Source organism: Crassostrea angulata, chromosome 9 (assembly GCF_025612915.1).
Source record: "Crassostrea angulata isolate pt1a10 chromosome 9, ASM2561291v2, whole genome shotgun sequence".
In the NCBI taxonomy this organism is placed as follows: Eukaryota; Metazoa; Mollusca; class Bivalvia; order Ostreida; family Ostreidae; genus Magallana; species Magallana angulata.
The window spans coordinates 26,545,564-26,617,652 of record NC_069119.1 but is presented as its reverse complement, the minus strand read 5'-3'; the positions used below and the strand labels follow the sequence as shown (position 1 = coordinate 26,617,652).

The following is a 72,089-nucleotide window of genomic DNA, read 5'->3' as shown; positions in this document are numbered from 1 at the left end:
TGCAAAACAGACACCCATTATTTTTTCAAAAACATGGTATTGCTCACCACAAGCATCAAACATGGCTATGATTTAATTAAGCAACCCAATGTTTATATTTTCAACCACTCTACACGTGGTTGAACACGAACGATAACTCTGTTCTGAATATTATTGTTTAATATAAATAACCGCTAGATGGTGAATTAAGACATACATCTTAAAAGATTTTCATGTTTTAACATAAATCAAAGTAGGATTTGATATGAAAAACGACCAGTACTTGCGTATTTTTAGAATATTATCGAACATTTATACTTCCGCTCGAAATTTCACAGGAATTGAACAAATCTCGGTGAAGTCTCGTGAACTTTCATTCGAGCACCTCTGGATTTATTACATACTGAGCAACGATAAAGAAAACATTCCGAACACATTCGCAGGGGTGTATTATACATTACTGCGTTCGATCAGCAATGCGCTCTCATAAACATCAACAATTTGAAAAATAAAGAACTGGGTACAGTTTCAGTCATATTTTGCCCTGTTTTAAAGTAATTATTAAAAATGTCACAAGAAATTGAAATGTAACATTTATTTACACAAGAATACCCATAAACCAAGAATATATAAAGAGTTGCCTGGTTAACCTTTCACGAGGGTAATTGTGACGTCATAAACAGTGCATTTTCCCGTATATTTTATAAAATTGAGCAGTGGACACCAATTCCTCTGTGGTTTTTTGAATAGAAATCTATGTCCGCAGCTGTCACCCACGATGATACTTACATTATTACTTATCGTGTGATATCACATAAAATAATTTTATATCATGGTGGGCGACAGCTGCAGACATATTCTCCTCTAGAAAAAAACTATGAGAAAATGTACCAAATTTCCATAATTTTTTACTAGATCTTAAAAAATGCTTAAATATTGAAGTCATAATTATTTTTTCGAAACAAGATAAAAGTGTATAACCTGGTACATTATATACACTCGAATTCAACATGGTTTATGTGTATTCTCATTAGATTTAAACAACTTTTGAATTTTAGGGCAAATATTGAAAGAAAGTGTACCTTCTTTTTTAAATTAAATATCAACTATGACAAATATAGTATAATAGCCAGTCACTTCGAACACGCTTGATTTCATATCACATTCTTGCAAGTACATACAAGTACCATGATAAAATGGCAATAACAAACCGTCAACCATCTTAAAAATCTATAAAACGAAATACAAATCTAAAGCAGAGCAACACGGACCTCTAAAAAGATAGAGGTAGGATCAGGTGCCTATGGGGAGTATGCATCTTCTGCTGACCGGTCACACCCGCCGTGTGCTCTTTCTCGTAATCTGAAAAAAAAACCGGAAAAGTCTGTAGAAAATTAGGTGATGGTCTAACCATTAGTAAGAAAAACGTCAGTCAGCATGCGACCCAGTGAAAGATTGTATTTGCTGACAAGGTCATTGTATCGACCATAGAACTTACGAAAAGATGACTTCAAACGAGACTGTTGATTGTCCTGTTTTATCAACTTGTTTGTCAGTAGCTTGCCTCGCATTCGAAACTGTTCATACGAAGAGCATGCCTTTGCGTATCAAATTAACTGAGCGACAAAAACACCATATGCAGTTGATGAAGGTATATTGCTACATAAGTAAGGAATTAACGAGGGATTAAGTGAGTTCACATCAGGAAAACATCAAGCTAATTGCAGTTTTGCAGCTTTTAAAAAAAATATTTTTTAAGATCTCCACCTGTTATTTTATCTGGAAAAAATTAGCAATCTGTCCTATATCCATGTCGCAGCTGTACATGCCAGAATCTTACCCTTCTATAGTTTACTATGTCACATCCACTTATATGCTTTATGTTAGCTACAAACTTTATTTTTCAATTTCAACAAAATATACGTATTTTACCTTCATAAGAACCTTTGTTTCAAGGTCAAGAAATACATGTGTAAAACAATCACGAATCCATACCATCATGTATCAGGATATTTATATTGATAATAATGAAGCTAAAAAAAAATGGTTTCCATTAGGTTTTATCTGTTCAGTCTATTTAAAACCGTTTGATTGCTTTGGTTTTTGTTCATATCAATAATACTTCATTTCATAGGTGATAGTACCTTTTTACTGCAGTTCAACACCCTTTTAACACTGGAGCTGCGTCCTCGCGGGGATCCTGACGTATCTTTAAGAAAAGGTTCAATGCCAAAGTACACGCAGAACGCCGCAACAACACAACAGCATCTTTTTTGTCTTCTTGGCAACTTCGGAAGCAGTAAAGCTCGCTTTGGATAAAAATTCTTAACGCGTTTGTGTTCAATGAAATTCAGTTGAATATTGGTACCTACATATGTAGTTGTCTCTATTGTGCTTAAAAAAATCATCGGTTCAGTTTACTTCTCTCTGGAAACAACATGTATCGAAAATTGAGAAAAAAATAGTCGTATTATTGCAAAAAAATGGACGATCGGACATCTTACATCGTGATTTTATTCTCATGAAATATAAGATATTGACTCTGTCACAAACCAAAACCGAAACAAGAGAAATCACGAGATGAATTAGGAATTATTTTGTGTCAGTCATGTTTGACGTGAACCTTCGAAAAAAAATGCTAAGAGATATACAATAGACTATTTTGCTCACCCTAACTATGTCGTTTATTTTTGCATTTCACAATGATATATGGGTGAAAGGTGGACCACAATTTTCCCTATCTTTGAAATATGCATCAAACGGATACTAAGGCGGTGTAGAGGACTTACAGGATATAACTTCCCGGTCTCGAATTTGGGCTGTAGGGGTTTGTGTAATTAAAGTCAAGAGAGACGTAAACCCCTATATTGAGCTCCAACCCTTGGGAACCACTACATTCCACATTAGAGACCGGGAAATAATAATTTTCCTATAGGATGTTTGGAGCTTCCTACCGGAATAAAAGAAATTTCTATAGGAATTTAAATTTCGGTGAGATTAGAACTAAACTCTGAAAGGATTTTAAAATCCGAAAGAAATCTTAATTTCCTATAGGAAAACTACATTTTTAAATCAAATTCCTACAGGAAATACTTGCTTCTATAGGAAATGTGTTACCAATAGGATTTTCAGACAATCCTTTAGGATTTTTAATATTTTTCGTAGGAAAATCATTTTCCTATGGGAATTATTATTTTCCTATGAGGTATTTAATTTTAAAGGTAAATATCTCACCTGTCGGGTGAGACACACTAAAAACAAAAGTGGCTATATACTCTCTAGGCAGTGGTCTATGATTTGGTATATATGAATTTTTCCGATACTGCATCTTAAGCGGATGCATAAATGCCACGTTGTTACTGGCAACATTATTTGACAAAGCGTTGAAAGCTCCTGTTAAAATGGTTCCAATACGACTTACGTCAAAGGAAAGGTGGAAAGTCCACGTTATTTGTGTCATTTGGATTTGTGATTTATCAGACAGTGATCAATGATGATTATTTTCATAAAATATTGAACTTTAATATTAAAATTAACTGCTAGGACTATTAGTGATATACAATGGCATTTGATATACGCATCTAACACGATGTACACGTATAACTTTATGAATAATAAGCAAAACTCCTACATATGCATGTAGTTATCGATCGGAACAGTAGATATGTTTTGCTTCCTGACCAAGGTAGGTTGATTTTCATTTCTTAACAATGTTTTTTATGATTTTCAAGATAATCCTGTGATAAATGATTCATACAATATATATTACTACATGTATCATGTAATTGATAGAACTTGTGATAATTTTTTTTACTAATTCTAAATACCTTTTTTGTTATTTATTGTGTATTCTGCAAGAACAATTATCGGATTTTGCTTAAGATTTATTTGAAAGTTTAAATGCTTGTTAGGGAAATTTATTTTTTAACAAAACAAGTACGTTTTTCTTAATAAAGGAGGCCGGGGGGGGGGGGGGGGTACGGAAGCGTATCGGGGCCTACACTTGTTTTCTTTCAACTTATAAACTGGCCTTCTTTTTACTGTATTGTCAACATATAAAGTGTTGTGACCTTTTATTCATGCATATGTATTGAATCGTATCTTGTGATTTCTATAAAATTAAACCACCTTATTGAATTTTACCAGTGTTATTGCTATCTACGATATCGACTTCATAAGATAAGGAGTTTGAAATGTAGATTTAAGAATGTGTTTTAATTATATTTTTGAAATTTATACAAAGAAAAATTAAATAAATGATTTATAGTCACGTCGATATCAATATGCTTTCATTTCTGGGGAACATTTTTCGAAATTTTTGTTATCGAATGAAGTCACCTTACTGCTTACCTCACTCTGAAACTAGTTCGAGACGGCACACATAAACTGACATTGACCGTTTGATATAAATTAAAACAACCCAGAGAACAGTACTTACTTTACAAGTATATTAATTGCAATTCATATCAGTATTTGATGGAGTAGCCAGAGACTTGCTGTATGATCTATATAAAAGTAGTTCGTTCTGATATTCTATGTTTGATGGATGATAGAATCAACTAAATCCATAAAAACTGAGCATAAACTGAGCATGATTCCACAAATGTCAGTCTGCATGTGTATCCTACAGCTAGATTCAGAGTGAGGTGACGTACCATCAGGCAGAACCCCCGCACCTGCAAAGGTCATTCGATAACAGTATTTTTGCAATTTGTTACAAAGAAATTAAAATATATTTATATCGATATTCCTGTAATGTGTACTCTTTCAACATTTCTTTCTTGATATGACTAAAACTCATTCTCAATATAATTTATATGATTTAAACTCCATATTTTGATACATTGTAGGTTGATATTGCAAGTAACAAGAAAACCGATCAATCATAATAAGGTGATTTAACTTATGTAAACTCACATCAATACAATGCATCATAATTTCATAAATAAAAGGGCATGATAGTGTATATGTTGATAAGACGATAAAAAGTATGACAATGTATAAGTTATAATACAACAAGTGTAGGCTCTGATACACTTCCGTGGGGAGGGGGTGGGGGTGTAAAAACTACAATAGCAATACTCTTTTTTTACCACGTGTGAAATACACCAACAGGAGTTATAAAAAATAAGACAATTTTGCTGTATATTTGAAATATTTAGAATATTAACCCTATGGACAGCATAGTTCTGAGTGTCAAATTTCCAAGGTCTACACAATGGCGGCAACGTTCGCCTTCCAAACAACGGAAAAAGCGTTTAAAAAAATAAAACTATCGTTAAAGAATCTAAGACTAAATATTTTATTTGTATTTTCTTTATTGTGTGTAATTTTATTTTAAAATGGCATTGAATCAATTTCGTAATTATAAGGTGAATAACCATTGTATTTTATTAGATTTAGCAAAAACATGGGCAACGATCACCAAAGTCGCCCACCTTAAGATAGAAAGTGATATTTTTAGGCTAATTATGGTAGAGTTTTTCACATCTTTTCCCACTTTCAGCACCATTAACAGGGAATGACAGTGAAAATGTCTACTTGCAAACGCAGGTCATTGATATCAATTAGATGATGTTTCTTTTTACATTTCTTAATGAAATTTGTTTCCAAATGGTATGACATACAATCCAAAGATGTAAAGCATATCTTTAGTTGCCTACGGAAGCCCATCAAATTCAAAAATATTTTTCTTTAACAATGTATCGTTCTAACGAACTGTAGTAAATCTCAGACAGAAAAGGTTAACTTCTTCTTACACAGTTTCATTATCGGATATTCACAGCAACTCATTCATACCTAGATTGCTGTATTCTTGATGTTTTTCGTATTACAAATCCAACAATGAATGACTAAGTATTAATGCGATTAGTGAGATTTCCTTCACAAAATTGCAAAGAAGCCACTCGAAAAAGACAAGAATTTTGAATGATAATTGGTTTTTTTAGCATTTCTATATATATTTATTAAAATAAATGAAGCTTTATATATGTGAGTTCTTGTCTGTACGAGACTGAATGTATGTTGTTTGAGTTTCGGACGATGATGGCGTCATATCTATATTATAACGTCATTAAAAAAAATTTTTTGCATTATATTCTAAATAAATTTTAATTATTGCTGTCTATATTTTCAAATTAAAGCTCTTTTTACAGCTTTATTTTGGGAGAGAAAAATGCCAAAAAAAAAAACACCAAAAAAAGTGAGTGACATTTAAAAATATTTGGTCCTAATTTTCTCTATCTATGTTTTGTAACTATATCCGTTGTTGATTCATTTTAACAAGATATTGAATTATTGAATTATCAAAAAAAAAAAAAAAAACCCAAAAACACACACACAAAAATTAATAGCCCTTATGTACTTCTATTGACCTTATTCTATATCTGCCTTATTATGAAGTCAATAATTAAAAAAAAATTTAGACATGTCTATCAATGTTTTAAAGCATTTTTTTTATACTTTAGTATTTTTTGTATGTTGTGTCAAATGATCAATTCAAAGAATAAGTGATAACAAAACCATGCAACATAAAAAAAGCAAACCATCTGTTCCATCATTGTGTAAATATTACAGTGGCATCTTAGATTTGGCACAGCAAGACTTAAGGATGGTTAAGAACTGCAGAGAAAAGTTCTAAAATCAATTATGACGTCAAATAAGATCTATTTACAAAAAGACACTCTAACGTCATTTATTTATTTGATATCTGCCTTATAATCAAGCTCAATCCGATATATATGTATAGAGGATGTTTTGAAGGATTAAGGAATCATTCTTTGAGTATTATGAGGTGAATTTTTCGGTCGGTGTGATCAAATCTAATAATGCCCAACGGGCTTTATGATAAATTTAATTACGCTCCACCGAAATTATTGCCTCATAATATTCTTAGAATGATTCTTAATTACTTGTATTCAAATAATTTTCAGTAGTTTTACCATTAAATATTTGAATATTGATTATACAAACCCATCTTTTGCCCCAAGAATTCGTAATTTGAATTCATCGGACTGTTTTTTTTTTTGTAGTGTTATCACAGACAAAGACACTGAGAAATGTATTTTTATACGTGAAAGTACTATATTCCATTTTTTAAATATGCATACAAAAAAGAACCCTAAAAATGTGTGTCTTTCATTTTTCTCTTCTTGTATGTTGTTGATAACTCGATATAGTGAGAGAATTATTATCGTAGTTTCGCTGTGCTAGCATACACTAAGACTGTATATATTTTATTCGCTTCTTTCTTTTATATATGTTTTGTATATCTATTCATTCCTATCAATCCATATTTAGAACAGTTGGAAGACACTCGTTTGACTACTGGACTGTTAAAACTCATCTATCTGCGCTCTGCTGGAAAGAATACCTATAGAAACTTTTCTGAGAAACATTACGGTGCAAATGAAGATGGCTTTCAACACTTCGTCGTCATCAAACAGAACAGTCGTTGAAGAAGATAAAATACAACTCGTCACTCCTCTCCTCGTCTGCGTTGTCGTCATCGGCTTCCTGTCCCAAATCCTGAATGGAGGCGTGTTTATCCTCGTCATCAGACAGAAAACAATACGACGTAACCCTTACCACTTTCTGGTGCTAATGTTATCCGTTAGCGACTATTTAATTGGGTTGTCGAATGTTTGCATTGGTCCGGGAATTATATTTCCATATCTACATAAATGTGGGATATTGGTTGTTATACAAATCTTCCTCTTGACAAATGGTCTTTATCTATCGCTATTGCAAATCTTCCTCATCAGTTTGCAAAGATATCTCGTTATATGTAAAGAGAAATGGAACACGTTCTTCTTTTCTAAAAAACGGAAGTACATTGTTTGCATCTCGAGCTGGGCATTGGTGACCGCAACAAACCTTTCTCTCCTGTCGCCTCCCGAAAGAGAGTTTCGCTTTTCTGAAGAGAGATTTGTGGCATTTGTTTACGGTGGTCTCTATCCTGCCTTCACCTTCTACAATAGATTCCTAACATTAACATTTTTATCGACGACAATAATATTATACCTTATCACCTTACGACACGTTTTGAAAAATTTCGGCAGAGTAAAACCTCTGCCAGAAAGATCCATTCAAACACAAGGAGGAAATCCAATACAAATACACGTAATAGCTTTTGAAAAACCTGACAATAGGATATCTCATCCTTCTCAAAACGAGGCTGCTTTAAGAACCAATCAAAATACTTGTCATTCTTATTTTGTCAAAAATCGACGACGAAAGGTGAATGAGACAATGTTTCTGGTTGGATTGTTAATTTTGGTTCTGTTAGTCTTGACAGGACCCCTCATCGTCGCCATTTTGATGGACCATTCGTCGCGGTTTCTTCGATTCTCATATTGTATATGTACGATTAATTCTCTTGTTAATCCATTTATATATCTTAGGAAGCTTGGAAATGTACGGAACTGTCTTAAATCCACATTTACCTGTACAATTTATACGTTCAAAAATAGATAAATGTGTATAAAGTAGACAGTTGCCTTCGTGAACTTCTCTAATAGAACCCTTTTATATTTTTACACTGGTAAAAAGTGTTGATATTACAGCCGGCCGGCGCGAGGTTACGCGTTGTTATGAATCCAATATACATTGATCTGAAATGTTTCTTTTCACTGCAGCCTTCTAAAGTAATCATTTTTGTAAAACAGGTTACCAAATATTATTACAAAGACGTAGAAAATCAAAGCTAAGATTTAAATAGCTTTAAATTTAGATGACTGTTAAATATTGATGTATGAAGATGTTAACATATATGTTGGTAACGTTTAGATTTATTTATATCCATCTCTCTAAAATGAAAAGCATTAGGCATTGCTTGTAATAATTTGCAAAACGATTTGTATTTCTGGCCCTTTTAGGGAACTGGATGGTCACGACTATTTTTTTTAGGCTATATCAATCTTCTTAAGTTGAAGATCTCTGTATAAAGATATAGAAAAATGTTTAAATTTTCAACTTGAGATATTTGGTGTTTTCTTCACTAAAATAACTAGTACTTTAGGGCAAAAAGCTATTTTATTCAAATGTAATTAGTTGACCACCCAGCCTCCTTTGCAATGGCATAAAGAAATTGCTTGTTTTTATGTGCAATTAGAATTTGTATTTTAGCTTTGTGTGTTAACTTTATGTAAGTATAGCGTTTGTTGTCAAACAAATAGTTAGAAAACATGATGAAAAAAAACTGTTTTCATAATTTGACTTTATCCCAATATGGCGCCCCATATTATACAAATTTTTATTTGGGTTGATTTTCAGCTATAGAAGCACATTTTTTTTGAAGATTTGAAATCAAACAAATTGTATCAAAATTACCACGATTAAGCTTATAAATGTTAATGTTTAAAAAAAATTGACACGTTAATATTTCTCAGACTGGCTACTATTTTAATTATTGACTGGTCGTCCATTTGTTTTTTAAGTGGGAACTTATTAATGTGTACTACATATATGTATGTGTAAATTGTGTTGCCTTGATAACTGGCAATTCTGTGAACTTATGATTTTTATTGTTTGATGTAACTAATGTTGTTAATTGTATATTTTCGTTTTTGGTTTTATTTTCGTTTTTAGATTATTTTGTGAGCATTGAGCCAACAAATAAAATTTTGTCGACCAAAGTTTTCCACATAATCAAATCTACCAAGCAACAAAGAGGTTTTAAGATATGAATTTATGAACTTTTATAATTTGTTACCCAATGCCTGTAATTATATATTCCAATGAGTCATATTAATTTTCAAAGATAAATTAAACAGAAGATTGTGTTAAAGTTCATTTAATATCAGATGGACCCCATTTGTATTGTTTACAATTAAAACAATAAAGAAAAAAATAATAATAAAAGTAACAAAGAGACATTACAATGGCCCATGCATTTAAAGTATTTAATTACAAAAAGGACAAGTAACATTTTACCAAATAATCGACAACTTATAGCACTTTTATTAAACTCTTCATCTCTGAATTTGAATTGGTGTAGAGTGTGTTTGAAGTTAGTTTTGTAATAATAACTTGTTCAAAATAACATCAGGAATATAAGATTATACTGTTTAATCAAACAAATATATATATATATATATATATATATATATATATATATATATATATATATATATATATATATATATATATATATATATATATATATTAGGTTCCTCATGATGATGAAAGGTAGTCAGCGAGCAATGCCCAATGTAACTTGATAATTAATGTCACCGAAAGCTTTTACAACAATCATTTTCTGAACAACGATTGTCAATACAAATGACTTTTTATGATAGATAATAAGAATGTATTGTTTTGTTGACGTGATACTAATACCAGGTATTGAATTTGTTGGATGAGTTGAACAGGTATTATTGTAGGCAGACCAACCATTAAAACGTCTGTATCGCAAATCATGATTTCCTTGAATCAACAAGCTTAGAAGTGAAATATCATTTTACATCGTTAAAGACTTTTTTTGTTCCAAATTAATCATTTTGTTTACATTGGAGGATAGGTATTTGCTTTCAAAACATTAAACAGGCAGGCAAAAGTTCAAAAACTTATAAGCTAAACTTATTATATAAGGTCTTCAGTTTCCAATGGAAGACCTTATAGTGATTGTAGTGTTTTTTCTTTCTTACTTTCTTTCTTATTTTTTTTTTCTCCTTTTTTGTCGGCAGAATTTCTCAGAGATGGCTGAATAGATTTTCCTGAAATTTTCAGGGTAACAGAAAATGATAATATCACAAGGCATTTTTTTTTAAATTTTTTTTTTTTAAATTCATTTCTGGTCGTCCGTTTCCTGTCCCGCAACGAAAAGCTTGTGGCATCGAAATCTCAGAAACGATTAGGACTTGTACATCCAAGCTTTGTGGGATGATAGACTTATTGTTGTAAATGTGTTTAAACTATTTTGTTTTGTTCGACGCAACTTCCGGTCGTCACTGGCAGCTCTTCCAAAATTAATTTATTTACGTATTTTATTTATTTTACATAGAATGAATATGATAGTATAAATTCTTACATGTGTCATCTATGCGATGTTAAATTAACAAAAACATTGTACTTCCGGTGAGATATCTCAATTATCTCAGGTAGCTTTTTTAAAACAAATTTTGTTCCGACGAGATCTCAAAAACTATCAGTGATAAAGACAAAACACTTTCATGGATGATAGACATTTGAATGAAGATGTGTTTAACAGCTTTCATGTTGTCCACCGTCACTTCCGGTCTACATCGGAAGAGTTCAAGCAAATCATGTTGTTTATTGATTTAACTGTTTTTCTTTGACAATTTTAAATAAATTGATAGGCAATAAAGTCTAATGTTTAATAAATGCTAACTTTTATTTTCATTGAGCACTTCCGTTTGTCCGTTTCCTGTCCCGAGACAAAATACTTTGACTCCTCGAGGTCTCAAAAAAGTTTCTGACTTTAACAATCAAACTTTGTGAGATTATAGATCTATGTATGTAGATGAGTTTACACTTTTTCGTTTTGCTCGGCGTAACTTCCGGTCGTCACTGGAAGCACTTCAAAATATATGTTTTTCTGTATTTAATATATTTTCCGTAGAATAAAGACATTAGTATAAATCTTAACATATGTCATCTATGCGAAGATAAATAACAAAAAAAACTACTGCCGGTGAGATATCTCGATTATCTCAGAAAGCTTTTTTAAAACATGTTTTGGTTCCCGCAAGATCTCTGAAACTGTAAGTGATCAAGACACGAAACTTTCACTGATTATAGACATTTGATTGAAGATGTGTTTAAACAGTTTTATTTTGTCTTCTGTCACTTACGGTCCACACCGGAAGAGTTCAAACAAATCAAGCTGTTTATCCGTTTAACTGTTTTTATTTGATAGTTTTATTTACTTCGATGAATAATAATATAAGATAGGCAAGTAAACAAGAAATAATCTATTTAATTTTCATTGGGCACTTCCGTTTGTCTGTTTCCTGTTCCGAGACAAAAAACTTTATTTCAACGAGATCTCAAAAACAGTTACGACTTTAACAACTAAACTTTGTGGGATGATAACCCTATGTTTGTACATGTGTATACACTTTTTTGTTTTATCCGGCGTAACTTCCGGTCGTCAAAGGAAGTTCACCAAAATTTGAGTTATTAAAAATATTTTTATTATTTAGCATGGAAGTAACCTTTTAGCAATAGAAATACAAATGGTCATCTACTCATGGTAAAATAAACGAAAAAATTCTACTCCGGGTGAGACATCTCAAACTTCTCAGGTAGCTTTCTTTATAAACATTTTGTACCCGCGAGATCTCAAAAATTGTAAGAGATAAAGATACATACATTTCATTAAACATGTGTTTAACGGGTTTTTTATTTGGTCGTATCCGTCACTTCCGGTTCTCACTCGAAGCGTTCAAGCAAAATAACTTTTTTTTAAAGTTTATATTTTTTTTAACATTTTACTCAGTGTGATGAACAGTAACGTACCGTAAGTAAATGTACAAAAATATCTACTATTAATTTCTTTATTCACTTTCGTTTGTCCATTTCCGGTCCCGAGACAAAACCTTTTCTTTACGACATCTCATAACTAACAAAAACTTGATAATCCTAACTTTGAGGAAAGAGAGAAGAATGTATGAAAATATGTTTACTATTTTCATAGTTAACATTTCTTACTGCCCTGCAAACATAGTTTAATTATGGAGATTTGAAAAGGATGGGTATTTACAACATTTTCTTCACATACATCTTTTATCATAATAAACCCATTTATCGGTCTTTTGACTCGAAACTCGTATTTTGAAAAAGAGATACTAAGCCTTAATAGATTCTTTATTTGATACACTGTGGTTTCAATTTTCGTGAAAATCAATTCTTATGGAATTCGTCAGAAATGACATGTGGTGATAACGAACAGTGTTTAAAGTCAAAACTCCAAAGGAAAGAACAAGACGGAAGAAGAGAAAACACTGACCTCTATAAAGATGAGTGGTAGGATCAGGTGTTATGGAGGAGTGACCATCTTTTGCCGATCGGTGGTGTACAGCATCCCCCCCCCCATTGTAACTCCCCTCCCCCGGGGGAAGCTACTGTATAGTAGTTTTTTCCCCATAGTAAGTTTTTTTTCTCTCAACATTTTTGGTTCATATTTTATGATAATTGTTAATGGAAACCAAGAAAGGATTAAATAAATATAAATGTTTGTATACCCTCCAGGCTGCATGTATATTTGCATTACTCTGTATAGGTTGAGTTTTGTTTTGCCGATTATTAATTTTTTCATTGACAATGTTGAAAATGAAACATATGTATCATGGAATACATAAAACTTAATTACGTAAATATTTGATAAATTACCTGGTTTGACAAGATATACACTCAGTATGCATAACTCTTATGTTCTGAATTTGTAAATGAAAAATGTTTGAGAATTTTTTGATCAACCTAAAAGTTCGTTTATCTGTTTGTGCGATTGTGTCCAATAAGGGATCTATATAATGATGTTATATTGATACGAGCCTACTAGCATTTGGTTTGAAAGGTGATTTAAAAACTGTTCATAAACTGGGATACAAAAGTGCTACGGATGTAAACAATGATCATGGATTTCCCCCGACAAGGTCATTAACATTGGATAGTAATCCATTCATGACGTCACCATTTTGTCGTCAGGTATCACTATGATAAAATAAATCGAAACTAACTTGAATTCTTTTGAATGAATCATAAAAATCGAATAAAAGATTGAAAGAAAATTAAATTATTATGCATATCTATTCCTTTAGCTTATAAGAGCAAAGGAAGTTAACGTTACTATGATTAAAAATTTAGTTCAATAAAACAACTATGATAGTACAAGAGGTAATTTTAAATTCGTTTAAATTTCGTTTGGACATGTTCCCCTCTGCTGAAAAGTCCGCAGTCCGAAGTCCGTTGTCTGTTGTCTGAGATTCCGAAAATGTGCAACGGTGTGTTAAGACCTTAACCAATTTTCATCGAGGCAAAATGCAAAATGATTTATATCATTCTAAAGCATATATCACTTATAAGTAGATAAAAAAAATTGACATTTATAAAATGGTTTTAATCAGAGTGGGCAAGAAAATTTCTTTGTTCATAAACTAAGATGTGATAAAAATTATTCATTTAATAATACAAATATTACAAATGTAATTATGTGCAAAATTTAAAATCAAATAAATCGTCATTTCATTTTAACTCTTGTTTCGTATGATCACGAATTCACCTCCGCGTTGGGTTTTTCTGCAATGATCGCTACCTTCACAGCCCGCTTGAATCATCGAAAAAAACCTTTTTATTAACATGTACATCCTGTTTTAACAAATTAATCAAATTTAATTGATTATAAAAAAGAAGTAAAATTCACTAAATTACTGTTGATGTACATCAGTAGGTTAGCAAAAAGAAACAGCCAAGTCGGAATCAGAATAAAAGGTGCAAGGTCTTCCAAAAAGGTGCAACGAAGGGTGAAACAAAGGGTGACGTTACAAGAATGTGATGAAGGTGCTTGTCTTTGCTCATATCAAGGGTGAAAAAAACATGCATTTTGTACTATGTATTAATAATAAATGCATTTATTACCCTCTATCATGAGTAATCATTATCATCTCAGATATTGCAAATTATTGCCACGAATGGTCCGCCATAAACATGACCGGAACTTAAGAAAAGGGGGGAAATCTACTATACAGCAGGTTTTTTTCCGTGGGGGTAATCTTGCTATAAAATAGGGGGAATCCCACATTATATAGTCAGCTTTCCGTGGGAGAAAACTGCTTTATAGCCATTACTGCTGTATAGCCATTTTCCCGTGGAGAAAGGTAGCTGGGGGAAAAAAGCACTCTATAACACCGGTCACACCCGCCGTGTGCTCTTTGTTGTATTAATCGGGGAAAACGGGAAAATCTTCAGACAGAACAATAAACAATTAAAATAACGCTTTCAAGGATATGTATTAAAATGTACAATGATATTAACAACTAACATTCCATTTCGATGAACATTTGTTAATCGTAAGGCTTGTTCATTTGAACAACGAAATCCCCCAGAAATTGATATTCAGCAAACACTGATGAAATCACAGAACTGTTGCGTTGAGAGCCACCGTATACATAAAAGTATTTATTGGTAGTTCATGGGGGTATGAAGACACTACCGGGAATAGATCAAAATATCCCGCGTCAGCAGAAAGCTGCCGTCAAATTAATTTTCCTTATGGGACAATGAAACCTCGTTAAAACAAATTAATTTCCGGTGTGTATGACACTTCCGTTTAGAAATACGTGTTGAATTCATTGGAATTTCAGGAGTTGATATATCGATTGACAGATTAATAAGTAAAACAGCAGTGGTTTATATCCAATAAGTACACTTTGTAATGTAAAAAATTGTATAAAAAAAACGCATTAAGACATGATCACCCCCATTATGAGGCCCTTCGAACGTTGAGGACTCTGTCAACCGTAAGTGTTAAAGAAGTGATAAATTCACACGGAAAAGCTGAGGTCTTTGATATTCTTTCTAATTCGCTCATAAAATGTTTTATTCCAATTACTTTTTAGGTCTTATAATCATAAACGGATAATTAAGCTTTAAAATGGTATAAAATCCTAAACTAAATTAAACATTTTTATGAGCGAATTTGAAGAAAAATTAAAGACCTTGGCTTTTCCGTGTCAACTAAACACTTCTCCGCGATCTGCAGTGTCTCCAGCGTTTGGAAGAGCAGTGTGATGGGAGATGATAAAACGTCCGTTACTATGAGGGGCGTTTTAATACTCTTTGCGATGGTGACGAACTGATTAGAAAACTTATCGTCCTTGTATGAAAAAAAATTCTAATGATAGATCATTGTGAACCGTAGATCATGAGTTCGAATACGCTTGGGACTTTAGTTCAAATTGACTAATTTTTGAAAAGATAATTTTTTTATTTAAATTTTCACCTTTTTTTCACCTATTTGACTTATACTTATCTTTCCAACCATGCTCTCTATCATTATTTAGTAATTTCTGCGGATTACAGAAACTTTTTATAAGGTGTAGGTGACACCTTAAACATATTGTGAACATGGTGGATATAACGCATTACGTTTTTACCAAAGCAAAATCGTGCGTCCCTGGCACTTATTTTGCGAATTATTTGGGTTTTTTTTTACAGGCTTTAAGGATAAAATAACGATGAATAAAATTGCATAACAAAAATTTTATTCAGTTTCTATATAACATTAAATAAATACTTCTATGCACATGTTAATAATGTGTAAAATGATGTCATTGCTTCTTCAATCGATCGATCAATGTTATCACAAAAAAGACATCTAAATGAAGAGGTGCCTAAAATTACACATGTTAAGAATGTGTAAAATTTTATGCCATTGCTTTTTCAATTGATCGATCAATCACTGTTATCACAAAAATAGACATCTAAATGTACATGTACATAAAATTAATAGATTCAATATCAATACAAACAAATTAGCATTTCTGATACAAATATTTAAAATAGACTTATTGTTGTCATATTCCATCACATGACAACCAAAATGAAGAAGACGTAAAATGTTTCGCAACTTTGTTTTCAGGTTACCATTTAAACAGGCTACCGCCACCATCTGCACCATCCCAACTAGACATTGCACGGAGACAATTCAGTAGCACGAGAGAGTGTACAAATTCTGCCTTATCAGCGGTGACTTCCCCGAGCAGTGCTTCTAAAAGTTTCGGTTCCTCTAGTCCGTACATTTGAATAACTTTTTTGGACGGAGTGGCGTTTAATGTGCCATACTTCTCAACCATTTTCTTTACAAACTCTTCATGCACCATTGTGTTATATCCATGATCTTTTAGGATATAGAGCAACTTCTCATGGCGCTTGCGATAAAAAGATTCTTTTTGCAAATTTCTTGTTCCATCGCCTCGCAAGGTTTCCTTTGTTATCAGAGCGCCGATGTTCTGGGAGGTGTAACCATAGACTCGATTTTTGATCAATTCATCATTTGAAGCCGACGCGCGTCGTCGAAACACTGTTTCCAAGATTCTTCTGTCCAGCTGGAATGCGATTTCTCCAATTACCCTTGTGCCCAAAATCTTCAGAGCTGCCGACAACTTTTGATCAAATGCGATCCCAGAATCGCTGTCCATAGCGTCACTGCTCGACTGGCTTCGGTTCGGAACAACTGTCAATATATATACATGTACATGTATATATATAATAATAATTTCAACATTCATTGGTATTTAAATTTGAGAATTCAGATATTATTCAATATAATTTTTTTCTATAAAAGAACAATATTTTGACACATAACTTTTGCCTTTTTGCATCAATCATCGTTTTATGATTTGAGTTGTGTGTAAAAAATATAAAGCATTGCAGAAAATGTTATAAAGCTTACCTCTCACCTCTGTATAAGCTATTGTAAAGACTTAAAACACATTCAACATTTTGAAATTAATAACACAATGTTAATATTTAATCAAACCCAATCTGAACATAAAAATTCTAAACCTCTTTAGATCAAAGTTAAAACCAGCAGTATATTATATAAAACAAGACACTGTTTGATTCAATTTTTTTTTCAAGATCATATAATTTCCTCGGTATATGAATTGATGATTATTCTAATACAAATTCAGTCTTACCTTGATTAAGGGCATGCTCTTCGAAAGCTTTAGGTGTTGACGTAGCAATAGGCTCCATCATAAACCTCCTGTTCCTAGGAGTGGAAGTCGCAACCGGGTCTCCAATTACTCCTCGCCCTAAACTGGAAGAATCTGATCCCTGATAAATATCAGCCTCGTCCACCCGTACTAGATATTTTCCATCTCCATCATTCTTCAATCCAGCATCTAGGCTTTCGGATTCCATTTCCATTTTAGGAGAATGCAATTCTTGAGCATGGACACTCTCTTCTTTTGCAATCCAAATACTCGATTGACCTATGTGCCGATCGGTGTCGTTGATCCTTTTCGAAAATTCTGGATTTTTGTAGGGCACCTGGTGGAACGTATCCTCATTGAGCGGTTGTTCTTCGGATACCAGCTCATTTCGAATTTGTTCGGGAAGGACTTGATCGGATTGGTCCATCCTAGCTGGTTCAGGCTGTGCGTTACGTTCATCAGGAAACTGGCCATGCACACCATGACTGTCTACCACATCTTGGGGACCATTTTTAGTTGATCTTAGGTACACGAAACCGCTTGGATCAGCATGACTGGTGTCTCTGTCGGTGCGTCCCGGCCCATCTGAGCTACTTGTTGTGGAAGTTTTCCCCTGAAACTTTGGTAAACTTGAAGAAACATCTTCAGACTTGCCTACACTCAGTGACAGTTGGGTACCCTCTCTGCCAGTATCAATTCCAATCTTCCTGGTTTCAACTGATGGCGACGCATTTTCTTGGTTCGTGGGAGATGAGTTCTGTGGTGGTACGTCGTCGTTCTCGAGTTGATTGTTTTGGAACACTACTTCATGTTCGTCTGGGACGTTATAATTGGTAGGCTCCTGTGCGTGCAATGAGGCTTCATTAACATTTTGAGAGTGCAACTCAAGAGAAGATGCAAATTTTGGACGCTGTTGACTGACTCCTAAATTTTCCACGTTTTCTTGTTTTAATTGTTGAATTTGTGCGCATCTTCTTTGTTCCCCATTGCAGTTCGGTTCAGTGATGCTTGAATTATCTTCACCTTTGAAACTGTTCTCTGGTTTCTGCATTTTACCGGTAGTTGGATCGATTTTTGCGCCACGTTGATAACCAGCTTTTTCCTCTTTTAGAAGTTTCTCAAATATATAGTTAACTTCTTTATCCGAGTAATATCTCTCCCTTTGAAGGAGGTTATTGCGAAAAGTCATCGGAAGGGAATAGAAAACTGGTTCACTGTCCTGGTTTGTACCTTTTGGAGAACCAGGTTTGCCTGAGTTGAATTGTCCTTCATGCTTATAGGATCCTTCCATGTTGCATGAAAGACTCCTTTCTCTGTCAAAAAGAAGTTCTTGGTTAAGATCCCTTTGTACAAGATTTTCAGCGCTGGAAGCATCAGGACAAACATCATTGGTTCTGTTTGGGGGTATTTCTTGACCTGACGTATCCTTAATCCCCCTATGGGTGGAATCTTCCATGATTTGTTTTGTTTCAGGTGGCTTATAACGTGCAATTTTCCGAGGCATCTTGGCAAACTTGGTATTTACAATCTCTTCAATGGTCTCTTGCTCGCCCCTGACTCTTTCCTTGTTTACAACAGTTTTGGACGAAGGCATGGAAACTGATGGACTAGGGACGTCTTGATTACGGGCACGAATGGGGTTTTGGGCAGGTTTCGGACTGTATTTGTTTATTTCTTCAGCATTCGCATTCGATCGCTCATCTGTTGGTTTGTCTTTCATGGCATCATGTTGAGCACGTCTTTTTTGATACAGAGGTATCTTGGAGCGAAACTCCTTGGTCTTGCCTTCCATTAGTGATTTTTGACCAGCCGTTTGTCCGTAATCGTTTTGAGTTGTGGGGGACAGATTTCCTTGTACGCTTTTTACGGTAATATCCATTCTTACCTCTGTCGACGGTGACAGATTTCTTTGAATAAGCATGGATGAATTTTGCTCGGTTTCTTTAAAATCGTCTCCAATTTGCTGATCTTTGGGGGCGATTTCTGGATAATCGTGGTGGATTTCTACATACAATAATTAATATATTTATTACATTATTAGATCAATCAACACACACTCTTTATCATATACTAGTATATAAATAAAAAGGTTCACTCTAGGCGGAAAAATAATGTTAAAGAATTTTTTACACAAAATATTTTTAATTCAAGCAAGATGGCTTGGTGGTCGTGGCTGTTTTAAGACTGTATTTATCTCTTGTTCTGTGTGATCTTGAAAAATGTTCATATTACAAAGCTAACAGGTATGATTTTTTTTCCCTTATATACTGAATGATAGTTTATAGCTAAACAAATCATATCTAAAAATAGATTAAGGTAGATCTGTCCTTCAACAAGAAGTATGGCCAACGCGAATGTCTTGTGTATGTTGTATTTTTGACTATCTTATCACTATCATGTATCGTATTTGTTGTTATTAATATCATGTTATGTTCGTCCGTCCGTCCGTCGTCCGTCCGTCCGTCCGTCCGTCTGTCCATCCATCTGCACGTTCTCTTAGTTTTACTGTTCTTACATTTTACGAATTAGAATATAATTTGGGGGTGTTAAATTAATTTCGTAATTAGGCTTTAGAAGAAGATGGGGAAATAAGATGGCGCAACTGCCCATTTGGTTAAGTCGTAAAATACAATTTCAAATAGTTTTTTCAATTAGTTTTGGTTATATCGAACCCACAACATAAAAACCCAAGTTCTATACAGTTACCTAATGTCTGGTGCTCTAACCACTGAGCCATTTCATTCACAACAAAATGCGTTGTTATGATTTTTCTTTTATGTTCAATTCTTGGGCTACAAAATGAAATTTTTAAAGTATAGTGGGTCATCTTTCCACATTTTTGTTGATTAAATTCGGTTTCAATTCCATTAAACCGCATTCAGACTATGACAAAAATATGGAGCTCAGACCCACTATATAAAAGAAAAGGCATCGAAGTTATACAAATGACACTATTTGGAGGTTTTGACACGCAACGCAAGTTTAAATCAACCTTTACTGCAAGTATTCAAAATATTTAATGGTTCCAAACCGATGTTACTTTAAATATACATTGTTTTTAATTATTTTCTTTTTTTTAAAGTATCAGATTTAATGATATTTTAATTTTGCAGTAATCATTCCTCATAAGGGCATTTTACACGCCTTCGCCTTATTCTTCTTTTATTTAAATTATGGAGGCCAATTAGTAGTTAAAAAATGACGGGTTTTGTGGGGTTTTGTTGTTGTTTTTTGTTTTTGCTTTTTTCTTCTTTTTTTGGTTTTTTTGTTTGTTTTTTTTTTTGGGGGGGGGGGGGGGGGGGTTATAACAAAAACCATTCTCCTAAGAACCTCTAGTACCATTTACGTCGCATCCAAATCCAAATTGGAATATGATTGGGGTGCATGTCTTGTCGTTTCAAAAATTTAATTTCCATCATTAAATAGATACGGAAAATGACATGGTATTATTTTGATGGGGGCGCAAAAGACGTGGTTTGTATCAAGGGGTCAATTTTCCATGAAGAAATGGGAGGGGTCCAGATCCCCACCCCCTCTCTAAATCTGTGCACACGATTATGTTGACATGATGTTGATTCAAAACAAAATAGTCAAAATGAACGCACCTGCGACTGTCGCGATCGGGGGCATAATTTAATATAAATTTGTTTAATAATTATCAGGGCCATTCTTTCTATCTTCTTGACCTTGAAATGATAAGATTATTGATAGATCTAAATTTATTGATATGCAAACAGTTTAACAGTTCAACCCCAAATTGACATAACTGGCCGCTCATATGTGTATTAAGGGATCTCATTTTTTAAATAGCAACGTAAATGCATGTGGCCCTGTCTTTGATCAAAACATTTACAAGGCAGTGTTATTTTTAGGCGCAAACACTTGGTGCAAGTATTATACTGTCTTATAACATCGTCTAGTAAAAATCTTGTATCTGGACTCGTACACCGTCAAGATATTTTATATATTTAAAACGTAGTAATTTGTTTGTGTGTGTTGTGGTGTACATTTTGAATTTACTGAGAGGGTGTAAATACTAAAAAAAGTTACATGACAACTTACAAGTGGACCATCTATATATATAAAAGTCTTTGACAGACAGTACAAAGGCAGAGTACAAAGTCTTGCTGTATGCGCGGGTACAGAAAATTTTCAGCGGGTGGGGTGGGGGGTGTCAAAGTGCATTATTATATTGTGTTTGCTCTGGAGGAGAGAGGGGTTCGAAGCAATTTTCGGTAATTATACAATGTAAATTTAATAAGTTTAAATTTTCAGAAGGAAAGGAAAGCCTCCCCCCCCCCCCCCCCCCGGACCCCTTTCTTGATCCGCACACGTGACTGGGTTGGTTATAAGATGGAAGTGTGTTAATAATTTTCTACCTCAATGAATTGTAAATATTTACCTAAATTAATAATTGACTTACCTGATTCAGAAATCAGTTCAGTCTGAGTATGAGTATGAGTCTGAGCGCGGGGCTTTATCGGACTCAGCAATTTTCGCAGAATTTCAAACTCTGTTTTTATATCCTGCCGAGCATGTTCCGAGACGTGCACGGCGTCTTTTAGCTTCTTATTCTGTTCCACGACTTCCATGAGAATTTTGCGCAAATCTCGTATATCTTCCTCCCTTTTTTCGATCTGTTGTTTTAATGATATGGAGGAAAAGTGGGTCTGCATTTTTTCCATTTTTTGATTCATCAGGATCAATGAATTCATCAGGGCTCGTTTCTCTTCAGCGAGTCTGTTATTTTCTTCCAGGAGCCTACGATGCTCGTCTGCTATGAGGCAGGAATTTTTTACATCTTCCATCGGAGGAGCTAAATCCCCAGCATAAAGCGTGGGTATATCTTCCTCCGATGACATGGCCATATACTTACATTTACAGTCAACTATTACTATACGAATATTATTATTGAACAATAAAACCAGATAATTTAGTTCAGGTATACAAGAACTAAAAAATGCGAATCCCTCAATAAAAATTGAGGAATTGATCTACAGAAATCACAAAACTTTACACAGTTCTATGCGAAAATTTCTTCTGAAATGAACGAAGAAAACAGTGACGGCTTCCACTATGGCGGGGAATTTGCGGTCTGATTTGTTGTGACGTCACAATCAATATATCACAGAGAATTGTGACGTCATGGTGATTGGAAGTCACGTGACCACTGGATGAACACTGGGTAAACAAGGAACCAAACACCATTTCGAAAATTACTTCTTCAGATAAATTGCTATCTGAAAACACAAAACTGCAATGCTGCATGGAAAAACGGCACTGTAATTAAATAAACGGAATGTGTTAACGGTATGATGCAAGCCTATTATAGACACATGTTCTACGATATGATAGATACCCCTAGTCCGAAATATCTGACCTTTTTTTCTGGCCTTTTTAACAACTGATATTTTCCAGGCAAATAAATACCATGATAAATTGCTTAAAAGCTAGGAAAACGTCAGATATTTGGGACTAATACCCTGTGCGTGGATCTAGTGGGGGTCAAACCCTTTGGAAAAATCTAAATCTAATTCATTAATTTAACATTGTAAACTTCTATTAAGACAGGTGTCCTATCACCACCACTAGCTCCACCCCGAAAATAAAATATCACCTCTCGGACCCCCCCCCCCCCCCCCGGAAAGTTTTTTTTTCAGAATTTGCACAGGCCGTCTCCCCTTAAAAATGAGAAAATGAAATCAAATTTACAAAGAATGCACCATAGAAATAGACACGTCGCCCCATTTTGCCATTCTTTTATTTTCATTAATTTTTTTTGGTTATGATATAATGAATGTTGTAAACAATTACTAGTATACCACTTTTAATTTTTATTTTATCGCAGTCCCATTGAATACATTGAAAGCATATATTTTAATTTGTAGCGCACAGGCCGCACGCTGCAAGGAAACGGTGCTCTGTATAAGTCTAGTGGTTTGTGGTGGTGGGGGGGGGGGGGGATAAAAGATGTGCATGTGCCGGAATGAAAAACACATAAAAGTATATATACATGCATATATTCCTAAGATTTACAATGTACCCTCGGTCAGCTCTTCTATACAAATGGATCGAATGTTTCGCAAACGTTTTATCCTCAACGGCATTATCAAATTCAAAGCAATTTATATTACCTGAAACATACATGTAGAATTTAATTGTAGCATTTAACAGATTTTATTTACATTCTACAGTGTTTTTCCATTAAATTCTGTGATCTTCAAATGCCTCTAAATGCAACAAGTAGTCTTCTTCTTCTTCTTCCTGTATAGTTCAGACCACCATCTGGTGTAATTTCGAACTGTCAAAGGTCAAATTGACGAGTTTTATTATGACGTCACAAACGTTGAACGCTGTAAACTGCAACGTCACAAGCAAAAATCAAAGTTCACGCTTGTTGCTGTTGTCACGGTGTGAAATTCAATCTTTCGGACTATTTTTTAATTATTGTGTAAATTATGTTTTTCGGACTTTGTGTTAATTGTTACAAAAACTTTTCATCTATTTCGACAACTGTTTTATAAACGTTATAAATTTCGCGCAGCATTAATCCCACCTGAGGCACAATCAGTGATGGACAGCTAATCTTTTAATTTTTATTGACACTTAAGCTTCTTTCATCTTAGTAATCCTTTTATGTACATGTAGCTAAAATGTCCCGAGTTACTCAATAGCTGTTTGATAATTGATTTACTTACATCTGTACCTCTTCAGTATGTTAATCCTTCATTGTGTTGTTCCATTGTTCATAATAAATTATTTTGAATTGTAAATTATAGTCAGTTGGAATCAGACCTTCGGTTCTGATGCATACCAAACTCATGTAAAAGTATATTTCGTGTCAAGTCTATATAAAAGTCTGAAAACTAAAACGCGTGTTGGCTTGTTGGGGGTTTGATGAGGCTGGGTCCAACAACAAGAGAATAAGCTCACGGTTGGCCCAGTGTTAGTCCTGTACGGGAGAGAGCGCCCCGTAATACTGTTACTGTGGCTCTTCCATTAATATTAACTTACCCTTAGGATAAGAAAGGAATTTAAAGGTATGAATCACATTTGCAGACAAGGCAAGAAGTTAACTAAGGCGCGTTATGAAAATTTGTATGCACACACCGCTGCAGTTATGAGAGTGTATACTTAAAAAAAAATCATGATTCAATGCATGCTATAATAATAAATTGAAAGGAAAAAAACTGGATGACAATGGTAATTGAATAGAACCAATTCATTATTTTTATAATACAAATATTAAATTACTTCAACTCAATTCGTGATTTTTAGGTATAGCGTGCTGACATCATACGCATCGTTAGCTTTCTTATATATATGTCATGCGTTTTTTTGTTTTTTATTTAAAGAGGGCTCCTAATATTGCCTTCACCTGTTAATTAAATGTATAAAATAACGTTGCTACGGGTTTTAAAATTAAAAAAATATTATAATTCATGGTTGCCCTTTAAGTTTTATATATTTTAGAGTTATATGCATGCATGGGATTGAAACCCCTAACGGGATGACAGCATGAACACACTTAAAACTACAATTATTCTGGTATATATCAAGAAGCTTTTTTGAAACTTTTGGCTTTTCTGGTTCAGTGGTTCTTTTAAAAGAGATTTTTATGGCACACATCCTTAAACTATTTTCTCTCTTAAATTATTAAAACACAAATTGTCTGGATATATCATTTGAGGAGGGCATGGCTTTTCATTTGTATAAATACTCGAAAGTTTCGACCAAAACTTTTAAAAAAAATTTTCTTTGTTTCAAATTCAAAATTATGAATATGTCCAGTGATTCATGAAAACAAAATTGAATGTTTGGCTTTTTAAATGTCAACTTTAATTCAAGTAGCAATAATGATTTAATTTTACATTGTTATTTGACGTCTTCTTTATGCTATTGCTGCGTAATTCGTGCGGATTAGATCTCTTTAATCAAGTTAATTAATCGAACGTAACTAAGGCTACATCGTGCGCACTTGCACTCAATGACCTCAGACTTCCACGTAGACTACAGTTACCAAGGCAACCTTTACATATTTGGAAAAGAACAATTTACATACTTTTGTTAACATTTATGGATACTGGTAATTGATTAAATGGTTCAAAAGAAGATGTAAAAGTAAATATATACAATAAAATGCATTCGTGGGTGCTTCCATTCATTCGGACTATGAATAAAGCTAGCATCGCAGATTTTTTTTTTTTTTTACATAATCCGCTAACTCTTTAAAATTAGTTAAGAAAATAAATGTATGTTAGTGAATCCTTATTTGGAAACCTAAGGATTTATCCCATTGCAAATTTATAAAAAGTAAATAGAAAAAAATGTGCCTTATTTTGAGGGTGGGGAAAAATGTTTTAACAATGTCTTAAATACACGAAATATCTACATATTTGAAACCCAAGCAAGAATTGAAAAGAATATGACATTTTAAAGGATTTTTCAATAAAATATTTCCAATTAAATTTACTGTCGATTCTCACCTAGCCGTGCCGATGCGATTTGAATAGCTCATTTGCAATGACTTGAAAAAATACCCTCTGCGATAAAAGTATTTTTCGTTGATTCAAACAATTATATACCGTTTCCCAACCATGTTTCTTATAAGCTTTGGGACACCTAGCTTTTCAGACATTGCTGCGTGGCATAGACATTGACGGCTGAGTGGATGGTCTACACCTCGATCATCATTGCTTCAACATAAAATTTAACATTCTCATTATTTCTTTCTTGGAGTGACTGAAATGTATAGTTTATTCCAAAAGAATAATTTAATCATTATTTATACAAGTATACAAAAAAAATCATAAACGAAGTTGGTGAGCCATCGTGAATCATATTTCCCAGGTATAATGGCTGGACCATTCTTAGTTCATGCAGGAGGATATTCATGCGGCAGGAGTACGGTATCGGGTTCGTTCGCCCTATCCACCTGTTCGCCTTAGTCCGTTCGCTCTAATTATCGTTCGCCCAAATTATCGTTCGCCCTAAACCTCGTTCGCCCCTTTATTTTTATTAATAAACCACATCATAAGTTATTTCATTTACCTTAATAACTGAAAACTTTTATCAATTATTCGTATATTCTATGTTTTTCCTTCATCAAAAAAGACGTACCTGGTATAATTGTAAGATTTTATTGCCGTAAATTGTCGATAACCGTCTTGTTTTTATAATGATCCGCTTGGTGTTTTTTTTAATCAATTAAAGAAATTGAGACCTTGCTTGGCTCATTGAGAAGCTTAGCAGATGATTATCACCTATTCTACTATTTACGTAACGCAAAATAAATACATAAGAAAATTAGATTTAGTAACATTAAAAAAATAAAATAAATCAATTCACAAGTTTTCGTAACGATATAATAATGCCACCGTAAGTCAAATGGTCATTATTTATAGAAGTGGTATTATTTTCATTAATTTATATATATCTTCATAATGTTTAAATTGATCAGAATACACAACAAATATATAAATTAATCCTATATAAAAATAAGGCGAACGGACGCAGTGCGAACGGCGTCAAGAGCGAACGGACCTAGGGCGAACGGAAACTGGAGCGAACGGCGTCAAGGGCGAGCGCGTTTTAGGGCGAACGAACAGCCAATCCAGGAGTACTATATACTAGACATGGCATTTAATATGAATGACAAACCGTTACATTTACAATGTATGATTATACATTTCAAACCAGCAACTGTCATTAAGACAGATATACGTAATTGAAAGGCGTCAAATTTCTTATTGTAAAATATAAAAAACAAACAAACAAAGAAAAAAAAAAAAACAAAAGAAAAAAAACCCAAACAAACAAAGAGAAAAAAAACACTATTTTTTTTTTTTACCTCCCCAAATTAAAAGTTTTTGGTCTGGACCAAAAACGCTTGGCTGGCGAGGATGCTATACATGTATTTTTGTGTTATTACATTGATTTATTTCGTAAAATACCTTGTGGATAGTGCTCATCAATATTTCATACGACTCAACATTTTTTTCTCTGTCCACGCAATCTTATTACAAAATAACCCATGTTTTTTTAATCGCGTGCATGGCTTCAAAGTTTTAAAGAACGGGAAAATGCAATTTTGATTAGAAAGCTCAACTGGGATAAAACCCGGCTATCTTTTGCTTACTAATTTTACCTACGCCGCGATAATGGAACGACTAAAGACCCTAAATGAACCAAAATATGGTTTTGTTGATCCCTTATTGTTTTGATATTATTTATCATATATATCTAATATATGACAACCTTTAATGACATTAAATGTAATTGACGTGAAATGTTATAGATTTTCATGAATTAAATTTTCATAAGTATATTTCAGTTGTTTTTAAAAAAAGGGAAAAAAAATTCTCCAATTAGTAAGATCTTTTGCAGCCGAAGCGACGCAGTGATGGCTCTTTCCTTCATCAACTTTTATTATGGTAAGAAAGGTAAATATGTTTTATTTGCATGAAACATTGCAACATGATTAAGTAACATTAATCAATTCACTAATGAATTATTCGTCCTCTCACCCCCCCCCCCCCCCATATCCCCACCCCCGACAAACACACAAATGAAAAATACATTCAAACGCATAGCGATTTATTCAAATTATTGTTGAGCACCAGTCTGACTAAAGCCCGTCCCTGCTAATATTTTCGCTTATTTGACATATGTACAGTTTATTTATCATTATATCTTTCATAATCAAATGATTTAATGTTGTATGAGTTACATTTTCTAGGTGTGTTTTTCCACCGCAAGCCCACTCAGCATGCTCAGTATAAAATGTTATTTTTATGCAACAACTTTTGGTTAAGAAGTTTTTCTATATGTCTACATGTATAAAAAAATAGTTTGTAAGATTGATCCCCAAGAAGTTTTGGATATACTGAGGGATCAATCTCCGTAACAGTACGGTTCCAGAAAAAGTTGTTAACCAAAAGTTGTTGCATTACACCTATTCTAATGCGGATTTATATCAAAAATTTCAAAATCAAAAATTTTAATTTTTGGCGCTTAAAATTTATATCCCATTTGGGCTATTATATCCTAAACGGGTTATTATATCCCATTTGGCGAAATGGTCCCAGCCTGTATAATACCTATGTTTTGAAGTGAGAACACCCTTGAATACAAAGCATTGAGGCCTAGTGGTAATAGATATGTAACATATGTTGCAAAATCAGTTAAAAATAAAAGTTGAGCATATGGGTTTTGAATTTTGGAAAATCATTGAGACATTGGTCATAATAAAAAAATTGATTGGGATGGGTACAAGTATAATTGTATTTATAGAAAAGCTATTTTATCTCAACATGCTCAATATATGTGATTATATAGAATATTATTATATGGAAAAATCAATTTAAGCAGCTGCAATGGATATTTCCAGCAAGAGTTAAATTAAGAAACTTTGATAGCATTGTCAGTTTGTTTTATATGACTTCAATCTACAAAAAAAAGAAGTCTCGATGGAACAAGATTTAAGTTTTTCTTATAAAATATTTTTAGATAGCTAGGTTTATATTTTGAATTCAAATTCCTCAAATTTTTTTCAACAAAAGAAATCAAATGACAAGTTTGCATACAAAATTGTATGCCCTTATTGGCACCAGGGGAATTTAAAACTACGTGGCACATGACGTAACGGGGAGTAAAGTAGGACTTTTAAACGATACGATATAATTGCATTCTTCCATAGGGAGTAAAGTAAGACTTTTAAACGATATAACTGCGTTCTTCCATGACTATATGACAAAGTGACATTTATTCAACAGAATTTCAATTTGAATTTGATTGATGAAGCAGAAAAGTTATGTTTTTTAGAACTTTACTTAATAGCTACATTAAGCTTAAAAAAGTATATTGAAAAGAAAAAAAAGGAAAATGAGATAGTTTGTAGAAATAACGCTCCTTAACTCATGGTTTAGCTTGAAACGTACAATTTAATTAAAAGTATACACATATATTTATATACACCTTAATATGTCCTTTTTTAAAAGGGACTGGGAAGAAAATCCCAAGTTAAAATATTGAATCAAAGTCTTACTGTACTGGTAAATTAAATCTTGACCCCAATTAAAGCGATAAAGGAAAAATTCTCTTTCTCTCTCTCTTTCTCTCTCTCTCTTCTCTTTCTTTCTCTCTCTCTCTTTCTCTCTTTTCTTTCTCTGTATATATTCATATTTCACCAATGAATATTTTTACAGACCGTCAGGATTAAACTAATTCCTGACATGTGTTCCATTTCCTGACCTTTTTAAACTTAGCAGGTACACGTTGTTTTACATGCGACACTACTGAAGCTAAATTTATAAAAAAGAATTTAATTATAAAAAGAAAATTGAAAAAAGTCATGCATGGTTTGTTCTGGCCTGGTTCATGCCATGCAGGTATTGACCTAGATTAAGACCTCCATTGTGGTCACCCATGGACGAATGAACTTTTGCTCTTCCAGCCTGTTACTTAAAGAGACTAAGTACATACATAGCTAGTATATATATTCTTGATGTAAACAAGGAAAGCGTGTGACTGACGGATGTGTAACTCGTTCAGCATTTACTACGACTCCGCTTTTACTCTGACAACAGTGTGTTTCTTTACTTATATGTGGTGAGTTTCTATACTGTCAATAGGTAATTTTGAATCGTAACATTTATTTTTTTTTACCTGTGTATGGCCATTAAGGACATATAACTAGGTCGTCTGTATATTGTTTGATCAAATGCCGGTCGCTTTCTTTTTAAAGACCTGTACGGGTTAAAGTTATGAAACTGAAGTTTATTCATCACTCGGGGGTTTTGGAGCATTTACTCGCATGCATGCATCATATGATTTGCAAGATTTCTAATAATTTTTAAAGATCACTGAGGTTTTTATAATTTATCATATATAAGTCTCAAAAAAAAATCATGTGTCTTTACAAGTGGGCTCTGATTAATAAAAATGTGTATATTTATGAATATAATGTAACACTTGGTGTTAACCCAATTGTAAATTGGAAATAATAGAATCATTTTAACAGGAGCTTAGACTTTGGGTAGTTGTGTCAAACAGTAATGTGGCATGTCTATTTCAGTGCTGGCCACCAAGCTTTGGCTCTTTAAAATCAATGAGATTTGTCTGGCTTTTGAGCTAGTGTCATTTTTAACTTGTTTTGACTCAAGAAAACGATAGTAACATCCTGCTGAAAGTCCAAGGTCTTGTTTATAAAATGGTTCTAATATTTGTATGAACGTCTCTCGAATGTATGTCTATATATAAATGTAGCAATATATTTAATTACTGATACATTTGTTTATGTTGTGTTAACTTTCCAGGAAATTGACGTATTAAATGAGAGGATATTGGATCACTCTGAAGATCAATTGACGATATATAATTAACCCAAATAATTAAGAATGGGATGCTGTAATTATCATGTCTGAGGTAAGTGACAGCAATGGCTACACACAAAGTATTTATTTGTCAGTTTCTAAATCAGTTTAACTGTTGGTTGTAACAAACAATTTTTTAAATGTACGGTAAACAAAATATGTGAACAACTTTTGATTCGATCAAGTTATCTGAAGTGATCTTTTAATGGAAATTTGAAGACCATCTCGGGTTAATTAGCACAATTTTTGTAAAGAACTGAATAGCCCTAGGCCTTTTATGGTTATAATTAGTATTTCAAACTAGTATTCAAAAGTATTTGTTGCTCCAAATGGGAGTAAACAAGCCTCTAAATTAGTGTAACATGCTTCTTTATTTATGATTATGTACTATCATAATTATGGTAGTTATAAATAGAGGTAAAACAGGACATGACTAGTCTGTCAGTGTTAGTGTATATTAGTGTCCCGACTCACTACACATTACTGTAAAACACTGTTATAGCAAACACGCTTTCAATGAATTAATGCTTACAGCAAAGTGTGCTTTTCATTCCCTGTGTCTTTAATTACATGTTGTAAATTTTGACGGGTTACCGGTATAATGAATTATGCTTTTAACGAAACAAAATCGGCCGTCCCTGGCAATTCGTTAAGTATATTAAGCGTGTTTTGCCTGTATATACGTCGTTTACATTCATGTTGCAATTTAACATACATGTGTGTACATGCATGTATTAAAATATTTTTCAAAAATTTGTATAATATTGTCTCCCAACTTACTGAAAAACGTAGCATTTTCTCGTAATTCTACAATTGCTAACCAATTTTCTTTTCAATTATTTTTTAAAAATGGCTCAATCAATCAAAGCTTAGCTTTGACCCTATTTTAAATTTATTTCTAGAAGTTGAAAAGTTGACCTATTGTAAAACTCAGTGGTTGGGTGAAATCTAATACCTGCCACTGTATGAGATTTATAAGCAACCGTGATAAAGGTACAATGATATGCAAGACTGATGTATTTTTAAACAGTGGCTTTCAAGGGGCTGAGGGTCATACCACCAATAAATATCAATGAATTCAAGTATTGTTCAACTTATCGTTAATGATGTCCATTTCACTTTTGATATATGTAGCCTTAACCATATATTTTTCGAATTTTAGCATTCTATGTTACAAATAATGAAAGAACAAGAGGGAGAGAAAGCTTGAGAGAGAGAGAGAGAGAGAGAGAGAGAGAGAGAGAGAGAGAGAGAGAGAGAGAGAGAGAGAGAGAGAGAGCGAGCATATAAAACACTTTTGTAATTTCTTTATTAAGTCAAGGGGACATGTGTTGTAAGAAAATATTCCAGCAAAATTAAAGTCTTGAGTTTGAAATGATTTTGAAATATGTCGTGCTGGTTAGTGGTAACAGTATGACTGCTATTATTTGATTAAGACCCCTTCTGAATCAATTCTTTTTTATTTTTCCAAACCACCACCTCCTCTTGTTTGCACCTGATTCAAAATCTAGAAAATAGATGTGTGTATTGGGTGTGGTATTTTATTAAAACTATTAATAGTAATAATGATGTTTATTCTAAAATTACATGTAGAATAGAAAGTGGAATTCAAGTGATTTAGAACCATTTTAACAAGAGCTTGGACTTTGGGTAGTTGTCTCAAACAGCAATGTGACGTAGGCCTGTCTATTTCATTGCTGGCCACTCAGCCATGGTTCTTTGAAATCAACAAGATTTGTCAAGTTTTTGAGCTAAGACTACGCAACCAGTGCATATTTCGCTTGAAACCGCATTATTTTAATTTGTTTTGATGCAAGAAATAGATAGCTAAGCCCTACTGAAAGTCCAAGGTCTTGTTAAAATGGTATTTATGGATCACTTTCAGTGGTATCAATTATGATAATATTTGTACATATAAAGACCTGAAAACACAGGAAATTCACTTGAGACATTACAATAGGGTCACAGGAAATCTTCAGGAATTTCTTTTGCTGACCTGAAAAAAAAATAATAAATGTTTCTTGCATTAAGAAACCTCCTTCATTTAAATTCTGAACTAACAGCCCATATGCTATAGTCGATCAGATTTATTAATGTTTTAACAAAGTCCTTTTCATAAATTATCCATGCAGATCTTAAAAAAATAATATAGCCACTCTGTGCTTGTGTGTCTAATTCAGCTATTATAATAAAGTTCTATATTTTGACTCTGTGTTAGGACATGAATACGGTAAGTTATTTATGTTAACAGCGGATTTCTTATAGCTTAGGACTGTGTCTTGATATACAGTGTATTTTACAACCATGCAGTGTTAATGTTCTTTTTTGCGTCTTATTGGGGTCAGGCGTTCTATATTTTGACACCGTGTAGTTATTTAATTCGTAAATCGCCTTGCGTCAGCTGTGTGAATGTGGGTTGGCACATTGCATTCATTCTACTTTCTCACCTCGCTGACGTGAGGCTTTAATTGTGTCAAAATAAAGAAAAACCCCAGCTATTCTTGCTTCATTATTTTATTTTTTATACTGAGTACCCTTCAATGAATTAACTCTTTATAGATAAACCAGGTATGATCACTGGTGTTCAATTTAGTTTAACGGTACATATTTACTGTACAAAAAAAATGTGGAAAAAAAGGCATCAAAAAAGGTATAAAATGCGATACCAGCTAGTATATGTATGTAAATCTATATATTTAAGCTAAGTACAAAGTCCAACTGAAAAGGTTTATACAAACAGTGAAAAATTTTTTTTTATTTTGACTTATTATAAATCAATAGAACTAACAAATCTTATGTCAGAGAGATAAAACAAGTTACGCTTATCTGAGACTGTTACGCAATTAAAAGGCCATGCATCCTTAAAAAAATCTTTTTTGCAATTGCCGCCAGGGGGTTTCTAAACCCAGAAGGGAGGTAGAGAATTTTTTTAATTTTTCAAACTGGAAGTTCAGCTGATTAAAAATTGGTAAGAAATAAAAATCTGAGTGAACTTCTAACTTTATATGTAAACATTGTACAATGAAAAAAAGCAAAAAAAATCAAATATTCTTAATTTTTTGCTTATAAAATGTTATCGGGGTGGGGGGTATTTCAATGAGGCGGGAGGCAATTCCAGACCAACAATAATTTTATTTTGGCCTTATTCATATATATATTAAATGAAATCTTGAGCAAGCTACAATTAGTGAGTGTAGCTAAATTTTATTCTCCTAGGGTGAGAGATGGAGAGATGGAAAGATTCTGTGTCTTTATTAATATCAAAGAAAAAAACCATGCATTTAGCTTGATGATCAAATTATTTTTCAATATATTTTTTTTCTATAACATGTCAGTAAAAAAAAACAATTTGTATACATATAGCTCTGATGTGAAAATTTTCAAATCAAATTGAGATACAAATACATTCATGTACAGCACTGTATGTGCTAAGAAACAAAGTAAAATTATCCTGCCTTAAATAACTAAGTACCGGTACGCTGTCTACAAGTTTCAGTTTGTATGATTCTGATCGAGTCTGCATGTGCCAGACCACTCATGCTTTGAAGTTGACTCACAATAGTATTCGCAATGAGAAAAGGGTTTGTAAAAGGAAATAATTTTATCTGGGTCAATTAATTTTGACAAACCAATTTTAAGTTTCTATAATTATGAACATCAAATTTATATGTTAAACTTCCCTTTGATTGCTAAGAATGTGTATACTAAAATGGGTACACATGCACTATTTCATGTATTTCATAATTATCCTCTTTTTCGGGCATTCTCATTTTTTTTTATCTGTGGCTATGTAAATGAATTTTACATTCGTAATTCGAGAAATTACAAATATATGTAAATGACATGATTGTAATAGATTTTAATAGTTGATATTTGGGAGCTAGATGGGTGTCTGAAATATTCATTTACTGCATGGTTTGGGTATTTTTTTTAAAAATTTTTTAATTTCTCCTCCCTCCCTAAAAAAAAGTGAGCAAAATAGATTTGCTTTTTTTTTTTTTTTTTTGGTAGATTATTACGCCACATTTTGTTTCCATTCCAGTTTCTCACCTCTGTTCTCCATGTAAAGGCCCAGGCAGGTGGTCGTGATAAAATTGACGTGCATTCATGCATAAATCATGCATATATAAACATGCTTTAGTACATTAATATCGTAAATTTTCAAGAGCTGGTTTAGAATTATACTGTACATATGCATGTATATATTAAGTACTGTTAGTGACATAGTGTGTATAAGAATAAATTTGTGGAAAAAATGCTGGGAAAACCGATTATTGTGAAATTTTATAGATAAAATATATGCAACAATGAGGAATAATTAAACTACTGGATGGTAATGATACAATTTATTTAATACTCTTATTAAGCTTTTTGATATAATGGGGTTTCGTCGATAGTCATTCATTTAATGAAAATCAGAGTTTGGCCTACACTTTCTAGGATACATTAATTCGTGGACTATTATGAAACCATTAAATGGAGAAATATTAATGTGTTGTGATAGAAATTGCACTTTGATGAACAGTGAATTCTGTGAATCAGCTCATCAAGGAAATCCACAAATAATTGGTATTTTTAAAACAAATATTGAAATCAATTACCACAGAATCTTAATTTTTTTTTTTAATGTAAAATCAGATATAAATTTAAGAAATTTAAAAGAGATAGGATGAATGGGAGAATTTACCGCAAATTGGATTAAGCTTTTATATTGACAGAACAAACGGATAAATGTTAACTGATTTATTACATAGAACTGAAAAAGGGTAGAGTAGAGATGTCTATATATATAAGAGGCCAGACCTAACATTCCTTAAGAGACCTAATACTTTCTCATAAATCAAACCTTATAGATACTAAAGACCTACACGTAAGAAGATAGTCTCCCTGGTATGTTGTATGACATTTAGTTTTTTCATAAAACATTTGTAGGAATTTAATTAAGGTAGGTTAACCCTTTAAATAAGCTCATGCAATCTGAACGGTCGTCACTGAGTTTGAGCCTCATGAGTTGTGGCCATTCCTCCTCTTCTTTTACAAGTGCTAATATTTATAGATTCCTTTATCTATATTTTTTTTTTCACTAGACCTATATAAGGATCAGGATGATGTAATTTCTTGTTGTTTTTTTTATTTGCAGGGAAATTTTCCTAAGCACCATGAAGAGTTGGAATTTAGAACATAGTGATTCTGAATCATCAGTCTAATAGGTGGAAATTCAGCCGCAAAGTTTAAGATAATATTGAAATTAGTGTTTGTGTGCGCAATTTGCCAGCTAGTGTTAACTGAGATATATCTTCATTATTATAGCTCTTCCGACGATTAGATTAGAATTGTTACAGCAAGTTCTACATAAACACTATATGTAATTATATATACATAATTATATACAAGTGTCAAATCTGGGAGATTTTTAATTAATATTAAAAAAAAAAAAAATGGAGCAACAAAATACGACACTAACAGCTAAAGACATCCAGATGGACGAAAAGATTCCGATTCAAAACGGAGAGCACGTCCACCAAAACGGAGAAAGCGGGAAACAAAATGGAGTCTCGGAAAACGGAGTGCCTGCGGAACCCAAGAAAGGCCAGGCCACGGTTACGATAAACCCGGAGGTCAAAGTGAGGACGGTGAATAAAGAGAAACAGAAGGAGAAAGTTCAACAAATCGGGTTCTTTACTCTGGTCAGTACTTGACTTTTATGATAGTAGATTTATTATCGAGTTTATTATCTAGATGCATCACTCTTATTAAGTACTAGCAGTTATATGGCATTGTTAACGTTATTTTTAACTCCTATCTGAATGTACATATTACATAGTTATATCCACGGTTATATATAAATTTTTACACCAAGACTCATGTATAATATACATTCAAAGTTAGTTGCTCCCCATGTGAGTTTAGTTTCATATGAATTTTAGGTATCGGGCACTATTGCCTATGTATATATAGACACGTGAATGCAGCAATCTAAAAAAATTGATGAAATTTACAAAAAATTTCATACATATGTGTTTTAAATTACTATCAGTCTGTAATGTAGAATAAGTGATTAACAGATCTATAATGAAATGTCCAAAGCACATCCAAGAGAGATAACTCTGGAAAAACTGAGTAGAATGTATATTATGTATAAGCAGAAAATTTCCTGAATTTTCAAAGAGCTGTTGAATATAAATCTAAACATAAAATCTAGTAAAACAACTTAATTGGTTACAGCGAAGAACATGCACGCTTATAACAAATTCACACTTACAACTTCAATCTTGTAAATGTATTACGGTCTTATCAGATAAAACAAATTGTGTTGATAACAAATCAAAATTTCCTGTCCAATGTGCTTTGTTATGACCATGTTTCATAGTACTGATGCAGATGGGCAGAATACATTGTACATTAAGGGGGTATAAAAGAAAAGAGACCAGCTAGGGATCAATTTTACAAAATAAGCCTTAAATCTTTTTGATGTCATGAATTTTATAGATATGGCCTACTATCTTCTTTAATGTATTGTTTCAGAGAAAATGAAATGTCTAAAGCACATTCAAGAGAGATAACTCCGTAAAATTATTCTATCAGAATTTATACTTTTACAAGTTTTAGGTAGCTTGATATGGAAAATGCCATTGTCAAGCATTTGTAAGTTAATTGATGCAGGTCATAGCTCTTGTTAAATGCAGCCATGGACATTATAATTTAAGATAATAATAATCTTGTGCCTTTTTCAGTTCCGATATGGGAGTCTGTTTGATAAGATTATTTTGGCCGTGGGGATATTGTGCGCCATGGGGACGGGATGTGCCACGCCCATCAACTTCTTTGTGTACGGAGATCTGGCCAATTACTTCATTTTGTACGACATCGCCAAGGGAACGAACTTCAGGTATAGCTTCAATTTATCACACTGTAACAATTAATTAACTTATTGCTAAACTACAGTTGTTTTATATCAATATCAATTAAAGTACATCTGAATCAAATTCAAAATACCGTATAACGGGTATTTTTTATTTGCTGCTAATTTTTACTAATTTTTACGAGTTATACATGTATAAACCCGTAAAAATTATACGCGTAAATTTTCACAGAAGTAAAAAAACACCGCACGTAAATTTCTACATCGTACGTATAAGAGTAATGTTCATGACCTTCAGCTCAGTCCCTGACGGATGTACATGTACATGTACATGTAGGTATATTTGGGCGTTTTTGGTCAGGTGGTGATAACAGTTCAGATCTTTCAGTCAGTCTTGAGTATTTTTTAAAACTACGTATAAATCTACGTTAGTAGCTAGATGTCTTTTTTGGTTGGGAGAGGAAGAAAGAGAGAAAAATTTTTGAAATGGAGTTTCTTTCTTTTTTTCTCGGTAAATCGAACTGAGACGAGCACATGGTGTACATCAATGATGATACCCAGATAAATAGGAATAAGTAAAGTGTATATCACATATGAAATAAAGGTAAATGTATAAAGTAAGGATGTCAACGAGTACCCGGTTAACCGGGTACTCGATCGAACGTCAGAGTATTGAATACTAAAATCAGTACTCGGATGTTTTTTTAATATTTCTTAGTTTATTTAATAATGCATTAAAATATCGGTTTTAAAACTTAAAACGTCCATTGCACTTGTACATATAGTTATTAGGATTTCCTACCCCTCTAAATATGCTAAATGACCGTTATCGCCTGTGGCAGTGTTTATATAGTAATTATCGTGACCAAGCACCTGTTACCTAGCTTTTCTCACCTTTGGATGTCTTTGACCCTTATTTTTTGGCTTACTTTAATGATTTGTTTTCACTGAACATCGTCGTTTATATAGTCTATTATATAAATTAGATAGCACACAGTAGAGAAATTGAACAGACCTAAACTTCAAAGGTCTGGAAATATTTTAAAAGAACTGAAGATTCAAAAAACGTAAAATATCAGCTGTGTGAGTAAACTAGCTTATTCTATACGGGGGGAACAACAAACATGTTAAATCACATTTGTCTTAAACATAAGGAGGAATTTCTACAAATACAAGTTTCTACAGTTATCAATGTACTTGTTCATATTTATTTACACTCTTATCGAGTACCCGGGTACTCGATCGGAAAAACGTCCGAGTAACTGAGTACTAAAAATTGACCAATTTGACATCCCTAGCTATAAATATAAGGAATCGTTAACAGAAAAACGATTTTCTGATTTGTATATGTATGTGTCAACTGTAACAAAGTCACGGTGAAATTTCCACATTTTACCACAGATGATTTTAATTTTTACGGACATGTCCAATTCGTAAAAAAATACCGCGTAAAAATTCAAATCACCCTATTTTATGACAAATTCGTAAAAAATTACAGCAGTAAAAATTACCCGTTATACGGTATAATCACCTATTTTTTTAAATTTTAAAAATTTCTAAATGCTATTAAATACTGTGGGTACATTTAAGCTGATTGACATTGCCTGTGGAGAAAAAAAGAAACTTATTTTTAAGGATCATGAAACAATCTTAGTCCTAAGTCAAAAATTGTACACTCTCTTACTCTCTTAATTAAGAATACTGACAAAATTGATATTCTATTAAAAGTGTCTTAATATAAAGTTGTACCTTACAAATTTCAGTCTCCATATTATTATAAACAATCATTTTATGATTGACTGAAATTTTGACTTAAGACTAAAATTGCTTACCGGTAATGATCCTGAGGCCTGCATTTTTCTACCTGACCTTGTTAGTTGTGGCAGTGCCTTAAAAAAAAAAAGAAATTTTTTTTTGGCCTTAATTTTTCTACTTTAATGTTTTGCAGTGACACAAACCTTACCACACAAGTTAGTCGCGAGGAACTACTGAAGAGTCTTGATATCTTAGACATTGCAAAGGAGCATGCCCTGTACTTTTGTCTGATCGCGATTGGTGCCTTCACGCTCGGTTTCACCAGCATCTTCTGTTTCACTGTGTCCGCAGAAAGACAGATCCGGGTCATCCGGAAGCTTTTCTTTCGCTCCATCATGCGCCAGGACATGGAGTGGTTTGATACACACGAAAGCAGTGAATTAAGCACACGGTTTTCAGAGTAAGAATGCATGCAGAGTTTTGTAAAAAGAAATTTGCACTTAAACAGTAAAAAAATGTATTTATTGGTAAATAAAGGACAAATATCTACTTGTAAAATATGACTAAGGGGTAAGAATTTATATTCTTGAAAAAATTTGAAGTGTGATAGTCAGACCAGTTTCATTGCATGTGTTGAGTGCCTGATAGCTCAGTTGATATGTATACAGGGTTGGCTCTAAAAAATTGAAGTTAAAGGAAGAAATGAAAAGGTAGAGGGAGGTCTAGGACCTGTGTACAAATCCTGGTCTGGCCCATCGTTATTTCTACCATCCCATCACATTAGCAACTCTTTTAACATTTTTCATGTTAATTTCTGGGTGTTTTTTTTCCAGAGATATGCATTTGATATATGACGGCATGGGAGACAAGATAGCCACATTTTTCCAGTGGACGACCACGTTTGTGGTCTCTTTCATCATCGCGTTCATCTCTGGGTGGAAGCTGGCCCTAGCTACCGTCGCATTCTGTCCCCTCATCATTTTAATCGGTGGGACATTGACCAGGGTAAGGGAAGTGTACTATTCTGGTTTTTTATCATTTTAAGTTGAACGCCCATTTATCAGGGTTTTTGTTGTTAGGAAGGTGAGAATGTTTGACAAAGTACTAAACAAGAGAACAATTTGTATTGGTTGTACAGTTTTCAAAAATTTGTTTATCCTTGAAACTTTGTATTACAAAATCAACAAATTTGGTGCCAACAGATATTATTTAAACTTTAGTGTAGATACATTAAAGTAAAGCTAAAGCCAGTGCTTATATTATGAATTCATAATTGTATATGCAAGTTTTATTCTCACAAGTCACAAAAAAGTATTATAACTCTTTTGTTAACATTTCACCTTTCATCGCCTGTATTCTGTTGATTACAGTGGGTGCGTAATTTGTCGGGAGAGGAGTCGCAGGCCTACGCCAGTGCGGGGTCGGTAGCAGAGGAAGTGTTCTCAGCCATCAGAACGGTAACCGCCTTCAACGGGCAGGAGAAGGAGTGTAAACGGTAATTATGATTGTAAAGGAGTGTAAACGGTGATTGTAAAGAAGTGTAAATGGTAATTGTGATTGTAAAGGAGTGTAAAGGGTGGTGGTTGTAAAGGAGTGCAAATGGTAATTATGATTGTAAAGGAGTGTAAACGGTTATAGTGATTGTAAAGGGTGGTGGTTGTAAAGAAGTGTAAATGGTACTTCCTATCTCAGAGGAGTGTAAATGGTGCAGAACTTGAAGCATTCTTCTACTCAAAATCAAAACAGTACATTAATTGTATGATAATTGAAAATAAAGTCAGTCATGTAAATGATAATTCTTGAGAATAAAAGAAAATTATATTCAGAATCTGAATTGAAAATCTAAAGTCCATTTTTTTATTCTGTTTGACATGTGCATAGTGAATTTTCACATTTTGTTTTGCTTGCTCTATAAATGATTGAGAGTAACAAAGAAAACAACTAGAAAACACAGAGAAATATACCTATAAATTGAAATCAATCATCTTTAGTCCGTCAATGTTTTGATTCTGTTCCACAGGTATAATGCCAACCTGATGCACGCCAAAAATAATGCAGCCAAAAAGGGGGTGGTGCTGGGTCTGACGGTCAGTGCCTTTTGGTTCTTGATCTTTTCTGCACTCAGTGTGGCGTTTTACTATGGAGTCAAACTCATGCAAGACCCTGATGAGGATTTCGACCCAGGGGACACCCTCACTGTAAGTTTAATGTCTTGTCAGGGTTACGGGTTAACATCTTGTGATATCTACAGGTTAACATCTTTTGATGTCTACAGTTTAACATCTTTTGATATTTACAGTTTAGCATCTTGTGACATCTACAGTATAATATCTTGTGATATCTATAGTTTAGTATTTGATATATACAGGTTAACATCTTGTGATACAGTTTAGTATCTTGTGATATCTATAGTTTAACATTGTTTGATGTTGAAAGTTTAACATCTTTTGATTTCTACATTCTTCACAGCTGCTCCTAAGAGTGACAAGAAAAAACTCACTCCATTGCTGGCTTTTCTTTTACAGGTGTTCTTGGGGGTGATGATTGGTTCCATGTCTCTGGGTCACGCCTTCCCCACCCTGGAAATCATCGCTAATGCTCGCGGGGCGGCCACCCAAGTATTCTCCATCATCGAACAGAAATCGAAGATAAATTATGAGCAGGAAGGGGGCAGGAAGCTAGAGAAGATGGAGGGGAACATCAAGTTCCGAGGTGTCCATTTCCGTTATCCCGCTCGACCCAACATTCCTGTAAGTTGAAATGCCAGTAATACACCAAATTTATTTCGAAAGTGTATAAGATAGTTTTGCAAGGTTTGTAATAGCTATTTGAGAGAAGAATTATATGTGTAAAATAGTTTGATCAAATAAAAAAAAATTTAAATCACAAAACATCAGATATATAACTGATTTAGGATCTCTTATCTCAGGTTTAATTCAAACATAGTGTTTGTTTATTTTTATGCCCCCCTTCGCTTTGCTGCTTTGCTGCTGTCGGTCGGTCAGTCCACCAACAGTTTCCGCTCATTTTCTTTGCAGAGAATGAACATATTGAAATGAAATTTGGTATCCAGGTTTATATTGATAATATCTAGGTCAAGTTCGATAATGGGTACGATCGAGCAATTTTCGACAGAGTTATGGCCCTTGGACGTAGAAAAATTCCAGTTATTTGCATTTTCCACTCATTTTTTTTGCAGAGGATGAACATATTGAAATGAAATTTGGTATACAGGTTTATCATGATAATATCTAGGTCAAGTTCGATTTTGGGTATGATAGAGCAATCTTCAACAGAGTTATGGCCTTTGTACTTAGAAAAATTCCAAATATTTGCAGTTTACATTAATTTTTTTGGTGGATGTTTCCAAGGGAGGGGGGCATAAGTGTTTCACAAACATCTCTTGTTTAAATTAAGTTAACTTAGATTATAGTTGTTTGGCCTGCCTTGTTTTGCCATGTCGCAGAGGATGTTTGAAGCTTATTTGATGTGTTTTGCCTGTTCACAGATTCTACAAGGCATCGATTTGGATGTACAGAAGGGACAAACCGTAGCATTAGTTGGATCATCAGGCTGCGGTAAAAGTACCATTATCCAACTGTTACAGAGATTCTATGATCCCGAGGAAGGGCAGGTAACTCTAGAAGGATTTGCTAATTATGACATAAATAACTGCATTACCTTATGTTTATTTGAAATCCTTCCGTAGCATTGTAAATTGATATTAAGTTACTGTCTTGTAAAGTGTTATGTTCAATTTTCTAACATATTTTTCAATTATGAATAGTTAACTACTTGTTAATTCTATTGCAAATCATTAGGTCCATGATGCAAAACTTTGTAGATTTTTAAGTTACATAGAATGGTTAAGTATTGATATTAGTCTACATTTTTTCATTGAACTGACAGTCATTTATGAGTTCAGCCAATCAAAAAAGAGAATTTAGTTCAATGTTTTATTAATAAAAAGAAAAGATATTAATGTTTTACTTTATTTTTTTTTTACCAAAATTGCCTCTCATGATCTTTCACCTGCATCAACTACAGCAGTATTGCACAACTGCTTATGCGTATTGCATAATGGAAAAAATTCTTACTTGTATGTCATTTGAATAAACTATACTTTTTACCTGACAGTTGAGTGTGGACGACGTTGACGTCAAGGAGATGAACTTGACCTGGCTGCGCCAGCAGATTGGTGTGGTCAGCCAGGAACCGGTTCTGTTCGGTACCACCATCGCCGAGAACATCCGCTACGGACGAATTGATGTAACGCAGGGGGAGATAGAACAGGCCGCTAAGGAGGCCAATGCCCACACATTTATAAAGGAACTCCCACAGGTCTGAAATTATTGACATTGACCACTAAGGGTGAATGTTTGGTCACATTTTATGGTTTATTTAAAGAATCAAGAATGAATGTTGGGTCACAATTAGAATATGAATGTTTCATTGGAATTTATTTAAAATTAACCACTTAATGAATTTTTGCTTGCTTCCAAAGAGTGAATATTTTGGTCGCAATTTACCGGTATTTAAATCAACCAAAGAGTTAATGTGTTGTCACAATGATCTAAAATAAAGATGAAAGTCAGAGTGAATTTTTGCCTTTTTTGAATGTTGAAGTATGGTCATTATTTAAAATGAAGGCTAACTGAAATAGTATTGGATTGCAAATTAGATAACTGGTAAGCTATGGAATTCCTTTACAGGGCTATGAGACTTTGGTGGGGGACAGGGGAGCCCAGCTGAGTGGGGGACAGAAGCAGAGAATCGCCATCGCGCGGGCCCTGGTCAGAAACCCCAAGATCTTACTCCTGGATGAGGCAACCTCGGCATTGGATAATGAGAGCGAGGCGGTGGTGCAGAAAGCCTTGGAAAGGGTATGTCAAAAAGTTGCTCTAAAAAATGATTGATATCATATAGGCAGAAAAGTTTCTTTTGTAGGAAATTAATTAAGATTCTTCATGATATCCCAATTCAGTTTCTTTTGATTTTGCTCCTTTCAGGCAGAAGTTGGGAGGACCACCATTGTGGTGGCCCATAGACTGACGACGGTTAGAAACGCGGACGTAATATTCAGCATGGCGGACGGTCGGGTCCATGAGAGGGGCAGTCACAGAGAACTAATGGACAGGAAGGGACTCTACTACACCCTGGTCAACTTACAGGTAAGGTGTCAACTCACAGGTAAAATTAGATCAATCTACAGGTAAATTGTCAACTCAAAGATATAATCAGGTCTATATACGGGTATTACGGTGTCAATTCACAGGTAAGATCAGGTTAATTTATTTGTAATGTGTCAACTCGCAGGGAAAATCAGGTTAATCTACAGGTAAGATGTCAATTCACAGGTAAAATCAGTTTAATTAACAGGAAAGTTGTCAACTCACAGGTAAAATCAGGTCTATATGTTAAGTCACAGGTAAAATAGGGTCAGTCTACAGGTAAGATGGTAACTGACAGGCAAAATTGTTTGTTAAACATGTACAGTAACTGTAGATCTGAATCATTATTTTTCATTGTGGCTTAATAATGTGGGTTTTTTTTGGATACTCTTAATCCATGAATTATCATTCTTAACAAATAGTGAAATTTTTTATCTCTTTATTATTCATAGGAATGAGAGTTATTTTTTCATTGTTATCTTTCACTGTTGTTTGATTTCATGTGTAAATAAATCAAGATATTATATTTTTTTTCTAATACTGAAGCACAAACATAAATTTCATACATCAAATGTAAGCTTTGTTTTCTTGTTATATTGTAATTTTTTTTTCAATAATTATGACACTTTTTGTTTTAGTCCCAAACTAATGAAGAAACAGAGGAAGGTATGTACATTGTACATTTACACATTGCTGTCAATTAATTTCCACCAAACAGTCGATCAACATTTATACATATTGAATTCACTGGCTGCATCCATTGCGTAACCCCCTCTATGACATTTCTTGGAAAGGCATCTCTCAAAAAAAACTCTCTCCCAATAGGAGAGTGCTCTAGTGGGAGTTTGTTAAATATTTTTGTAGAATTTTCTTAAATTTTACATACTTTTTTTTTCCCATTTCTTTATTAACTGAATCACTCATATGAATTGGTCTTGTGTCATGAAATTTGGAATATTTGTATATAAAAAAAAATGATTTTTTTGTTTAAACAAGTACATTTCTTATTCACAATTTTTTTTTTTTTTTTTGCAAGCAGTACATTGTATCATGTACCTATATATATCTCATGATTATGAAATTCATATTGAGATTTTTCTCATTCATATTCATTACTATTTCATTGTACTTAGATTTAAAATAGAAAGAACAGATACCGGTAATTACCATATATTGCATTCAGAATTGTCCGTAAGACCAATGTTTTCAACATTTGTTTGAATTTTCTGATCAGCTTCATTTTCATTGGATAAAACTCCCTCACCTCAAGTCAAAGACTCGTTCTTGGCCTGGGTGAGCTCAACTCAGGGTAAGTGTGAGTATTAATGAGTCGTTACGTCTGTCTTGTTGTAGCATGAGGCGATGGCATGAACTCGGGTATGAGACTAGTACAGTTGTAAAACTCAATGGTATAGGATTCCAACATGTCACAGGAAAACTGTCAGAAAAATATTCCTCTCTCTCATTTGAAATTTAAAAAATTTTGTGATTCATGATAAATGTTCAGAGGGGGGAGGGGTGTAGATATACACAGGTAAAATTGCAACATATGTTCAACATATGTTTAACATATGTTGAACATATGTTCTGAAACATATGTTCGCCATAAAAAACGAGCACCATATGTTAAACATATGTTCATAAACATATGTTCATCATATGTTTAACATATATTAAACATATGTTTTTGATAACCATATGATTACCATATGTTTATAAATATATGTTAGACATATGTTGAACATATGTTAATTTTATTTTTGTGTTTACTCATTTTCTTTATCCTTTGGGATTATTTACACAACATGTATCACATATGTCTTATGCATATTTGAAAATATGCCTTTAAATATTTTTTTTAAAATCCATTGTTGGTACAAATTCTCTTTCTGAATTAGCCTCTTCAACTGATTATCCTGTTTTTACAACACTGAGTCTTTTAAAAATCGCATTAATTTTGAAGCTCCAGCTATCTGATGAAAAAAAAACAGAGATAACTAGACCTATTTTTGTCTCCAACAAAAAGGAAGGGCTTTTCGACAGCCCTTAAAACCCCTTAATTAAATTTATCATATTTTCTCTCAGAATCTGTATATTAAAAATTAGGAAAATATCATGAGCATAAACCCACACGTTAGCATTTCAGAAATTAAATGCCCAAAGAAAGACAACTTCAGAATTTTTTATCCAACTATATCGTTTGTTTCCTGAAATAAAAGTTCTAAAAATTCATATATAAGAAAGTACTCATTTAAGATTCAAGACTTTTGGTATGCCAAAAGCTCTAATGCTAATCATTCATTGAGCAAAGCGAGATAACTCTTGAATTTTAATTTTTTGGAATGTGATAAAGTTATCAGTTTCAGACCCTTTAAACCCTTATAAGGAGTCAAAAAGTGCCCCCTCGGACCATATTTTTTAAATTGTACTCTTTATTCCAAACTATAAACCGAAAAGATTTTGAAAATCGGATGAACAATAAAAAAGTTACAGCTAAAGGGCCGTTTTTGATATTGACCCCTTTAGATCCCTTATCTTTTAGAACTTTTTTCCCAGGACCTTTTCTAGTCTGCGCATTAGGTCCCTTATTGCAAATACAAAATATAAAAATATTTGCTTGAAAAGTGTTTGAGAAAACGTTACATGCGTGAATTCAATTTAACATAGAAACTCCCATAGACAATTTTCATCGGCTCATAAAACCGGAAGCACTCAATACTATTCAATGAAACTTGGAATATATCTTAATTACATCTATATAAACAATATATATCCGTCTAAGAACATTCCTGAGCTTTTCTGAGTTTTTTATTTTTTCATCCCCCCTTTTCTCAAGTTTGAGGCCTAAAATCTCAAAACTGATAAGAGATAGAAACTCACCGCCGCTTTACTTTTTAAACAACTCGACATGGTTGATCTAACTCTAAAATTACAACGAATTTCTTTTAAAAATAAAAACAATATATTGATTCATTTAATTTCTACTATTTTGCTTGTGTAAACCGGAAGTACCGGAACCGGAAATCCAAAACCTTACATACTGGTGACATTTAAAAATGCTATAAGACTATTGTATGGTTATTTCTAAAATCCTTTTCGTTTTCAAAAAATCGCTGACGGAAAATCTGTCGAGAAAAAGAATAATAATAACTAGAACTTTTTTTGTCTTCAACAAAAAGTAAGGGCTTTTCGACAGCCCTATTATCCCTTTTTAATTAAATGTTCAAACAAAAATTATTCTCTAAGTTTTTTTCAATTGTTCTAAACGCCTTGGTATCCCCAGTTGCTTGGATATGATCTTATGAGTAGTGCAATGTGAAAAGAAAGATAACTCCAGAATTTTACAGGTAGCTACACTTCTAATTTCCAGAGGAATATTTTCAAAAAATCATTGTGAAGTAAGTATTCATTCCTCGGACACAAAACTTGGTATGCCTATAGTATGTATGCTTTACATTCTTACAACAAAGCGAAAGAACTCTTCTTAAAAAAAAATTTGAAATTTCAACAACTGATGATCTTTGGGCTTTCAAAACCCCTATAAGGAGTCAAAAAGTTGCCCCTCGGAGCATAATTTTAAGATTGTACTCTTTATTCTAAACAATAAACTGAAAAGATTTTGGAAATTAGATGAAAGGTAAAAAAGTTACAGCTAAAGGGCTGTTTTGAACGTTGGCCCCTGTAGATCCCTTATTCTTTCGAATTGTCTACCCAAAAACTTTTCCGGTCTGCGCATTGGTTGTGTCATTATTAAAAAGAAATGTTGTAATAATTACTCCAAAACTTTTTGAGAAAACGTGACACGCGTGATTTTAGTTTAACATTGAAACTCCCATAGACAATTTTTCATAGGCTCATAAAACCGGAAGTACTCAATATCTTTTATTCAAACTTGGAATATATGTTTAATAGTTCTATCTGAACAATGTCTTGGCGTCTTATAAAAATTTGAAGGGTTTTTGAAATTGTTTTGGCTTTACATCCCCCCTTTTCTCAAGTTCGAGCCTTAATATCTCAAAAATGGTAAGAGATAGAGGAATGCCCACGCTTACGATTTTGTACAACTGGACAAGATGCATCTAATTCTTAAATTTGAATGCTCTAACTCAAAAAATAATAAAGATATTATGTTTCAATGAATTTTTAGTATTTCCCTTCTCAAAACCGGAAGTGCCGGAACGGGAAGTCCAAAACCTTACATACGCGTGTCATATAAAGGTGCTATAAGATTATAGCATTCGTGTTTTAATATGTTTTTCCGTTTTCAAAAAATCGCTGACGAAACTTTGTCGAGTATAAGAATAATAATAAACAGAAGAATAACAATAGGTCTTTTCGACCGAAAGTCGAAAAGCCCTAATAATAATAAAACATCAGAATAACAATAGGTCTTTTCGACCGAAAGTCGAAAAGCCCTAAAAATACATATCATTTTTATTGTTGCATATATCATATAGATAAGTTTGTTATTCTTCTGTGAATGGTTCTCACTCACTGCAGCTTTAATTGTTTCTGAAAAAGAAACAGAGAGAATGTAACACTTTTTAAGATAGTTTATAAGTTTACAATTGCCTCAGTTGTTCCATTATTAAAACAAAAGTTTGAAGAGTATCAAGATTAAGTTGCAAATACAACATGAGTTAAGTTTTTTCATTCTATTCCTTAAGTAAATGTTTGTTGAATACTTACATCATTTGCAAGAGAGAGAGAGAGAGAGAGAGAGAGAGAGAGAGAGAGAGAGAGAGAGAGAAATTAATAACTGTACCTGCATTAATCTCACTTTTTGTTCAACTTCTTTTTCAATGTGCTCTTTATCATTTCACAAGTCAAGTCTAAACTTCTGTCTAAAATGTTAATACAAATGCAAATACAACCATCAGACCTTTTAAAAATTTTGCAAATTAAGAAGTGGAAAACCATTAATATATTTGTGTTATTTTTACAAAGTGAGATTTTAAAATCTTACAAAAAATCATTAGAACTAAGAAAATTTTATAATTAGAATCAATCATACAGTCAGAGCCATATTTTAAATTGTATTACCATAATTTGTATAGCAAATGTAGTGCAGCCAGATATCTTTGAGCACCAGAAGAATATATCTGGATCCTGGATCTTTCATCACTTCATCATCTTCAAACTGCATCCAAGAAATCTTACAAACCTCTGTACTACTACTCCATTTGCTACAAATTATAATACTCTGTCAAACAGTGTCACTCATTATTTGATATTAATTGAACCTAGTTAACTTTACTACAATAATATTACAAGTTTAAAAAATATCCATCATGCTGCAGTTTTGAAAGTGTAAGAAATTTTTATAATTATGTACTTACTTCTTCATAATCTCTGACACTGTGTTAATTGATGCCATCTGTGATATGTCCATTAGTCGTCACTACATTCCTAAAATAACAACACTTTTTTCAATTAGCATGTAATAAAAATTACACTTTAAATATTGATAAAGATTTTTTTTAATGAAAAGTGAATTGAATTGATATAAATATTTCAATGAGAAGATATAAATCATTGTCCAATTTGTGTTGACACAAAACAATTCATTAGGAATTTCCCTGTGGAATTGTAAAGACTTTTTTTTTAAATTAAGAACTGATTTAAAACAGCAATAGAAGACATACTCGTTGCTTTGCAATGAGCTTTGCTCTAGTTTTGGGGGCTACTTTCACTTTCCAAGTTTTTAAATGCGTCTGATCTTAATATATCTTTCAAAACCACATTTTTATGCTTGTTTACCATCAAACTTATTAGGTCTAAATAAACTATAGCCAGTAAGCTGTTGAGTTGTAGCTTTGTGTGAAGAAATTTACAGACCTAACCTTTTCTGAGATATTCTACATTCTGTCATTCGTAAACATGATATTTACTGTATGATTTATTCACTGTATTTTTAAAACAATTTCAACAGCTTTAAGGTTCAATTATAGAGCTGGTTTTCAATAGTTAAACAACAATGATGACCGTCGGTCGTTGACATTTACTGTAGGATACGGAAGGCTGCAGTATGGTTTTTCAATCCGAATTCTCTATAGAAGAACATAACTACGTTACAGCCCGTAGACTGACTCATTGCTACTATAAATAGGTAAATGAAAACGCATTCTTACCTTATAAACTTGTACAAGTTAAAATCCATCCTGCAGATTGATCTTCTGACTCCATGACGTAAAATATGACGTATGTTTATGAACACTAAATCTAAAACCGATTCAGGCTTAAATCCGGATTTGTTAACGAAACACTTCATATGAAAAAAAATGCATGGCCAATGTTGATTATACAATTTGTTTATACATGTATTCATTACTACATATGTAAAAATTTAAACAAACAAACATGTCTAATCAACATAACGCAAATGTAAAACATATGCTGATCATATGTTTAAAACAAACATATGTTCAAAATATGTTAAACATACGTTGAACATATGATTACCACAAAAATATGTTAAACATATGTTTTGAGTCTGTAATATGTTTAACGTATTTTACAAACATATGTTAACAATATATTTCAAACATATGTTCAACATACTATGAAAAATTCATATGTTTAACATATGTTCAACGTATGTTCAACATATGTTACTCGAAACATATGTTGAACATATGTTGCAATTTTACCTGTGTAATTCATTTTATCTGACTGTTTTCCCCCCGCAAAGAAAAGCACACCAAAACCTGCTTCTGTCTTTAAGCCATTATTTGAATGTAATTTAGTTATCTTGACGTTTGTTATATGCATGTTGACAATTATTGTCTCTATATTGTTTTGTTGAAATCCTTCAGCAACTGCACTGCTGGATCTCGCAAATTGTATAATTGTCTTGCATGTGAGATTGTTATGTTGAGAAGCAGACTGAAGGATAAGAAGATTAAACGGGATGTTGAGAAGCACTGATGTAGAAAAATATTGAATGGGTCATTGCATGTGTTGTATAACAAATTTTGGTGTTGTACGTGTCACTGTTACTTGTTATAATGTCTGAGGCGTCGCAATGTTTTATGGCTTGGTACATGTAATTATCAATATACTGTTGCTTCACACTTATTGTCCGAGTAGTTGAATGTTTGTTAATGCATGGGTACATGTTGAGTGTAAAGAGCTAAAATTGCTGTTGGTATCAGCCATGGGCTCTGTAAACACTTGTTATTGAATCGAAAAGCACTCCTAGTCCCTTTTCACTGTTAAGTGTTAAACTATGTTAGAATTATAGTACACTGCAAATTACCCTTATCATTTAGAATCTGTAACCTGTAATTAATTTAATGCACATCTTTAGCTATATACCAATATTGAAATACAGTACAGTTGCATTTACATTTTACATGTAATATTTTGATATTTTGCATAATGTATTGAACCCAGGGGTTCAAAAAAATTTTGCATAATAAATCAAACCTAGGTTTAAAATGTATATTGCATAATATTATGAACTTGTGTTGGATTTTAACATTTTTGTTATGTTTAAATTAGATTTCCCTTTTCTGGTAATGCTGTGATAGTTTATTTTATTTCATTTTACTTTTTACTGACCTGATTTTGGTTATATACATGCTTGTCTGTCTGTCAGTAGAATCAGTCAATTATCAAATTAAATGATCATTGCATGAACTTAAACTTTGACTGATGCATTATCATGCATAATGCAAACATATTTACTTTCATATTTTTGATGATCTAGCTGACTTTTTTAAACATAAATAGAAGAAATCATTTTCTAAAAGTTAATATACATATATATATAAGAATTCATGAGGTAATGAACTACAGTTCTTCACATCAGCATGAAATGTGCTGATCTGAAGCATTGTAATTCATAACCCCATGAATCTGCAATATAAATGAAATTCATTCCTTTATTGACACATAAAAGTGTTTAATAACTTTTTTTCACTTCAAATTTTGTTAAAATATGTGTGTACAATGGAATGAACTTGTTACATGTACCATTAATAGTGGCTGAAGAGTTGGAACATGAACTGTTTGAGGATGAAGAGGCGGACGAAAATGCTGCCCTCATGCATAAGGTCAAAGGTCATCATGCTACGCCCATTGCTAGGCAGATGTCTGCCATGAGCAGCCATAGTAATGATGTCATTGATGGCAAAGCAGAAACTGACGAGGTAAGTCAGATTAGGTCATTGACATTCAACTGAAACTCTCTTTTTCTCTCTCTTCCTCCCTCCTTCTATATCTCCTCTTTCTTTCTCTACCTCTATCTTCCTCTCTCTCTCTCTCTTTTCTCTTTCTCTCTCTCTCTCTCTCTCTGTTGACCATGTACCCGTCTTGACCTTTTTTTTTTCACCCCAGGAAGAGGCCGAGGCTGACATTCCCCTGGCCCCCCTCAGTAAGATCATGAAGATGAACTCACCCGAGTGGCTGTACATAACAGTGGGCAGTATCTGTTCCGTGATCGTCGGTGCAATACAACCCGCCTTTGCCTTCCTGATGGCTGAATTCTTGAAGGTATGGCACTGCCTGCATCAAGCAAAGCAATGACTGATAAAGTTTCTACTGAAGAAATTTTTGTTTTGGTTTAAATAAAGATGATTTGCTTTCATAAGTTTAACGAATCAGTTGTATGCATTGAAAAATAGCTATAAATTTACTGGTTATATGATTGGATATTTGCATGAAAAAATGTCATGATAAAAAAGGGCATCGAGATATCATTTTCAAGTGAAATACTTGAGTTCATAGAAAAATGCAGGTGAAGTAAATTTTTCATCTTTTAAAAATTACATAATGTTAAGAATTTGTCATATAAAGCACACAAAAATTTCACATAAAATTCACATGAATGTCGGGTGAATTTCATGCAAATTTTGTGAAATTGAAATAAAGCACAATTAACTGAGTAGTAATCTGTAGTACCATGTACATGTAAATATAAAAGAGTTATGATTAATATTACAGGTGTTTTCCATGACCAAAGAAGAGCAGGACCGAGTGTCCCTAATCTTAGTGGGCATCATCATGGGAATCGCTGTCTTCAATGCATTACTTCGACTCGTGCTGGTACTTGTATAGACATATTTGTTTTCAAAGCTTTATCCTATTCATGAAGCCTTATTTACCCCCAGACTTGAATTCATACTTCAATCTTTTTAAGGCCAGAAAAAATTAAAGTATTGCTTCAGGCCAAAATGTACAGGATCATGTTAAAAAAGAAAATAAATCCTTTTCATTTTATATTGTTCAAGAAAAAGATTTTTGAAGTGAAATTTAGCATATGTTTCATTGAAAAAAAAAATTTCTGTTAAAATGTGGAAAATATGATGCTCTCACAAATAGAAAAGTATGTGATTATTTTGCAATTTTTCAATTTTTTTCTAGGGTATTTGCTTTGTAAAGGCTGGTTCAGATTTAACATTGAGGATGAGGAAACTAGCTTTCAAGTCAATCGTCTGGCAGGTAAATAACTGTCAACAATTAAAAAACCTTTTAATGAATTCTAAAAATAGCCATTTATGCTTTTAATTCTTTGTGGCATCACATTTAATGCATTGTGATGTCACGTTTCTATACTTACCTCCGGCTTAAGTCGGTGTACGGAAATTTACACCCGGCTTATTAGTCAATCAAATCTTGTGTTAAAAGTTACATACTAGGAAATAACAGCTGGTGTATAGTATTTATCAAAATCTGACACGTATTATTTCTGTGTTTAGGATATTGGCTCATTTGTCACAGTGTCATTTTGATTCCCATGTTAAGGTATCTAACTCCTCACGTTTTGATTTCATTGCGCAGATGATCGTTATATTTTAAATGAATATGATTTTATTTGTTTCATCATCACAGATATTATTTTATAATAACACAAACATTCAGAAAGAAAATCAATTTGAATTCAAGAAACAAACAAGTTTTCGGGGGAACAAATTTTTGGTGTGGAAAGTTTTTTTTAGACGAAAATGACAGAAATATGCAATTTTATGGATTTTCAGTATACTTTCCTTTTTATTCTACTTTATTCAGTATTTACATTTTTAACATTTGATAAGTTATTAACATATTCTTTAGGTTCTGTGTGACATGTACAAGATTAAATCTTGAAAGAGAGATAGATGTTTACCATAAAATAATCCAAATATATAGAAAATGTCTGAATTTTTAAAGCCAAATTCTGCAAGAATTTTACCTTTGAAGCCATATATCTTAGATTTGACATCACTGACCCCCATGTTTTATTATGTCAAAATGATACTGAATCAAGGCAAACTGGATTTAACTTACAAAATTCTTTATATTCAAAAAGTTTTTATTTCAAATCAAATTGTAACTGTTATAGAAATTGTCTATTTTAAGTGCGAAAAGGTCACACAAAAATTAATCAAGCTTCGTACTTTTCTTTTCTTAATCCACTCAATTCAATGTGACCATTGTGCATAATAAAAAATAATATTTGAAGAAATAAGTTTGCTTAATCAAAACTACTGATAACAAATCCTAATCAGGCTAAAATTGCATTTTAGGTGCAAAAAGGTCAAATTAAATGGGTCATAACTCAAATGGATGAAAACTGACCCCCAATTATCTTAGACTTTGCAATTTTTAAGTACCATATGTTTTGTCTACAGATTTCAATGATATACTTCACAAGAAATTCTTGATACAAGAACATTGAGGAGTGGGATACCTTAAGGAAATAAGTTTCTCTGATAAAATTTATTTCTGTGTTCAGAATTATGTTTTTTTCTTTGACATGTGTTGTTTCCGTATTTAGGATATTAGTTTCTTTGACAACCACGAGAATCGAGTGGGGGCTCTGACAACAAGACTGGCCAGTGATGCGGCTCTTGTACAAGGGGTAGGTCTTGAATCAGTCCTCTGTCTTTTTTCTGTGCTGTTCTTGTCAAATTTCTGTTTCCATATACAGTGGAGCCTCAGTTATCCGGATGCTCTCGTTCCCAAGTACAATCGTCCGAATATAATATGCCTGCTATAAGAAGGCAGAGAATACTGTATACAGGGAGTATTTGCCCCCATTTTATTTTCACCCTGGTTGTCAGCGGCTGAATCTAAGGCTGGGCAAATTCCAATTTCTCATAATTATTATCTCTCTTTAACACAACTGTGTCTGGGCGAATTCAAGATGTGGCGAAATTTTTTTGTGTAGAAGGTTGAAAATTACTGTGTATACAGGATATCCTTATCTTGGCTATTTCAAGTCTGGAAATATGACTATTTGCACCTGTGCTCATTGAATGAATGATCATTTCAGGCCACAGGTACAAAGATAGGACAGGTGCTCGAGTCCCTGGCGGTGCTGACCACTGCCCTCATTGTGGCGTTCATCTACAGCTGGAACTTGACCCTCGTCATACTCGCATTTATGCCCCTCATGATCGGTGTGGGTGTCGTCCAGTCTAGACTGGTGGCAGGGTTTGCCAAGGGGGACAAGAAAGCAATGGAAGAGGCGGGAAAGGTGAGTTTCTGAAACTGTTACAGTTGCTTAAAAATCACGACGAGGTTCTCTAAGATGGAAAAAGGCATGTGGGTTGATGGAAAAGTAAGAGAGCGATGCTTAATTAAAATTTCTGACACTAGTACAGTTACCTGAAATAGTAAAGTTAAGGAAAGGGAGAAAGGGGCCATAGAAAAGGTAGAAATGGTGAGAAAGCTATGCTTTATACCGTCTCAGACTCTATTGGTTAAAACAGTGATAGAGTATGCCAAAAAATGAAAGAGGCAGGAAAGAGGATGATGAAGGTTTCTGGGGGGGGGGGGGGGGGGAAAAGGGGACACAAATGGATATAAATCCATGGAAGAGGCAGAAAAGAATATGTAACAAAGTTAAGCTTATTACTGAAATAGAAATTGCTTAAAAACCGTAGAAGGTAACAGTTGGGTTTACCAAGAGGAAAAATGATAATACATGCATTTTGAACCCTGCGATATATTGACCCCCCCCCCCCATGAAATATTGAACCCCAGGTTTAACATATTTTGGCCACGATGCATTGAACACTCCTCTGCATTGCTAATGGAGAGGGGGTTCAAAATATTATGGCTGCAATAAATTGAACGCCCTCCCAAATTCCAATTTCGATTGGCAAGGATAATGGCAGCAATATATTGAACCTCCCTCCTTTTTCCAATTCTCTTTGGAGAGGGGGTTCAAAATATTTTGGCCGCAATATATTGAAATCCCCTCTAGTTTTCATTGCTATTGGAGAGGGGGTTCAAAATATTATGGCCACAATATATTGAACCCCCCTCCTTATTCCCTTATTCCAATTTCAGTTGGCAAGGGGTTTCAAAATATTATATGACACCGGTACTATGATTACAATTGAGGCACGGAAGATGAGAGAAGAGAGATAACCATGATAATTTTTGCTTTCCCATTCTCTTTCAATTTTTTTTTCATAAGAATTAGATGAGGCAATACAGGTACTTGTACTATAATTATTGATTTCTCTTTTTTTTCCCCCAGATCTGCACAGAGGCTATAGATAACGTCAGGACTGTGGTATCCCTAACCAGGGAGAAGACTTTTGTTGACGAGTATTCCAACCATGTTGACAGTATTTACAGGTGTGTAGGCCCCCCCAAAATTAATGTTCAGCAATGCATTGTGGGAAATTTTGCTCCATTGATGAGTTTGATCGTTGCACAGTTATTAAAAGGGAATTACTTTTCCTGTTTTTATTTGCCCTCATTTTATTTTCACCCCTTTCGCCGTCGTTGTCAGTGGGTGAATTTCTGACTGGGCAAATTCCAATGGCCCCGATTTTCTCTGTTTTAACACAACTTTATTTGGACGAATTTAAGATGGGGCAAAGTGTTTGCAAGTGTGGAAGGGGGAAAATATCACAGAGCAAAAATACCCCTGTGTATCAGTTGTGGGATTATTTTACAGGTCTGGGATCAAGAGAGCTGCCCTGTATGGTGTTGTATTTGCTGTGTCTCAGTGCTTCATGTATTTCGCCTACGCTGCCTCGTTTACTTATGGTGCCTACTTAGTTACTCAGGGACTTGGATTCCAGGATGTGTTCAGGTATACACTTTGATATTATTATATTGTATTTATAAATAGAATTACTGATAACAAGCATAGATTAATCCTCAAAAACAGTCAGTGCAATATCTTGAGCATTAATAATGGTAGGTGAAATATTTTTCCCCAACTGTAGTTGTAAAGAGTACACTAAATTCATTAATTTATACGAGTACTTAATTCCACAATCATGCTGTTTTGCATCAGATTGCCAGAATATAAAATTGTGAACACTTAACTTTCTTCCTTATTTCTTATAGTTTTATACTCTAAAAAAATAATGGCGAGATTTTAAAATCTGCGAAGGATGTTTCTCATGATTTTACGCTGATATTATTTCCTTGCGTTTAATCAAGAATTTACAGTAATATAATAATTGTAGTAATGCGCTTGATTATCTGGTTCAAGGATTCTTTCTTTAATGTATATTTATATATTTTTTTTACCAATATACAAAATCTACAGAATTGCATGCACATTTATGTATTCATTTGATACAATCATATTAAATCATGCTCAAGTTTATTGTAGGAAATCTGCATAAAAAATATTTAATTGTAGTAATAAAACAACCAACCTCTGTTACTGTTGTAGAGTGTTTGGTGCAATCATATTCGGTGGAATGCATGTTGGACGCACAGGGTCCAGTGCGCCAGACTTCACAAAAGGAAGACGAGCAGCTAGTAGACTGTTCTCCCTCATAGAGAGGAAACCAGCCATTGATGCCAAGACAGAGGATGGTCAGAAACTGGTATGGGAATTAGCAGCACTAAATCAGACCTGGCCCCGGGCCCATAAATAAGAATTAGACGAGCTCACTTTTGATCTAAGTCAAGCTCTTCCACTATATATTCTTTTTGTTAAAGTAAGACCGAGATCAAAAGTGAGCTCGTCTAAATTTTTATAGCCCCGAAGCCTGGCCCTGGAGCTGTTAAACTCTAGTGAGTCAGCTCACTTTTGATTTTGATGTTTTTTTTAAAAATGAACTCGAAGTGTTAAAAAGAGACTTTGAGCAAAAATGAGGTTTCCTAAGTATTTCTCAGGCCTAGTGGCTGTTAAAATAAGATATGCTCACATCTGATTTCAGTCGAATTGCCCGCAATATATATATATATGCCTTTGGTAAAAATGAGACCATTAGATCAAAAGTGAGCTTCTCTGAGTTTTATGGCCTCATGCACACCTGGCCCTTCATTTTCAGGAAATAATTTTGACTGAAGTTGTAAATCTTGTCAGTCACACAAAGTATTCATTCTTGTTCAAACTGTATACAAAATGTAAACTACAAACAATTTTATCAATTTTAGAAGTCCTTAATGAACTTGTCTATTGTTGTGCACTATTTTTAGAAGTCCTTCACAGGAGCGGTAGAGTTCAAGGACGTTCGCTTCTCTTACCCCTCCCGACCGGACGTTGAGGTCCTAGGGGGCCTCAGTCTCTCTGTGAGCCCGGGGGAAACACTGGCCCTGGTGGGAACCAGTGGTTGTGGTAAAAGTACCACTGTTCAGATGATAGAGCGGTTCTACGACCCAAGTGGAGGCTCGGTGGTAAGTAGGATTACTGAAGTGGAATGCCATGGAATCATTAGAATTTGTGGTGACTCAATTTTCGTGGTATTTGAGGGAAGCCTTTCCCCATGAATTTACATCCTTGACGAAAACATATTAAAAGAGTTAGTTTTCTTACTGAAACTGAAAACCGACGCATCCTTGAAATTACATTTCCAGAAATAAACAAAAAACCCACAATCCACGAAATTTGGGCCCCACCAATTTAAATGATTTTACAGTAACTAGAGGAATAGATTTTTAATAGAATTTGCAAGAATTATTTCACTTTGTTAGCCTTAATGGAGGTTTAAACATGACATAAGGTTCCTTCATTATTCAAACAATTTAACTTATCATTCTGGGCATTTAAATGAGGTCCTGATAATCCTACCAAACTTAATTGAAATTGGTTGCACAAAGAGGAAAATTTTCTAGTTTGTCCTAAAAAATGGCAGCCCCAAGGAATAACTTTGTTGGAAATTGTGTCATAGTAAAGTCGAAAATCAATGTAGTCATCATATGTTCCATACATGTCTTTAATTTTGAGATGAGGGATTATGGGTAAAATCAAAATAGTTGCTTTTTTTTAATGGGACAAGGGCCTTTCAAAGAATCCTATTTTTGACACTGAGAGCCTGGAGTGTTGGATTTTTTTTTTTTGGATATCTGATTTTAGATTCAATTTTAATGAGAACGAATGGGGGGGAAAATAAAATTGATGTGAAAATTTTTGTTGCTGATAATATTCCTTTAAATTTAGTCAAATCACTACTCGGATAAAAAGAATGTAATTTTATACATACATGTATATCGAAACATATACATATTTATCTGTAATTTGTTTTTATTTGTATCTTCACGCATGATTTCAGATTGCTGATGGTGTTGACATAAAATCGCTCAACCTGACCTGGTTAAGATCTCACATTGGCATTGTGTCACAGGAACCCACCCTGTTTGACACCAGTATTGCAGAGAACATAGCATACGGGGATAACTCCCGAGAGGTTCTGATGGACGAAATAATTAGCGCAGCACGGAACGCTAACATTCATAACTTCATTGAGAGTTTACCTCATGTGAGTTTAGATTTAGGACGATTTCTTACTTTATAAGTTACATGTACCTGTTTATGAGGCTTGATTTGTAGAGAGAAGGTCGAACTAAAACTAATCAATTTGACAGTTTGATTCCGTAAAATGCACTTGCTGTTATTAAATTTCATTCCACATCATGTTTACCATACTTGTTTAAAATACATAGAAATTAATTTGTTCAATAAGGGAGATAGGGAAAATATTTTTAAACGGGCTTGACATTCTAAGACTAGTCTTATTAAATGACTCATAGTTCTTGGCACTGAGGAGTTTTGAGAAATGTACGATTTAAAGAAAAAGGCTTAAAAACAGAATTTTGCTCCAGATGATGTGATATGATATGGCTATCATTTTCAACCTAAGTATAAAATATGACAGATATGTTTAAAATGACACATGAAATTAAATCATTATTTTGAAATTATTTCTTTAGTTTTAAAAGGATTTGACACAAATGTCAGAGAAAAAGGCATGCAACTCTCTGGCTATTGTTTTCCATTGAAATTGATATCTTTACAGATTCATGTAAAACTTAATCATTATGTTGGAATGTACTATTGTTGACCTGTTTTGTTTTAAGGGATATGAGACAAATGTTGGAGAAAAGGGCACACAACTCTCTGGAGGACAGAAGCAGAGGATAGCGATCGCGCGAGCACTGGTCCGGAATCCCAGAGTTTTGCTGCTGGACGAAGCCACGTCAGCCTTAGATACAGAAAGTGAAAGGGTAAATACTCTTACTACAACCGTTTATCAGTAAATTAAACATATGGGTGAAAAGGGAGGGGGGGGGGGGGGGGGGGTAGATGATTAGTTTTTGCCTCCTATTTAAATCGAAGGTCAGTTAGGAAAAACCTTTGGTGTTTACGTTTTTCAGAGGGAAGAAGGTCTTATGTCTATTTCATATAAGTTTACAAGTTTACTTTCTATGTAAATTCATTAACTTTGAAAATTTAAGAGGTGAGGTGTGGATGTCTGCCAATCAGATTGCATGTTACAACTTCAATGAACTGAATGGTTTCGTTGTAATTTACACAGATTGTTCAGGATGCCTTGGACAAAGCCCGACAGGGGCGTACGTGTGTGGTGATAGCCCACCGACTATCCACCATTCAGAATGCCGATAGAATAGCCATCATACACAAGGGACACGTAGTGGAACTAGGGACACACTCGGAACTGTTGGCAAAGAAAGGCGTCTACTGGAAGTTATCCCAGCACAACGTCAAAAAGAGCTGAAAATCAACAGTGTCTTAAAATATGTATCAGTTGGCATAATCTTTCAGCACCCATTCTCTTTATCATGTGTTGACTCCAAAATTGTCATTATCTTACTATGTGTCAGAAAGAGCTGAATATCAACAGTGTCTTAAAATATGTATCAGTTTGCATAATCTTTCAGCACCCATTCTCTTTATCATGTGTTGACTCCAATATTGTCTGTATCTTACTATGTCAGAAAGAGCTGAATATCAACAGAGTCTGACAATATGTATTAGTTAATTTGCATAATCTCTCAGCACCCATTCTCAAAAATGTGTGATGTTGACTTCAAAATTGTCAGAATCAGACTATTTCTATGTAAGTTTTTATATTATCTTTCTCATCATCCATCCATTAATTATAATGTTTGATGTCTCCAGCACTCCAAAGCATCACACATTTGATGACTGTTCAGACTTTTTATGTTTATTAAGACAACTTTCAAACTTAATGTATTTGAGGAAGTCCAGGTTGTATTATTTGATTTATTTGTGCAAATGTTAACAGAACAGGATACTGACACAGATATAAATGTTAGTTGATAATATCTTCTTCAATTCAATGTCCATTCCTCTCCTCATTCAGATGTTACGTACACCATCTACTTTCCCATCATGCAAATCAATTTTATTTCCCTGATTGGCTTTTACTTCGTGAATGGAAGCCACAGTGACAAAATTTCACTCCTTTTAAAAAAAAAATTATTAGTTATCTACCACAGACATTTGAAATTAGGGAACTGACAACCTCATGTAAATCTTTTACACGTGACGGACCAATATTTTTTATTAGATTGTATTACATGTATTTTGTTTTTGATTATACTACAGTTAGGACCATATTTACGTTTTTGAATTGGAAGCATGTACTCTTTTTATACATTTGTTAAGTCATATTACTGGAAACAAATTTTCTATGTTATGTCTATTTTGTGTACATTTAATATGTATAAACTGACATATCATGTTTTAATAACTGTTCATCACTGGGTTATTTCTCCACATCATATCATTTTCCACTTCTCCACTATCCACTTTATTCATAAGTTACTCGGGGTCTCTAGAATTTACTTAAAGAATTTGGTTTCTACAGAATTGTAATTTTTGATGTATTCACAATTTGAAAAAAAAATGAAAATTCCATACAAGTAAGGAAATTTTGATTTTAAATTTTCAATTTCAAATTTTGATTTTGAGGTAATGCTCTCACACTTTTCATTCAAAATTGGCAGGAAAATAATTAGAATTGCCGAAAAAAAATTTGACTTGTAGTTAAGAATCTTTCATGATTGTTTCTGACCAAGAAATTGGTATTAATTTATATGTTAGCAGCTCAGGGATTCTGTTCTGTTTTTGTTATAGGCACACATAGACTTGTGCAAGACCTCTATGTCCAAACAATCTAACATGTAGCAATATCCGCTGTGCCTTTATGTTCATTCTTTGCAATAGTTACTGTTGTACATCTGTTTGTTGTTCCTTGTTTTAGGATCATGATTAATATTGAAGTTGATAGAAATGTTGTAAGTGAATATAGCTGTTAGTAAAAGTAAAATGACAGTTGTGAGTTTTGAGTCTGATATGCTGAGTTTTGAGTCTGTAATGCTGAGTTTTGAGTCTGATGTGCTGAGTCTGATGTGCTGAGTTTTGAGTCTGATATGCTGAGTTTTGAGTCTGATATGCTGAGTTTTGAGTCTGTAATGCTGAGTTTTGAGTCTGATGTGCTGAGTCTGATATGCTGAGTTTTGAGTCTGATATGCTGAGTTTTGAGTCTGATGTGCTGAGTTTTGAGTCTGATACACTGAGTTTTGAGTCTGTAATGCTGAGTTTTGAGTCTGATGTGCTGAGTCTGATGTGCTGAGTTTTGAGTCTGATATGCTAAGTTTTGAGTCTGTAATGCTGAGTTTAGAGTCTAATGTGCTGAGTCTGATGTGCTGAGCTTTAAGTCTGATATGCTGAGGTTTGAGTCTGATCTGTAATGCTGAATTTTTTGGAATCTGGGTCTGCAAGTCTAAGTGTTTTTGGGCATTATTTAACAATTTAATACTTTAGGATTGTGCAAGTCTTTAGATGCAGTGCAACCTGCAGATTGTGCTGGTGACTTATTTTTTAAAGATTGTAACAGTTACTGTAAAATTCTGCCTAATTTGACCTTCGGTATTTACAAGTTTTAAAGAATATGTATTTAAATATATAAGTTTCAGAATTTTTTCTGTATAATATCTTGAATGATTGTTTTTTAGATGGTGTTTATAACTTTAGAGTGTGTTTGCTATATTATGAATGGTGTCCAACTTGCATGCAAGTAACATTTGATCAGAATACAAGTTTTCTTCAGAAACAGCATTGAACAGATTCGATGGTCAGGATTTTGTTGTTGTTTTGTTGTTAGTCTTAGTTTGTTTTGATGATGATATTATCTTCTGCATTCCTATGTTTCTGAACATTCTGATTGTATTTACACTAAACTCTGCCTTTTTTTTTCTCCATTGTTTTTTATTGACATTTTTTAAGCTGATAATTAGCAAAAAACTTGCCATCATTCACGGAATCATTCTTGACTTCTTGTATGGATGGTTTTCTGGTACACATTTATATTTGTTATACTTTCATGTTAAATACTGAAATCTGATTGGTTAAGATGCAGTTAATAATATTTACTATTACCCTCAGCGTTAGCAACGCACTTGGCAACGGGTAACATTAAAAATTGTTATACTTTCATGTTAAATACTGAAATCTGATTGGTTAAGACGCAGTTAATAATATTTACTATTACCCTCAGCGTTAGCAACACACTCGGCAACGGGTAACATTAAAAAATGTTACATGCGCGAAAATTATGCGCGTACGGTTCGCTGTAGAATTCACGTTATTCCTATATAAAAGCAGTAAAATTTTCTTAGAAATTTTAAAAAAGACATTCAGTATAACAAAATAAATAGTGCCTGTTTGGGAGGATAACAGTTGAAATTGACACCCCTCGAAAACCATTGTCAACCTCCGCTTCGCGTCGGTTGACAATGGTTTTCTCGGGGTGTCAATTTCAACTGTTACCCTCCCAGGCACTATTTATATAATATATACCATTGTTGTGACTGGTTCAATCTCTTTTTTGTTTCATTGAATGACTCCATGAGTCTTCTGTATGGTGCATTACAGCCACCTAATATTCAGACGGCTTTCCGCTAAAAAACAGCTAAATGTATCATATTTACAGTATTCTTTTTTCGTTCTTACTTAGTTGAAAATAACCAAGTTTTATGCTGAATTATATGCAGTTCTTAATATCTTGGATCCTCAAATACTGTAAACTGACTTTTATTCGGGAGCAAAAAAAAACCGATGAGAGATTTATACAATGTTTAATGAATTCATTGTAGATTTATTAAATTGCAAATGTTTTTTTTTTTTTTTATTATTGGCTCTATTAAAATGCCTCTTGTCTCAACTGCTATGCAGTATGATAGCAAACCTTCAAATCTTTCTAGAAACATTTCAATGTTAACTTAATATTCCTGCCAGGTTTTATATTACTGGTATATATTTATGTTTTTTTCTTTTATCTATATATTTCTTCAGGGGTCAAACAACACAACTTGCCATATCAAATTATTTACTGTTTGTAACCTTACATATTTTCTGTGATATGTCTATATATTGGAGTCTCTTATCAATAAATATATTGGATAAATACTGGTCCCTCCCAAGGGAATAATTGGCTTGCTCTATTTATATACATGTACAGTGAAACACGCTTATAACAAAGTGCCAGGGATGGACAATTTTGCTTTGAATTCGTTGTAAGCGTAATTTGTTATATCAGTCAAGTTTACAACAAGTAATAAAGTCATGGAACCCCCACCCTTTTAAATGAAAATTACTTCGGTGTAAGCATCAGTTAATTATAAGAGTGTTCACTATAACCTTGTTTTACTGTACCAGTACTAAATGTATTTTGTATGTGTTTTGTTAGTGCGTGTATTACCTCTTGGTTAATAAGCAAAAGATGTGTTAAGACTAGGAAGATGTCAGGAAAAACAAAACAAAACTAGATCTCTTAGGGGCCTAAATGTATATGCCTGGCCACATAGTTTTTATTTTTCATAACTGAACCTCACAGATTAAAATTTCTTATATGTAAATTTATTTGTTTGGACTGCATGATTTTGGTGGTTTTGTTCCAAGTGTCTCGTTGAGATGAGTGTTTGACTGACCCTGATCCCTGCAAGTTCAAATGTTGTATTTGATAGTTTGCCAATATTTTTTGACAATCATGTCTTGTTGTCCTAAATTGAAGAAAAAGATTGTCTTTCTCAAATTATTATAAATATACAAGATCATAAATTTTAAAGATTTGAATTGTAATTTAATGGATATCTTTTTAATGATTTCAATCACCTCTATGTACATTCATTTCTCTGACTTACTTGTGACCTTTGTAAAAGTACCAGCCTTCAGAATTCACAAAACACTCTTAAATGTAAATGTACTAATTAGTTTAAGTTATATGTATACTGTATGAATTTTACATCTATGTAGTCTCCACGTATTTTGTATCTATGTGTAACAAATTGAGTTTGTTTTCTAGTATTTTTCAGTTGTTTCTGTGAGCCAAGTCTTATTTTGTTCATGGTTGTTAACTATTTATTTGATTGATTATACAAAGAATAAAGAAATACTTCAATCGGAGAGGGATTTCATCATTTTTTTTTAACTCACCTGGGCTGAAAACTTCACAAGTGAGCTTTCCTAATTATATTTTGTCCAGTGTGAGGCCTGCGGTCAACTTTTAACATTTTTGACCTCATTTTCTAGGACCACTAGGTCAAATTAAACCAAACTTAGTACAAGGCATTGGGAAGGGGATTTTGAATTGTTGAAATGAAATACGAAAACATTTTTAAAAGGGAGATAATCACAAAACAGTAAAAATGGGATGAGTATCTTAAAAAAAATCTTAACAAGAACCACTGCACCAGAAATGCCAATATTCACACCAAAGCTTGTATATATCAAAAATTCAAAGTTGTTTAAATCGTGACCCGCGGACCAGATCGATTTTTCGAGAAAATTAAGGTTCATTTGATATATTCTCCTGTACATAATTTTTAAAAATTTCGAATTTTTTTTTTGAACCTAGCATATTGCGCTTGTTATTCTTAAATTAACCTTCAAAGATGGCTAAAACATCATTTTTGCAGCAAAACGGTTATTTCTGCAAGAACTTTGGCCTAGAAATCTATCAGGTCAGGCTTGCCCCTAGGAAAACTATATTTTATTTTGATAGATTTTGATCAAAGGAATAAATTACGAGATTTTTTAGGGACACCCATACAATGAGGTCGAAATTTGCAAAAAAAAAAATAAATAAAATAAAACTGGTTTTTATTATAGTGGCTCATATAAACGTTTTGCACCTTTAAGGTTTGAATAGCTCGATCGTTTGAAAAGCTCACCGAGACGAAGTCAGGGGAAGCTTATGCTATACCCTCGGCGTCGGCGTCCAGACTTGGTTAAATATTTTGTTGCAGGTCTTGTATCTAAGTTATTACTCGCCCTATCTTTACCAAACTTGCATGGATGATGCATCTGGACCTACTTATGGACTTGAAAGACTTTCTGAATGCTGAATCAGGGCAATGGATTTCAGATGCTGTAGGAGGTTAAGGTTTTTGGATCGAGCAGGTGTCCTTTGATAGTCATTTCTAAGTTACTACTGGTCCGAACTTCACCAAACTTGCATGGATTGTGTGTCTTATGATATTGATGCATCTGACAGGCTTGAATGCTTAATCTGAGCGATAGGTTTCAGATGCTGGAGGACATGTATTGAAGTCATGGGGAATGAAAACACTTCGCTGCAAGCGTCAATCCATTATAAGCGTGTTCGCTATAACCCTGTTTTACTGTAGTATTATTTGAAACTTGCATGGTTGAATTTACTTTAATATAAATGAATCGCAAATTTAAGGTAGCTAATTCAGATGCAGAGCCTAATCTCCATTATCAAGGATGCAATAAAAAACTCCAACGTCTTTCAAACTTGCTTGATGAGTCATTTGATATAGCATTGTATGATATGATACACTGTTGTATTATAAAATATAACGTAAAAAAATATAATACGATATGATATTGTATCATATCTTTTATTATTATGAAGTTATATTGTATCATATGATATTGTTATATATAATATTGTATCATATGATACGGTAATGTATCATATGATATGTGTTTTACAATTTTGTATCGCATGATAAATAGAATAGTATCACATGATGATTAAAATTGTATCACATGATGATTAAAATTGTATCCTTTGATATGTAATTGTATAATGTAAAATAAATTGTATCATGTGATACTGTAATTTGTTATACTTTCATGTTAAATACTGAAATCTGATTGGTTAAGACGCAGTCAATAATATTTACTATTACCCTCAGCGTTAGCAACGCACATGACAACGGGTAACATTAAAAAATGTTACATGCGCGAAAATTATGCGCGTACGGTTCGCTGTAGAATTCACGTTATTCCTATATAAAAGCAGTAAAATTTTCTTAAAAATTTTAAAAAAGACATTCAGTATAACAAAATAAATAGTGCCTGTTTGGGAGGATAACAGTTGAAATTGACACCCCTCGAAAACCATTGTCAACCTCCGCTTCGCGTCGGTTGACAATGGTTTTCTCGGGGTGTCAATTTCAACTGTTACCCTCCCAAACAGGCACTATTTATATAATATAATATTGTAACATAGATATTGTATAATATGATATTTGTATATTGTTATACTTTCATGTTAAATACTGAAATCTGATTGGCTAAGACGCAGTTAATAATATTTTCTATTACCCTCAGCGTTAGCAACGCACTTAGCAACGGGTAACATTAAAAAATGTTACATGCGCGAAAATTATGCGCGTACGGTTCGCTGTAGAATTCACGTAATTCCTATATAAAAGCAGTAAAATTTTCTTAAAAATCAAGACATTCAGTATAACAAAATAAATAGTGCCTGTTTGGGAGGATAACAGTTGAAATTAACACCCCTCGAAAACCATTGTCAACCTCCGCTTCGCGTCGGTTGACAATGGTTTTCTCGGGGTGTCAATTTCAACTGTTACCCTCCAAAACAGGCACTATTTATATAATAGTATTCAATTCTTGCTGCTGTTTTTTTTGGGGGGGTCAATACGATGATTTACCGATATTCACCGAGCCGAAGGCGAGGTGAATATTGTACTTTTTGGGTAGCTAAATCATCGTATTGAAAAAAAACCAGCAATAATTATTTTATTATATGATTTAGCGAAGAATTGATAAAGACATGTCTAGTATCAAATTGAGTGCTATCTAGCAAAGATTTTAGTTTGAAGCCATAGCCGAGCATATTGCGAAACGCAATGTTTCATTGGACGATCTATTTTTAGTCCAATGTAGAGAAAATCTGACATCCTAGGTCACGTGGAGGTGAATATAACGTTCGTTTTGGATATCAGCCAATCAGAGAGCTAGGAATTAATCAATCATATAATAACATTTGTTACTGAGATTGCATCATATAATATTATACAATCTTGTATCAAATTATATTGTATCATATGATACAATATATATATTACAATATCATATGATACAATATTTCATAAATGGAAAAAATCTGTAGACAATTAGGTGATTAATTATGGTCTAACAATAAGTATAGAAATTAAAGGTTCGTCTGCATGCACATGGAAGATAGTATTTGCTGACAAGGTCGTTGTATCGACCATAGAACTTACGAAAAAGATGACTTCATTCGAGGCTGGTGATAAAGCTGTTTGAGAGGAAATACAAGATTTATTCAGAAACAGCACTGAATGGATTCAATGGATATTGTTGTTGATTTTGTTGTTGTTGTTTTTGTTGTTGTGTGTTATGATGATGTTATTTTAACTGCATTCCAAAGTTTCATGGAAGAAAATTCCTTTCTGTGTTATCTGCCAATTTTTTTCAGTATTTTGTTTTTTGTTTTTGTTTTTCAGCTGATAATTAACATAGAAACTTGCCATTATTTACTTAATCATTCTTGAATTCTTGTAAGAGAGCTTTTCTGGTAAACCTGTTTATATATGCCATTGTAGTGACTGGTCCAATTCCTACTATGTTCCATAATGAATGACTCCACTAGTGTTCTGTATTGTGTGTTGAAACCACCTATATATGGTCTGAAATGATCCATATAACTGTACAGTTGAACTTCCTTTACTCAAATACCGATGATATAATATTGATCACCACAATTGAACGCACATATTTCTAAGTGAGATGGAAGTCCAAACCAATGTGTTTTTTATATACACTGTAAAGATGTATTTTTCAAGCACAACATACTATACATGTATACAGGGTTATTTTCGCCTCGTGTAATTTTCGCCCTTCAACACTTGCAAATAGTTTCGCCTCATCTTAAATTTTCTGAGACACAGCTGTGTTAATAAAGAGATAATTTGAGACTGGAATTTTCCCAGTCTTAAATTCGCCCACTGACAACAAGGGGGGTGGGTGGGGGGGGGGGGGGGGCAAAAACAAAGCAGGGGCAAATATTTCCACATATTCAGTAATTGGCGAAAATGATTTTTTGAACAAGTCAGCTTAGATTTTAACAACGCGTATTTCTGAATGTGCATATTCTTATTATATATACTTACACGTATTGATTTTAATGGCATTTTAAGCAATGTACTTGATTAAGCGGAGGCAGCTTTCACCAAAAAACAGCCAAATGTAGTATATTACATTCAACAAAACTTCAACGTGTTTACCCTGATAAATAGAATAATTTGAAAATTATGAAATAATGTGAAATTTTCGACATTTCGTAACTGATTTGTCTTTTCATCAATAACACAGATAAAATAAGACAAAATCAATTGAAATCAGTAACCCATGGCGAAATGTCAGAACATTAAATTGGTATTTCTCCTCGCATGCTTAATATGATTGCTATTTTTTTGTGATTGATAGAGGTCTTTTGCGAAAGATTTAAAAGAAAAAACACTTTAATGGCCAAAACTCTCAATGAGAAAACAGCCAGAACCTTTTAAATATTGATGTCTCCATTGCTTCTACGACACTTTGAATTGGCTATTTATTTTTTCCTCGACATTGATTTAAATATTGAGCTATCCGAAGGAAACGTTATTTTTGATATAATTTTTCACCTCCACAGGTGTAGCCTTTTCCATCAGGAACTTAAAACTATCCAAAAGCTCTGAGCGAAATTCAACCAAACCGGAAATGTTTGTGATATTTAGCAAATGTCAAGGTCTTGGGTCACAACCAGGGGTTAAGGTCAATGCATCGTTCTTTACTATTTGAGGGTTAAGTGCAAATAGGTCACCCCGATGACAAGACAAATAAATGTGCTTATTTTTCATAGTAATATATTATACTGGGTGAATACTTAGAAGTTTTGTTGAGTGTATTTACAGTCTATAATCTTCGGTGTCTGTATTCCTTAACAATCTTTTTTTTTCTGAGGTGAGGATAACCAGGTTTAATGCAAACTCGAATGCAATCTTTAATATCTCGAAAGAATATCTTGGATCCTTAAATATCTTGATTTTTTTTTTCATTCTTATGGAGTTGAAGATAACCAAGTTTGACTGCAGAATGAAATAAGATATAAATGCAGTCTTGAAGTTCAATATCTGAAATCTTCAAATATCTTAAATTCTTTAAATATCATTTTTTTTTTTAGTTGGAGGTAACAAAGTTTGATAAAACCGTTGTAGATATATAAAATGGTAGACTTACTGTTTTTGATAATTAGCTCTATTAAAATTTCTTGTGTCTCAACTGCTATGGAGTATGATAGCACCTTTAAATTCTTTTAGAAACATTTTCATGTAAACTTTATTTTCTTGCCAGGTTTTATATAACTGGTCTACATGTATATGTTTTTATTATCTATTTCTTCAATAGTTATAATGCAACTTGCCATCGCAAATTGGTTTGTATTTGTTACTTTAAATATTTCTGTACATGTATATTATTCTTTTGGGAGCGACCAGTGTTTATTCATTATATTTCTATTAACAAGAGACTTCAACATATCTTTATCTTTCCTTATACATTGAATTTTGTACATGAAAATATAAAAATCAAACACTTTCATTTTATTTGGGTACATTTTTATTATACAATAATAAATAACATTTGTAATTGATTAAAATTAAATATGAATAAAACTAAAATACCTTGTATTTTATTTTTAACTTTAGATAACTTATATTAAACACCACACATTTTTTTTATTAGAAATATTCACTA

At 33.3% G+C, this 72,089-nt stretch overlaps 2 protein-coding genes and 1 long non-coding RNA gene across 5 annotated transcripts; 1 reads left to right on the top strand and 2 right to left on the bottom strand.

The window, feature by feature from the left end:
- Positions 1-16,346: 16,346 nt before the first annotated feature.
- On the bottom strand, positions 16,347-22,734 carry LOC128163833 (uncharacterized). Its single transcript, XM_052827502.1, has 3 exons — positions 22,081-22,734; positions 17,640-19,661; positions 16,347-17,173 (listed from the first exon to the last, which is right to left on the bottom strand). Exons 1-3 carry the CDS (start codon positions 22,523-22,525, stop codon positions 16,581-16,583), a joined length of 3,060 nt encoding a protein of 1,019 aa, XP_052683462.1. The 5' UTR covers positions 22,526-22,734; the 3' UTR covers positions 16,347-16,580.
- Positions 22,735-28,056: 5,322 nt separating this feature from the next.
- On the top strand, positions 28,057-66,455 carry LOC128163826 (phosphatidylcholine translocator ABCB4-like). Of its 2 annotated transcripts, none has more exons than XM_052827495.1 (28): positions 28,057-28,090; positions 30,974-31,082; positions 36,171-36,717; positions 37,765-37,919; positions 39,841-40,107; positions 40,481-40,652; positions 41,018-41,142; positions 41,668-41,845; positions 42,173-42,397; positions 43,156-43,281; positions 43,785-43,988; positions 44,360-44,530; positions 44,657-44,818; positions 45,457-45,484; positions 46,053-46,133; positions 52,805-52,971; positions 53,159-53,314; positions 53,765-53,866; positions 54,185-54,262; positions 55,578-55,661; positions 56,076-56,279; positions 57,291-57,391; positions 57,717-57,854; positions 58,449-58,605; positions 59,204-59,401; positions 60,277-60,483; positions 61,082-61,228; positions 61,540-66,455. In XM_052827495.1, exons 3-28 carry the CDS (start codon positions 36,469-36,471, stop codon positions 61,738-61,740), a joined length of 4,083 nt encoding a protein of 1,360 aa, XP_052683455.1. In that variant the 5' UTR covers positions 28,057-28,090; positions 30,974-31,082; positions 36,171-36,468; the 3' UTR covers positions 61,741-66,455. The 2 variants fall into 2 exon arrangements, with proteins under 2 accessions (XP_052683455.1, XP_052683456.1); XM_052827496.1 differs by lacking the exon at positions 28,057-28,090 and adding an exon at positions 30,048-30,266 and having other exon boundaries at positions 46,053-46,127.
- LOC128163832 (uncharacterized) lies at positions 49,235-50,243 on the bottom strand. Of its 2 annotated transcripts, XR_008240871.1 has the most exons (4): positions 50,158-50,239; positions 49,862-50,004; positions 49,584-49,662; positions 49,235-49,330 (listed from the first exon to the last, which is right to left on the bottom strand). It is a non-coding gene; the product is annotated as an uncharacterized LOC128163832 (long non-coding RNA). The 2 variants fall into 2 exon arrangements; XR_008240870.1 differs by having other exon boundaries at positions 49,862-50,243.
- Positions 66,456-72,089: the final 5,634 nt, after the last annotated feature.

What these genes read in the sequence shown, in the direction of transcription:
- LOC128163826 (XM_052827495.1), top strand. Translation starts at nt 36,469, where the DNA reads ATGGAGCAACAAAATACGACACTAACAGCTAAAGACATCCAGATGGAC. An exon ending in ACCCAGGGGACACCCTCACT is followed by an intron (nt 41,846 to 42,172) that starts GTAAGTTTAATG and finishes TTTCTTTTACAG; the next exon opens with GTGTTCTTGGGGGTGATGAT. An exon ending in TCATTGAGAGTTTACCTCAT is followed by an intron (nt 60,484 to 61,081) that starts GTGAGTTTAGAT and finishes TTTTGTTTTAAG; the next exon opens with GGATATGAGACAAATGTTGG.
- LOC128163833 (XM_052827502.1), bottom strand. Translation starts at nt 22,525, where the DNA reads ATGGCCATGTCATCGGAGGAAGATATACCCACGCTTTATGCTGGGGAT. An exon ending in TGAACTGATTTCTGAATCAG is followed by an intron (nt 19,662 to 22,080) that starts GTAAGTCAATTA and finishes TATTGTATGTAG; the next exon opens with AAATCCACCACGATTATCCA. An exon ending in AGAGCATGCCCTTAATCAAG is followed by an intron (nt 17,174 to 17,639) that starts GTAAGACTGAAT and finishes ATATATTGACAG; the next exon opens with TTGTTCCGAACCGAAGCCAG.